A 72089-nucleotide genomic window follows, 5' to 3' on the forward strand; every position below is an offset into this window, starting at 1 on the left:
TGGAGAAGACTCCTGAGAGTCCCTTGGACTGCAAGGAGATCCAGCCAGTCCATCCTAAAGATCAGTTCTGGGTGTTCATTGGAAGGACTGATGTTGAAGCTGAAACTCCAATACTTTGGCTAACCTGATGCAAAGAGCCAACTCATTTGAAAAGACCCTGATGCTGATAATGATTGAGGGCAGGAGGAGATGGGGACAACAGAGGATGAGATGGTTGGATGGCATCACTGACTCGATGGACATGGGTTTGAGTGGACTCTGGGCTGGAAGAAGCACAAGCTGGAATCAAGATTGCTGGGAGAAATATCAATAACCTCAGATATGCAGATGACACTACCCTTATGGCAGAAAGTGAAGAGGAACTCAAAAGCCTCTTGATGAAAGTGAAAGAGGAGAGTGAAAAGGTTGGCTTGAAGCTCAACATTCAGAAAACAAAGATCATGGCATCTGGTCCCATCACTTCATGGGAAATAGATGGAAAAACAGTGGAAACAGTGTCAGACTTTATTTTTTTGGGCTCCAAAATCACTGCAGATGCTGATTGCAGCCATGAAATTAAAAGACGCTTGCTCCTTGGAAGGAAAGTTATGACCAACCTTGATAGTATATTAAAAAGCAGAGACATTACTTTGCCAACCAAGGTCCGTCTAGTCAAGGCAATGGTTTTTCCCGTGGTCATGTATGGATGTGAGAGTTGGACTGTGAAGAAGGCTGATCGCCGAAGAATCGATGCTTTTGAACTGTGGTGTTGGAGAAGACTCTTGAGAGTCCCTTATACTGCAAGGAGATCCAACCAGTCCATTCTAAAGGAGATCAATCCTGGGTGTTCATTGGAGGGACTGATGCTAAAGCTGAAACTGCAATACTTTGGCCACCTCATGCGACGAGTTGACTCACTGGAAAAGACTCTGATGCTGGGAAGGGTTGGGGGCGGGAGGAGAAGGGGACGACGGAGAATGAGATGGCTGGATGCCATCACGGACTCTGTGGACATGAGTTTGAGTGTACTCCGGGAGTTGGTGATGGACAGGGAGGCCTGGCGTGCTGTGATTCATGGGGTCGCGGAGAGTCGGACACGACTGAGCGACTGAACTGAACTGAACTGAACTGGAGTTACTGATGGACAGGGAGGCCTGGTATGCTCCGTTTTATACAGTAAGAATGAGTCGGACACGACTGAAAGACTGAACTGAGCTCATAGAGCTGGAGTCATAGAGGGAGGTAACTGTTTCTAGAGTAGTGATGCCAAAGTGGGCAGAGAGCAGGAAGATATATCCCAAACATGTTATCCTCCTGCTGTTATTTCCCATTGGTTGAACTCAGCCGAAGTGCAAGGGATCCCAAGTGACTGACACTTCTGTAGAGGTCAGCCAAATAGGGCACCAAGCAGAGCAGAGGATACCATGTGGAGTGGTGCATGAATAGAAAGTAGAAGAAAAATCAGCACATTAATTTTCTTTTCTTATAGCTCCATGAGGATGTTCCTAGCACCCCACATTCTACATGGTATTTGTGTCAATCTAACTTCTTGTTGTAGGGATTCAGATAAGCTCACTTTCAAAATCTCTTTAGTATCACAAAAATTTCCTGTTTTTTTTCTGTTCTATTCACCTTCTCAATAATCTAATTATCTTTCTTAAAATACTACACAACTCAGTTATTCTAAAGCCAGGTCAAATGCTACCACGTTTACATGATTTTCGCAGTTGCCCCAGATACAATGAGGCCTCCTTTTTTTGAGTTCTTAAGTATACTGTCTTAACCACTTGTATGGTATTTATCACATGCCTCCTGGTGCCTCAGAAAATTATTTACATGCTTTCCTCCTATATCATATCAAACCTTCTTAAAAGCTGGGATGGTTTCTTGGATATGTCTATATGCCATACTAGGTCACTGTATTCACTTGCTTTCTTTCTACACAGTAATCACACCTTAAACATTTATTAGATGCCAACTTACAGATGAATATTCCCTCCACCTCCCTCTTCTTTGCTTGACAGTTCCATTTGATCTATAATTATCAGCTTAAATGTCATTTTCTCAAGGAAGCCATGACCTTTGTCTGCTCCCAAGGATATGTACTCCTCCTGGGTACCCTGTGCTTTGGCCAGCATAGCATGTAACATAGTCATACAGCTTTCAAATGATAGAGCCATGTTTCAATTAAGTTATATGTGATTCCAGAAATCATATTTTTATGACTTACCATACTAATTCTCAAAGAGACTGTAGGAAGGAAAATTGCACTGGGGTAAGGCTATGGTTTTTCCAGTGGCCATGTATGGATGTGAGTTGGACTGTGAAGAAAGCTGAGTGCTAAAGAATGGTGCTTTTGAACTGTGGTGCTGGAAAAGACTCTTAAGAGTCCCTTGGGCTGCAGGAGATCCAACCAGTCCATTCTAAAGGAGATCAATCCTGGGTGTTCATTGGAAGGTTGCAAAGAGTCAACCCCATGAGCAACTGAACTGAAAGCCTTTGACTGTGTGGATCACAATAAAGTGTGGAAAATTCTGAAAGAGATGGGAATACCAGACCACCTGACCTGCCTCTTGAGAAACCTGTATACAGGTCAGAAAGCAACAGTTAGAACTGGACATGGAACAACAGACTGGTTCCAAATAGGAAAAGGAGTACATCAAGGCTGTATATTGTCACTCTGCTTATTTAACTTATATGCAGAATACATCACGAGAAATTCTGGGCTGGAGGAAGCACAAGCTGAAGTCAAGATTGCAGGGAGAAACATCAATAACCTCAGATATGCAGATGACACCACCCTTATGGCAGAAAGTGAAGGGGAACTAAAAAGCCTCTTGATGAAAGTGAAAGAGGAGAGTGAAAAAGTTGGCTTGAAGCTCAACATTCAGAAAACCAAGATCATGGCATCTGGTCCCATCACTTCATGGCAAATAGATGGGGAAACAGTGGCTGACTTTATTTTTCTGGGCTCCAAAATCACTGCGGATGGTGACTGCAGCCATGAAATTAAAAGATGCTTACTCCTTGGAAGGAAAGTTATGACTAACCTAGATAGCATATTAAAAAGCAGAGACATTTCTTTGCCAACCAAGGTCCGTCTAGTCAAGGCAATGGTTTTTCCAGTGGTCATGTATGGATATGAGAGTTGGACTATAAAGAAAGCTGAGTGCCGAAGAACTGATGCTTTTGAACTGTGGTGCTGGAGAAGACTCTTGAGAGTCCCTTGGTCTGCCAGGACATCCAACCAGTCCATTCTAAAGGAGATCAGTCCTGGGTGTTAATTGGAAGGACTGATGTTGAAGCTGAAACTCCAATACTTTGGCCACCTGATGTGAAGAGCTGAATCATTTGAAAAGACCCTGATGCTGGGCAAGATTGAGGGCAGGAGGAAAAGGGGACAACAGAGGATGAGATAGTTGGATGGCATCACTGACTCAATGAACATGAATTTGGGTGGACTCTGGGAGTTGGTGATTGACAGGGAGGCCTGGCGTGCTGTGGTTCATGGAGTCGCAGAGTGGACACAACTGAGCAACTGAACTAAACAACTTCATCCACTAGGGGGCAGACAGTAGAAGTAATAGGAACAACAATCCTACAGCCTGAGGAATGGAGGCCACAAATAAAGTAAGTCCGACAAAACGAAACAAAATGAGAAGGCAGAGAAATATGTTACAGAAAGAGGAACAAGATAAAAGTCCAGAATAACAACTAAGTGGTGTGGAGACAGGCAATCTTACTGAAAAAGAATTCAGAGTAATGACAGTAAAGACAATCCAAGATCTCAAAGAATTGAGGCACAGATTAAGAAAACACATGAAATGCTTACCAAAGAACTGGAAGATTTAAAGGATAAACAAGATGACAAATACAATAACAAAAAATAAACTGGAAGGAATTGATGGAATAAATAAGACAGAAAAATGAATAAGTGAGCTGGAAGACAGATTGTTAGAAATCACTGCTATGAAATAAAATGAAAAAAGAATGGAAAGGAATAAGGATAGTCTAAGAAACATCTGGGACAAAATTAAACATACCCACATTCATATTATAGTGGTGTTAGAAGGAGAAGACAGAGACAGATAGGCCTGAGAAAATGTTTGAAGAGGTAACAGGCAAAAACTTCCATAACATGGGAAAGGAAATACTCAAGGCCAGGAAGCATAAAAAGTCCCATACTGGATAAATTCAAGGAGGAACATGGTGAGACAGATTAATCAAACTGATAAGAATTAAAGACAAGAGAAAATACTAAAAGCAACAAGAGAAAAGCAACAAATAACATATAAGGGACTCTTCAGTAAGGTTATCAGCTGAGTTATCAGCTACCCAGCAAGACTCTTATTCAGATTTGATGGAGAAATCAAAAGCTTTACAGACAAGCAAAACCTAAGACAATTCAGCACAACCAAACCAGCTTATAACAATGCTAAAGGAACTTCTCTAGACAGAAGAGAAAAAGCCACAACTAAAAACAAGAAAATTACAAATGTGAAAGCTCATTCATAAAGGCAATCATAGAATAAAGGTAACATCCATATATAAATGTGATATCAAAATCAGCAGTCGTGAGGGGAGTACAAAATGCAGGATACTGGAAATGCATGTGAAATTAAGAGACCAGAAACTTTAAACAATCTTTTGTGTGTGTGTGTATATATATATATATAAACACTGCTATCAAAACCTCCTGTTAATCACAAACCAAAACTCTACAATAGATACACACACATACACAAAAGAAAGCAATCCAAATACAACACTAAAGATAGTAATCAAATCACAAGAGAACAAAATAAGAAGGGAAGAAAATAGACCTACAGATCCAAAACAATTAACAAAAATGGCAGTAAGAACATAGTTGTTGGTAACACCTTAAATGTAAACAGATTAAATGCTCAAACCAAAAGACACAGACAGGTTGAATGGATAGAAAAGCATCCTCTCTACATATGCTGTCTATAAGAGACCCATTTCAGATCTAAGAAGATAGAAAATGTTATTCTATGAAAATGGAAATCAAAAGAAAGCTAGAGTAACAATACTCATATCGAAAAAAATATGCTTTAAAGACTTACAAGAAACAAAGAAGGACACTACACAATGATCAAGGGATCAACCTGAGAAGAAGCTATAGCAATTTTATATCTATCTATCTATCTATATATGCACCCAACATAGGAGCACCTCAATATGTATAATGTAAATACTAACAGCCATAGAAGGAGCAATCAACAGTAACACAGTAATAGTAGTGGACTTTAACATCCCACTTTCACCAATGGACAGATGAGCCAGACAAAATCAAAAGGAAACACAGGCCTTAAATGACAAATTAGGCAAGATGAACTTGATATTTATAGAGCATCCCATTCAAAAGCATAGAATACACATTTTCCTCAAATGTACATGTTGTGTGTTCTCCAAGACTGATCACATGCTGGGCCATAAAGTAAGCCTAGGTAGATTTAGGAGAACTGAAGTCACATCAAGAACCAAACAACTCTCTGAGATTAGAAATTACCTACAAAATCTATAAAAATCACAAACACATAGAGGTGGAATAACACACTACCGAGCAACCAATTGGAGAAGACTCTTGAGAGTCCCTTGGACTGAAAGGAGATAAAACCAGTCAATTCTAAAGGAAATCAGCCCTTAATATTCCTTGAAAGGACTGACACTGAAGAGCCCATACTTTGGCCACCTGATTTGAAGAACTGACTCATGTGAAAAGACCCTGATGCTGGGAAAGATTGGAGTCAGAAGGAGAAGGGGACGGCAGAGGATGAGATGCTTGGATGGCATCACGGACTCAATGGACATGAGTTTAAGCAAGCTCCAGGAGATAGTGAAGGACGGGGAAGCCTGGCATGCTGCAGTCCACGGGGTCACCAATAATCAAACACGACTGAGTGACTGAACGGAACTGAACTGAAGCAACCAATGGATCACTAAAGAAATCAAAGAATACCTACAGACAAATGAAAACAAAAGCATGAAAATTTAAAACCTATGGGATGCAGCAAAAACTAGTTATAAGAGGGAAGTTTGTAGCAAAACCATCTTACCTCAGGAAACAAGAAAAATCTCAAAGAACCTAACCAATCTAACGTTACTCTTAAAGCAACTAGAGAGAGAAGTACAAACAGCACCCAAATTTAGAAGGAAAGATACCAAAAAGATTGAAGCAGAGATAAATGAAATGGACATAAAACAATATAAAAGATCAATGATACTAAAAGCTGGTTTTTTGAAAAGATGAACAAAATTGATAAACCTTCAATTAGACTCATTAAGAAAAAAAGACTGTCAAATCAGTAAAATTAGAAATGAATAAAGGAGAAGTTACTACTGACACCATAGTAATACAAAGGATCATAATTTATATGCCAATAAAATGAACAATCTAGAAGAAAAGGACAGAATCTCAGGAAGGTACAAACTTCCAACCTGAACCAGGAAGAATTACAAAATATTAATAGACCATCATAAGTACTGAAATTGAAACTATGATTTTAAAACATCCATCAAACAAAAGTGCAGGCCAGAGCTACCATATGGCCTGGCAATCCCACTCCTGGGCATATATACAGACAAAGCATAATTTGAAAAGATACAAGCAGCGCAATGTACACTGCAACTCTTACAATAGCCAAGATATGGAAGCAACCTAAATGTCCATTGACAGAGGAATGGGTAAAGAATATGTGGTGTGTGTGTGTATATATACATATATATGTGTGTATATACATATATACATATGTGTGTGTATATACATATATGTGTGTGCATATATATATATGTAAAATATGGTGGAATATTACTCATCCATAAAACAGAAAGAAGTAATGCCATGCCATTTGTAGCAACATGGATAGGCCTAGAGATTATCAGAGTGAAGTAAGTTATAGAGAAAAAAGACAAATATCATATAATAATGTTTATATGTACAATCTAGAAAAATGGTACAGATGAACTTATTTGAAAAGTAGAAATGGAGTCACAGATGTAGAAAACTTATGGTTACCAAGTGGGGAAGAGGCATGTGATGAATTGGGATTGATAAATATATGCTACTATATATAAAATATAAAGTGAACTCTACTCAATATTCTGTAATAACCCATATGGGAAAAGAACCTGGAAAAGACTGGAATATGTATATGTATAACTGAATCACTTTTCTGTATACCTGAAACTAAGAGTCTCTACAAAAAGAGTAGAGAAATAGCTCCAGAGAGAAAGAAGAAGCAGGGCCAAAGCAGAAGTGATGCTCAGTTGTGGATGTGTCTGGTGTGAAAGGAAAGCCCAATGCTATAAAGAATAATATCGCATAGGAACCTAGAATGCTAGGTTCATGAATCAAGGTAAACTGGGCATGGTTGAAGAGGAGATAGCAAGAGTGAACATTGGCATTTTTGGAATCAATAAACTAAAATGGATGGGAATGGTGAATGTAATTTAGATGACCATTGTACCTACTACTGTGGCCAAGAATCCCTTAGAAGAAATGGAGTAGCCCTCATTGTCACCAAAAGAGTCTGAAATACAGCACTTGGGTACAATCTCAGGACATATATATACCTGTGGTTGATTCATGTTGAGGTTTGACAGAAACAACAAAATTATGTAAAGCAATTTTCCCTCAATTAAAAAAAGAAACAGAATGATCTCTGTTCATTTTCAAGGCAAACCATTCAACATCACAATAATCCAAGTCTATGCCCCAACCACTAACGTTGAAGCTGAAACTGAATAGTTCTATAAAGACCTGTAATACCTTCTAGAACTAATGACAACAACAACAAAAAAAGGTGTCCTTTTCAACATAGGGTATTGGTTGCAAAAATAGGAAGTCAAGAGATACCTGGAGTACAGGCAAGTTTGAACTCAGAGTACAACATGAAATAGGGCAAAGGCTAACAGGGTTTGCCAAAAGAATGCACTGGTCAAAGAAAACACCCTCTTCCAACAACACAAAAGAAGACTCTATATATGGACATAACCAAATGATCAACACCAAAATCAGACTGATTATATTCTTTGCAGCCGAAGACAGAGAAGATCTATAACAGTTAGCAAAAACAAGAACTGGATTTAACTGTGGTTCAGATCATGAGCTCCTCGTTGCAAAATTCAGGCTTAAATTGAAGAAAGTAGGGAAAATCACTAGACCGTTCAGGTTTAACCTAAATCAAATCCCTTATGATTATATAGTGGAAGTGACGAATAGATTCAAAGGATTAGATGTGGTAGACAGCGTCTGAAGAACTGTGTTGCAGTGTCTGAAGAACTGTGATAGAGCTTCATAACATTGTATAGGATGTGATGACCAAAATAATCCCCAAGAAGAAGAAATTCAAGAAAGCAAAGAAGTTGACTGAGGAGGACTTATAAATAGCTGAGAAAAGAAGTGAAGTGAAAGGCAAAGGAGAAAGGGAAAGATATACCTAGCTGAATGCAGAGTTCCAGAGACTAGCGAGGAGAGATCTGAAAGTCTTCTTAAGCAAACAATACAAAGAAATAGAGGAAAACAATAGAATTAGAAAGACTAAAGATCTCTTCAAGAAAACTGGAGATATTAAGGGAATATTTCATGCAAAGTCAGGCACAATAAAGGATAGAAATGACAAGGACCTAACAGAATCAGAAGAGATTGAGAAGAGGTAGCAAGAATACATAGAAGAACTATAAAAAAGAAAAAAGTTTTAATGACCCAGATAATCACAATGATGTGGTCATTCACCTGCAGCCAGACATCTAGAAATTTGAAATCAAGTGAGCCTTATCAAGCATTACTAAGAACAAAGCTAGTAAAGGTAATGAAATTTCAGCCGAGCTATTTCAAATCTTAAAAGATGATGCTGTTAAAGTGCTGCACTCAATATGCCAGCAAATTTGGAAAACTCAGCAGTGGTCACAGGACTGGAAAAGGTCAGTTTTCACTCCAATTCCAAAGAAAGGCAATGCAAAAGAATGTACAGACTACCATATAATTGTGCTCATTTCACATGCTAGCATGTGAAATCCTTCAAACTAGGCTTCAACAGTATGTGAACCGAGAACTTCCAGATATACAAACTGCATTTAGAAAAGGCAGAGGAACAAAAGATCAAATACCAGACCACCTTACCTGCATCCTAAGAAACCTGTGTGCAGGTCAGAAACTACAGTTAGAACCAGACATGGAACAAGGGACTGGTTCAAAATTGGGAAAGGAGTATATCAGGGCTGTATATTGTCACCCTGCTTATTAACTTATATGAAGAGTACATCATAGGAAATGCCCGGCTGGATGAGTCATGAGCTGGAATCAAGACTGCCAGGAGAAATATCAACAGCCTCAGATATGCAGATGATACCATTCTAATGGCAGAAAGCAAAGAGGAACTAAAGAGCCTCTTGATGAATGTGAAAGAGGAGAGTAAAAAAGCTGGCTTAAAACTCAACATTCAAAAAATTAAGATTATGGCACTGGTCTCATCACTTCATAGCAAATAGTTGGGGAAAAAGTGTTAAGAATGACAGATTATATTTCCTTTGGCTCCAAAATCACTGTGGATAGTGACTGTTATCACAAAATTGAAAGACATCTGCTCCTTGGGAGAAAAGCTATGACCAACCTAGACAGCGTTTTAAAAAGCAGAGACATCACTTTGCCAACAAAGATTTGTATAGTCAAAGCTATGGTTTTGTCTGTGTGTGTGTGTGTGTGTGTGTGTGTGTGTGTGTGTGTGTGTGTGTGTGTGTGCGCGTGCATGCATGCCCACTCAGTCATGTCTCTTTGTGACCCCATGTAATGTAGCCTGCCAGGCTCTTCTGTCCATGGAATTTCCAGGCCTGAATTATGAAGCGGGTTGCCATCTTGTCCCCCAGGGTATCTTCCCAACCCAGCGATCAAACCCATGTGTCTTGCATCCCCTGCATTGGCAGGTGGATTCTTTACTACTAGCACCACCCAGGAAGCCCTTAGGATGGTTAGAATTAATCTTCCCCTAGGTGATCTTCCGGAGAAGGCAATGGCAAGCCACTCCAGTACTCTTGCCTGGAAAATCCCATGGATGGAGGAGCCTGGTAGGCTGCAGTCCGTGGGGTCGCTAAGGGCTGGACACGACTGAAGTGACTTAGCAGCAGCAGCAGCAGCAGGTGATCTTCCTTTGTGGCTCAGCTGGTAAATAATCTGCCTGCAATGTGTAAGACCTGGGTTCGATCCCTGGGTTGGGAAGATACCCTGGTGAAGGGAAAGGCTACCCCCTCCAGTATTCTGGCCTGGAGAATTCTAAGGACTGTATAGTCCATTGTGTTGCAAAGAGTTGGACATTTCAGGTGATCTATAGCTTTTCCTCACATACATACCGGTTGTTACTAGCCATTAAATAATTACTTTAAAATGTCCCATGTACTGTTTCATCAAATACTGTATATGTTCCTTTCTCATTTATCCTACTTGGGCTCCAACTATAATATGTTCTTTATTTTTCAGTGTGTCCTATGGGTTTCTTATGTTCTTTAATCTTTACATTATTGTTTCTCTTTGTTCTTTAGATATATTCTAAGGAATATAATTATATTTGTTACAATTATATACTTATAATAAGTTGGCTTAAAACTCAACATTCAGAAAACTAAGATCATGGCATCTGGTCCCATCACTTCATGGCAAATAGATGGGGAAACAGTGGAAACAGTGACAGACTTTATTTTCTTGGGCTCCAAAATCACTGCAGATGGTGACTGCAGCCATGAAATTAAAAGACGCTTGCTCCTTGGAAGAAAAGTTATGACCAACTTAGACAGCATATTAAAAAGCAGAGACATTACTTTGCCAACAAAGATCGGTCTAGTCAAAGCTATGGTTTTTCCAGTAGTCACGTACGCATGTGAGAGTTGGACCATAAAGAAAGCTGACTGCCAAAGAATTGTGTTGGAGAAGACTCTTGAGAGTCCATTGGACTGAAAGGACGTCCAACCAGTCCATCCTAAAGATCATTCCTGAGTGTTCATTGGAAGGACTGATGCTGAAGCTGAAATTCCAATACTCTGGCCACCTGATGCAAAGAACTGACTCATGTGAAAAGACCCTGATGCTGGGAAAGATTGAAAGCAGGAGGAAAAGGGGATGACAGAGGATAAGATGTTTGGATGGCATCACCAACTCAATGGATATGAGTTTGAGTAAACTCTGGGAGTTGAACTTGGACAAGGAGGCCTGGAATGCTGTAGTCCATAGGGTCACAAAGAGTCAGACACAACTGAGCAACTGAACTGAACTAAACCAATATATATTCTATATCCTTGTACCAAGTCACAATTTCTTCTGTGTTTAATCTTCTATTAGATCTATCTATTGAGTACTTAACTTTCAGTTGCAGTTTTCATTTCCAAAATTTTCATTTGATTCTATTTCATAGTTCTAACTTTCTAGTGAAATTTTCCCTTTTCCATTTGTTTTTATCCATCTATTTTAATATGCCATTATTCGTTTATTTCAGCCTTTGCTAATATAAATACTTAGATTACCTGCTTGTTTTGCCTTAAAAAAAAAAAACAAAACTTGTTTTACTTGTTGCGGGGGATTGTATAGTTCTTTCTCTTAGCATGACTATTTTTGGCTGAATGGCAGATATGGTATATATGAATATCACAGGAACAAATATTCAGCTGATGTTATTCTCTTTTAGAGAACGTCACCCTTTCCCCTACTAGACAGAGTAGAGGCTTATCATCTTAGGCAAATCAATTGCTTTGCTAAGACAAGAGTGCAAGCTTATTTAAGTCCTTAGTAGTTAACTCTTGTTTTTAGGGTGTAGCTGTCCATGATTTTTCATTTTAGGAACTGGTATGTTCACAATTACTTTGCCAACAAAGGTCCGTCTAGTCAAGGTTATGGTTTTTCCAGTAGTCATGTATGGATGTGAGAGTTGGACTATAAAGAAAGCTGAGTGCCGAAGAATTGATGCTTTTGAACTGTGGTGTTGGAGAAGACTCTTGAGAGTCCCTTGGATTGCAAGGAGATCCAACCAGTCCATCCTAAAGGAGATCAGTCCTGAGTGTTCATTGGAAGGACTGATGTTGAAGCTGAAACTCCAATACTTTGGCCACCTGATGCAAAGAGCTGACTCATTTGAAAAGACCCTGATGCTGGGAAAGATTGAGGGCAGGAGGAGAAGGGGACGACAGAGGATGAGTTGGCTGGAAGGCGTCACCGACTCAATGGACATGGGTTTGGGTGGACTCTGGGAGTTGATGATGGACAGGGAGGCCTGGCGTGCTATGGTTCATGGGGTGGCAAAGAGTTGGACACAACTGAGCAACTGAACTGAACTGAACATGGTCTGTGTTTGGTTGAATCCATGATTGTAGAGGAACTGTTTATATGCAGGACCATCTATAAGGTGAATGTGGATTAACCCCCAAATTGTTCAAAGTTCAACCATAGTGTGATCAAAAATTTGATTTGTTAAATGAGAATTAGGGCATATGGGATAGATCTCTGGCTCTGAATTAATAAACTATATATATCATTGGGCTATTTACTTTGATTTCCTACATCTTTGTTTTCCTATCTGAAAATTAAAAACATTAGATAAGTTCTAAGGTACTCTCTTTGATTCTATGAGCTTGTATTCTCATGATTTGAACACTTTTATTGGCTTATAAGTAGAATTTGATATATTGTCATAGACCATCCTATAGAATCATCATCATAATAATAACAATAAAAATAATATGTGTTAAATCATAAATATGCTTAGAAAATGATTGGTCTTTAGGGTTCCATTTTCATTGTAGTTTAATTAATATAACCAAAGACTTTTAAAGTTACTAAGCCAACAAGTTTTTCTAAGTTTATTTATATTACCCATTACAATTAAGGTGATCACAGGTACTTACCTGGGACATTCCCAATTTATATTTGCTGGCCCCAAATAATTATGACCAGTTTCTCCATTTACTCTAAAAGTATTTCATTTTGCCTAAAAAGTTATATAGTCATTCTAGTTATAATTACAAATGAAAGAGACGCTCAAGGTTGATTACATGAATAACTTCTTTTATGATTGTTTAATTCTAATTAAAATATTGAGTGTGCCAAAAAACAAAAATGATTATTGATAGAAGCTCTATTATAATTTCAGACATAATATTGGTAGCATCTAGAACATTCAGGCAATGTTTGGGTCCTTAGATAAACAGTGATTTTCTAAATGTGTTCATGTGTCTCATAGAAGAGTGAGAATCACTTGGACAAGATGTTCTCTACAACAGGCCAATAAAATATCATCCAGTGACTATCAGGGCTTTTAACAAACATAAATAACATAAAGACAAGGTATCATCCATAGTGCAAAAGTCAGTGATGGAGAACTGTAAGGGGACATGTACCTCTTTTACTGATGATCTCTATAGACCTATCTACCTAATTAGATATCTCATAATTTAGTTATGAGGTTACAAATGACTTTAATGAAGATATTTCAGTTTATCACTAGATGTATATACAAAAAATATTTTACTAGTTGCCTCCCTTATAGGCAAAATATGTATGAGAGACATATTTTGAAAATACTCTGGAAATTAAAAGAAATTATCATCATTCATAGGATTCCGGTTTATGACGTGCCTTAGGAAGATCATGAACTCATCTCCTCCCATTAACACAGTGAATCTACAGCTACATGTGGAGCAATTTCCTCTGGGGAAAAAAAAACTAAAAACTATCTGAATGTCTTCTCTACACATCAGGTAAATGAGAAAAAATCCACATCAAAGTGGGGAGGAGAGGTTGATACATAATGTCTCTATAAAGCCTACTCCCAGCACAGCCACCCACAGTTGGGAGGAAACTCAAAGTCAAGAGCTTGATTTGAACTCCACATCAGCACTCCCAGATTTAAGAACTGCATCTGAAAGAGGAGCATTCAAAACATCTAGCTTTGAAAACCAGTGAGGCTCAAGTCCCCAAGACACAAAAGGCTATAGTGAACAGAGAAATGGTTTTAAAGGGCTTCACAAGCTCAGACTCACTGCCCCAGGGCCCAGTGCAAAAGCAGCCAATTGAGGTACCCAGACTTTATGTGAAAGGGGTTGATATGATTATCTTAAAGTGTTGGCCTGAGGGGCAGGCATCTAATTTAACACACATCTAAGGGCCAATTGCAGTAACCTCTGGGGATACAAGCTGGCAGACGCCATCATTACACTCTCCCTCTGCCTTTGTCTGTCTTGCTTACACTCCCAGAAAGGAGCTTGTACACTCTTATGGGGACCCAATTTCTGTAGCTGACACCCTCAGGACACATCTAGATCTTCTGACTCTTGTGGACAGTAGGGATTACACATGAGGGTCCCACAGGACTCTAGTCAACCAAGAAAGAGTTTTAAATATTAATGACTACCATCTCCAGGGCACAGCAAGAGGAAATAGTCTGAGAAGCCTAGTCTTTCTGGGAAAGAGACCTATTAGCATATATTCATAGCTGTCACACAAGGGGTCTCCTCAGACCTCAGAAGATGGGTACCATCTTTACAGTCTTCCTGTCATGCTCCAGAGTGCAAGTATCTCCTGGAGAAAAACTTTTATATGCATTTGCAGCCCCAGTTTTTAGATCTGGTGACCCAGATTTAGTGGGTGCTGCACGGAGAAGGCAATGGCAAGCCACTCCAGTACTCTTGCCTCGAAAATCCCATGGACTGAGGAGCCTGGTGGGCTGCAATCCATGGGGTCACTGAGTCAGACATGACTGAGCGACTTCACTTTCACTTTTCACTTTCACACATTGGAGAAGGAAATGGCAACCCACTTCAGTGTTCTTGCCTGGAGAATCCCAGGGATGGGGGAGCCTGGTGGGCTGCCGTCTATGGGGTCACACTGAGTCGGACATGACTGAAATGACTTAGGAGCAGCAGCAGCACAGGGGACTGCTCTTGATCACATGGGTCTGTTGGCCATTCCCAGGTCCCAAAAGACTGTGACAATCAGAGAAAGAGTTCTTGACTGAGTAACACCCCCAGGACACTGCACATCGAGCAGTATGAAACACAACCCATCTTTCAGTAGGAGGCCTTTTTATTTGTCCAAGTGCTTTAGCTTAAAGGGAAGGTTTCTACTTTGGTCTACATCTGGAAACTGGAGGAGATATTCTCAGGGAACAAAGACCAGTGATGCAATCTTTGTGTTCTCCCTCTGCCTTATTCCAGCTCACCAATATCTCCAAGAAAGCCCATTATGCCCTTGTCTGGTGCCTTGATTTTTCTGTTTATAGCCAGTAAACACCTATAGAATGCCAACTCTGGTGGCTAGTGAACTTATACTTATGGTGCCACAGAATTGTGTGTGTATATATATATACACACAAGTTGAATGGTTCTGTGAAGACATACAAGACCTTGGCCTGGGGTACAAAATGAAGCAGGGCAAAGGTTAACAGAGTTTTGCCAAGAGAATGCACTAGTCATAGCAAATACCCTCTTGCAACAACACAAGAGACGACTCTACACTTGGATATCACCAGATGGTCATACCAAAATCATATTAATCATATTCTTTGCAGCTGAAGAGGGAGAAATTTGATACAGTCAGCAAAAACAAAACTGGGAGCTGATTGTAGTTCAGAGCATGAACTCCTTATGATAAAATTCAGACTTAAATTGAAGAAAGTAGGGAAAATCACTAGACCATTTAGGTATGACCTAAGTCATATCCTTTATGATTATACAGTGAAAGTGACAAGTAGATTCAAAGGATTGGATTGGGTAGACAGAATGCCTGAAGAAATATGGACGAAAGTTCATAACATTATATAGGAGGCAGTGACCAAAACCATCACCAAGGAACAGAAATGTAACAAGGCAAAATAGTTATCTGAGGAGGCCTTACAAATAGCTGAGAAAAGAAAAGGAGAAAAGGAAAGATAGAGCCATCTGAATGCAGAGTTCTAGAGAATAGTAAGGGGAGCTAAGAAAGCCTTCTTAATTGAACAATGCAAAGAAATAGAGGAAAACAATAGAATGGGAAAGACTAAAGGTCTCTTGGAGAAAATTGGAGATACCAAGGCAACATTTCATGCAAAGACAGGCACAATAAAGGACAGAAATGCTATGGACCTAACAGAAGCAGAGGACATTAAGAAGAGGCGGCAAGAACACATAGAAGAACTGTACAAAAAAGGACTTAATGACCCAGATAACAACCAGGTTATTATCACTCACCTAGAACCAGACAAGTCAAGTGGGCCTTAGGAAGTTACTATGAACAAAGCTGGTGGAGGTGATAAAATTCCAGCTAAGCTATTTCAAATCCTAAAAGATGATGCTGTGAAAGTGCTGCACTCAATATACCTGCAAATTTGGAAAACTCAGCAATGGCCACAGGACTGGAAAAGGTCAGTTCTCATTCCAATCCCAAAGAAGGGCAATGCCAATGAATGTTCAAACTACCACACAATGGCACTCATTTCACATGCTAGCAAGGTAATGTTCAAAATCCTTCAATCTAGGCTTCAGTAGTAGGTCAACCAAGAACTTCCAGATATACAAGCTGGACTTAGAAAAGGCAGAGAAACCAGACATCAAATTGCCAACATCATTTTGATCATAGAAAAATCAAAGGAGTTCCAGTAAAACATCTACTTCTGCTTCATTGACTAAACTAAAGCATTTGACTTTGTAGATCACAAAATGTGGAAAATCCTTAAAGAAATGGAAGTCCCAGACCATCTTACCTGCCTCCTGAGAAACCTGTATGCAGGTCAAGAAGCAACAGTTAGAACCAGACATGGAATATGGACTGATTCAATATTGGGAAAGGAGTATGTCAAGGCTGTATACTGTCACCCTGCTTATTTAACTTATATGCAGAGTATATCATGTGAATTCCAGACTGGATGAAACTCCAGCTGGAATCAAGGTTTCCAGGAGAAGTATCAACAACCTCAGATATACAGGTGATACTACCCTCTTTGCAGAATGTGAAGAAGAACTAAAGAACCTCTTGATGAAGGTGAAAGAGGAGAGTGAAAAAGCTGGCTTAAAACTTAACATTCAAGAAACTAAGATTATGGCATCTAGTCCCATCACTTCATGGCAAATATGTGGGGAATCAATGAAAACAGTGACAGACTTTATTTTCTGGGGCTCCAATATCACTGTGGATGGTGACTGCAGCCATAAAATTAAAATATGCCTGTTTCTTGGAAGAAAGGCTATGACAAACCTAAACACCATATTAAAAAGCAGAAACATCACTTTACTGACAAAGGTCTATTTGGTCAAAGCTATGTTTTTTCCAGTGTTCATATATAGATGTGAAAGCTGGACCATAAAGAAATCCGAGCACTGAAGAACTGATGCTTTCAAACTATAGTGCTGGAGAAGACTCTTCAGAGTTTCCTGGATAGAAGGGAGATCAAGCCAGTCAGTCCCAAAGGAAATCAACCCTAAAGATTCATTGGAAAGACTGATGCTGAAACTGAAAAGCTCAGATCCCCTGGAGAAGATCATGGCAACCCACTCCAGTATTCTTGCTTGGATAATTCCATGGACAGAGGAGCCTGGTGGGGTCGCAAAGAGTCGGACACAACTAAGTGACTAACACACACACATATTTTGTAGGGTAGAGTTAAAGAATAAGGTTCATCTCCTACTTGAGGAGTAGGAGTCCTTCAAGAGTGGGAGTGGTGGCTGTTATATTTAGTGTTTAGAAACCAACACAGAATGAAAGAAAATATCAAAATATAAAAAAAAACTTCCTAATTAATTGGAAATAATTTATTGATACAGAGTTAAAAATAATGGTCATAAAAGTGTCCACTAAACTTGGAAGAAGAATAGATAAGCACAGGGAGATGTTCAATAAAGAGCCATAAAATATACGAAAGTACTAAATAGAAGTCACAGAGCTAAAGAATACAAAAGGCATCCACGTCAAGGCATATTACAATTTAATGTAAACATTTAAAGACACAGAATCCTAGCAGCAAGAGAAGAAATATTGTTATGTGCAAGGGACTCCCAATAAGATAATAAACAGATTTTCAGCAGATAACTAATGAGATCCTACTGTATAGCACACAGAACTCTACTCAAATGCTCTGTGGTGACCTAAACATGAAGGATATTCAACAAAGAGGGGATATATGTATAGCCAATTCACTTTGCTGTACAATAGAAATTAACAACTTTGTAAAGCAACTACACTCAAATAAATCTTATTTAAAAAAAAATACTCTGCCAGGAATACCTGACATTCAGAATTGAAGGAGAAAGAGCTTCAAGATAAGCAAAAGCTAAAGCAGTTCAGCACCACTAAACTAGCTTTACAAGAAATGTTAAAGAGACTTCTTAAGATAAAAGGAAAGGATACTAATTACTAACAAAAAACATAAAAGTGTAAATCTCACTGATAAAGTTAAATTCATAGCAAAGTCAGGGAATTAATCCCTTAGAAAGCTAGTATTAAAGTTAAAAAACACTTTAAAAGTAGCTGAAAAATAACTAACTACAATAATTAGTAAAGAGATACACAAATTTTAAAGATGTAAAATGTGACATAAAAAACATAAATCATGGGAGGGGACTGAAATGTATAGTGCAGCATGCTTTCACTTAAGTTTTTATATATAAGACTCTCAGTAACCACAAATCAAAAACCTATAGCAAATACATAAAGTCATCAAACTACAGAGGAAGAGAACATGAAGAAAGGATCACAAGAAACTACAAAACAACCATGAAACAATGAAACAATTAACATATGGCAAGCAAAGTGTCGGACAGGACTGCATGCTTACACACTCACTCACACAAACATACACTCTTACCTATCAATGATTACTTTAAATGTAAATGTAAAGTCGCCAAAGACAGAGTGACTGAATGGGTGAGAAAACAAGACCCTTCTTTATGATGCATACAACAGACTCATTCAGATGTAAAGATACACAAAGACAAGTGAAGGAATGAAAAGAGTATTTTGTGCAAATGAAAACCAAAAGAAAGTTGGGGTAGCTATACTTACATCAAACAAAATAGAGTTTAAAATAAATATTGAAATAAGAAACAAAAAAGACATTACATGATGATATAGGGGTCAATTCAACAAAATGATATAACATTTGTAAATATTTATGTGCTTAAATATGTAAAGCAAATATTAACAAAGGAGAAGTAGACAGTAATATAATAAGTAGGGAACTTTTAATACTCCATCTCATGAAAGGATAGATCATCCAGACAGAAACATACCAAGGAACTTTGTCCTTAAACAAATTAGACCAGAGCAACTTAACAGACAGAGAACATTCCATCTAAAGGAACAGAATACACATTCTTCTCAAGTAATCGCGGTACATTCCTAGGATCGATCATGTTAGGTCACAAAAAAAGCCTTAGAAAATTTAAAATTATATCAAGGAATCAGGCATCTTTTCCAAACTAGAAATCATTAAAAGAGGAAAATTTTAAAAACTCATAAATAAGTGGAGATTACAAATGACATGTAACAACCAATTGGTCAAGAAATCAAGAGAGAAATTTTAAAAAATACCTTGGAAAATTAAAAATGGAAATATACCATACCAAAACTTACATGGTGCATCAAAATAGTTCTAAGAGGGAAGTTTCTATAGGTAAACCCCTACCTCCAGAAATAAAAAATCTCAAATGAACAACCTAGAATAATAAGGAACTAGAAAAAGAAGAACAAACAAAGCCCTGAATTAGTATAAGAAGTTAAAAAAGATAAGAGTAGATCCAAAAAAATAAACTAAAAAAAAATCAGAAAATGTCAATGAAACTAAAAGCAGGTTCTGTAAACAGATAAATAAAAGGACAAACTATTATCTAGATTCACCAAGAAAAGAAAGAGGACTCAGTATTAGAAATGGAAGAGAAGATGTTACCACAAAAATACGAAGGAACAGGGGAGACTCCTATAAACAGTTATACACCAATAAATTGGACAACCTTAAAGATATGTATAAATTCCTAAAGACATACAAACTACCAAGATTAAATCATGAATAAATAGAAAGCTTCAACAGATGTATTACTAGCAAGGAGATTAAATCAGTACTAAAATACTTCTCACAAACAAAAGCCCAGGACCACCTGATAAATTCTACCAAACATTTAAATAAGAATTAATGCTATCATTTCCCAACTCATCCCCAAAAATCAAGGAGGAAAGAACATTTTCAGACTCATTTTATGAGGTCAGCATTACCCTGATACCAGAACCAGATAAGAATACTACAAGGGGAAAAATATAAAAAGTCAATGTCCCTGATAAATAGAGAGGCAAAAATCCTCAATAAAATGTTAGCAAACTGAATTCAGCAATACATTAAGAGGAACCCACACCATGATCAAAAGGAATTTATTCTAGGGATGTGAGAATGCTTCAATATGCAAAAGTCAATCAAGATAATATACCACGTTAAAATGAAAGATCAAAAGCAAATATCATCTCAACAGAGGAAGAAAAAGGACTCCACAAAATTCAACATTCATTTATGATAAAAGCAATCAACAAAGTAGGAATACAGGGGACAACCTCAATAAAGGACATATATGACAAGTCTTTAGATAATATCATTCTCAATGATGTAAAGCTACAAACTTTTCCAGCAATATCATGATCAAGACAAGGATGCCCACTTTCAGTACTTTTAACCAACATACTATTCAAAGTTCTAGCCTCTGCAATTAAACAAGGAAAGCAAAAGATATCTAAATTGAAAAGGAAAAAGTAAAGCTCACTATTTGTGGATGATGTGATGATATAACTCTTAAGAATTTACCATAAAACTATTAGATTCAGAAAATTCTGTGAAGTTGAATGATAGCAAATCAATATACAAAATCTCTTGGATTGTTATACACTAATAATTAACTTTCAGAAAGAAAAAATTTAAGAAAATCTAATTTATAATTGCATCCAAACAAATAACCAAGAATAATTTTAACCAAGGAGGTAGAAGACCTGTACAGTGAAAACTAGAAGACATTCATGAAAGAATTTGAAAAAGATACCAATAAATTGAAAGCTATTCATTGGTTATGGATGGGAAGAACTTTATATTATTAAAATGTCCATACTACCCAAAGCAGTCTGCAGATTCAGTGTAACCCCTATCAAAATTCTAGTGACATTTTCATAGAAATAAACAATCCAAAGTTTGTAGGAATCAAAAAAGACTCTAGATGGTCAAAGCAATCTTAATATAGAAAACATTAAAGATCTCATGCTCCATGATTTACAGTTCTATTACAAAGCTATAGTCATCAAAACAGTATAGTTTGGGCATAAAAACAGAGACACAGATCAATGGAAGAGAATAGATAGTCAAGAAATAAACCCATACATATATGGCCAATTAATTTATGACAAAGCAGCCACTACTATAAAACGGGAAAACAACAGTCTTTTCAATAAATAGTGTTGGGAAAACTGGACAGTCACATGAAAAAGAATAAATCTAGACCATTGTCTTATAGTATACACAAAAATAACTGAAAATGGATTAAATATCTGAATGTAAAACTTGAAAGCATAAAATTCTTAGAAAAAATATAGACAGTAAGCTCTCTGACACTGATCTTTCTGATGATTATTTTGACTTGACAAAGGCAAGAAATGCAAAAATAAGAAATGGGACTACAAACTAGAGAGCTTCCACATAGTAAAGAAAACCATCAATAAAATAAAAAAGACAACCTACTAAAAATATTTCCAAATCATGTATCTTATAAGGGGTTAATATCCAAAATATAAAAGCAACTCAGTTGCTAACAAAACACACAATATGAATAAAAGATGGGCAGAGGATCTGAGTAGACATTTTTCCAATGAATATGCAGATGGCCACAGGTGCATGAAAAGATGTTTAACATCACCATCATCAGGGATTCCCTGGTGGCTCAGAGGGTAAAGAGCCTGCCTGCAATGTGGGAGACCTGAGTTCGATCCCTGGGTCAGGAAGATCCCCTGGAGAAGAAAATGGCAACCCACGCCAGTATTCTTGCCTGGAAAATCACGTGGATGGAGGAGGAGCCTGGTGGACTACAGTCCATAGGGTCGCAGAGGTGGACACGACTGAGTGACTTCACTTTCACTTTCATCAGAGAAATACAAGGCAAAACCTAATGAGATATCATCTCACATCACTTAGAATGGCTATTGTCAAAAGGCCAAGAAATGAGAAGTGTTGCAAAGGATGTGTTAAATAGTAAACGCTTGAGCATTGCTGGTGGGAATATAAATTGTTGCGTCCATTACAAAAAAGAATATATGAAGTTCCCTCAAAAATGAAAATAAACTACCATATTATTCAGAAATTCAACTTCTGGGTATTCATCTGAAGAACACAAAATGCTAAGTGAAAAAGATTCATGCACTTCCATGTTTATTGCAACATTGTTTATAATAGCCAAAATATAGAAATAACCTAAGTATCCACTGAAGGTGAGAATATTATACTAGTGAGATGGAAAAAGACATTACTGTATGATCTTAATTATATTTGGTGTTTACAAACAAACCCAAATAACACAAAGAAGCAAGCTCGTGCATACAGAGAACAGATAGGAGGTTGCCAGAAGTGAGGGCTGGGAAGTTAGGGAGTGGGAGATATTGTGAAGACAGTCAAAATGTACAAACTTCCAGTTATAGGGATATAATGTACAGCACTGTGACTGTAGCTAATAAAACCTGCATATTTAAAAGAGCTCAGAGTAAATCTTAAAATTTCCCATCACAAGAAAAACAATTTTAGTATGTATAAACTGGATGTGGAACAATGGACAGGTTCAAAATTGGGAAATAAGCACGTCAAGGCTGTATATTTTCACCCTGCTTGTCTAACTTACAGGCAGAATACATTGTGTTGAAACGCCAGGCTGGATGAGTCACAAGCTGAAATCAAGATTGTCGGGATAAATATCAGAAAGGGTTTCCCTGGTGGCTCAAATGGTAAAAAGTCTGCCTGTAATGTGGGAGACCCGGGTTCAATTCCTGGGTTGGGAAGATCCCCTGGAGAAGGAAATGGCAACCCACTGTATTATTCGTGCCTGAAAAATTCCATGGACAGAGGAGCCTGGCAGGCTACAGTACATGGGGTCGCAGAGAGACAGATATGACTGACTGACTAACACACACATACACACACACACAGATTTGCAGAGGATACCACTTAAAGGCAGAAAGCAAAGAAGAACTAAAGAGCGTCTTGATGAGGGTGAAAGAGGAAAGTGAAAAAGCTGGCTGAAAATTTAATGTTCAAAAAACTAGATCATGCCATCCAGCCCCATCACTTCATGACAAATAGATGGTAAAAATGTGAAAACAGTGACAGAGTTTATTTTCTTGGGCTCCACAATCACTGTGGACAGTAACTGCAGTGATGAAATGAAGACGCTTGCTCCTTGGATGAAAAGCTATAACAAACCTAAACAGTATATTAAAAAGCAGAGACATCATTTTGCCGACAAAGATTTATATAGTCAAAGCTATGGTTTTTCCAATAGTCATGTATGAATGTGAGAGCTGAACCATAAAGTAGGCTAAGCACTGAAAAATTGATGCTTTAAAACTGTGTTGCTGGGAAAGACTCTTGAGAGTCCCTCGGACAGCAAGGAGATTAAACCAATCAATCCTGAAGAAAATCAACACAATATTAATTGGAATTACTGATACTGAAGCTGAAGAGCTCTGATACTTTGGCCAGCTGATGAGAAGAGCTGACTCATTGGCAAAGGTCCTGATGCTGGGAAAGATTGAGGGCAGGAAGAGAACAGAGCAATAGAGAATGAGATAGTTAGATAGCATCACCAACTCAATAGACATGAGTTTGAGGAAACTCTGGGAGTTAGTGAAGGACATGGAAGCCTGGCATGGTGCAGTCCATGAGATCACAAAGAGTTGGATATAACTTAGTAATTAAACAGTGATGATCAATATAACTAGACTTACTATGATTTGTGTATATTTTGCAATATGCACAAATGTTGTATGTCTGAAACGAATGTGGTTTTATATGTCAATTATGCCACAATAATAAAAGAAAAATACATATGAAAAAGAATTTTTCATTTTAGTATAAGGCCATCAATGACTTTTTGTTGACAATGACGTGTGTCATTGTTAAAACATAACATTGGATAAAACTTTTAAACTGTTTTAGAATTTTATGTGAGCAGTAAAAAATGGTACCAAAACTTTATTGAAGACTGAAAAAATATATTTAATTATTCTTTTCTCTATTTATGCAAATTTCATTTTGGTGTTTGTTCCCAACTTGCAGTGAATTTACTATGCAATAAGTTAGTGCTTAATTTTTCTACCTCTACTGATAGAAGTGTCTAGAAACAATAATGTGCCTGATATGTCTGCAATCATTCCATTTGATCATTCATTCATTCATCAACACATATCTATTAAATCAGTATTTTTGATGCTGGTTTATAGTGCTTTTATCATTTAAATTTATTAAATCGTAAGAATTTTGAAGCTACTGCCTGGTATTTAAACCTATAGTAATTAATGACCAATACAATTCTATCGACTACATGTAAATGTTTTCTTAATCATTCTATTGTTTGCTCTTTTCTTTATTTCTGGAGGTTTCCACAACTGTAGAGCAATAAACATCTGCATATAAAGCATTTTGCATGTTTGGGATTATTTCCTTAGAAGTGTTAATCAGAATTAAAGTTACTGGCTCAAGAACATTTTTAAGGTCATTTGTATATATTACCAAATTGCTTTACAAATTGTCTGTATCAATCTATGTTACCAGCAGCAAGATATCAATTTGACTTTATAAATGAAACTTGCCACTTTCATTGTAGACAACACAAATAAAAATGATAGATGGCAATAAAATCTTAACACAGGGCATTAGAAACTGATTTTTAATTGCACACATTCCTTTCAAGATAAAAAATTTTTTCCTCAGTTTTTCAGATGCCAAATTTGCTTCCTTTTAAATGTGTTTTATTTTTGAACTTATAAAAAGAAAAAAATCATTTTTCGTGTATAATAAAGAATGCAAATATCTGTAAAGTAGAATACCTTTAGGTGAATAATTGGAACCATGCTTCTAAAAGCATAGTTTTATTTGTAAAAAAAAAAAAGAGAGAGAGAGAGAGAAATAATATTGGATGTGAATCTCTCCTTCCTTTATAGCTCACGATCTAACTTCCTCAAATCTAATTTTTTTAAACTAATAGGAGATTGACATTCATAGACTAATAAGCTCAGAAGCATGTAACTAGGCTTAATTATATAACTTATATTTGAGTACATACATCTATCCTTAATTCAACCTGACTGAAAATAAGTTTTATTCCAATCTTGCATTGGAATATTTTCCATATTGAAGATTGTGATATTCATTAACTTTTCCATACTGTGTTCACTGAAGCAGCAATTCTAGTTAGTGTATGTACTTTACAATGGATGCTTATTTAGTATGCTGAATAATAATCTGACAGCACTTGGCTTCCTGATATAGTCTTTGATGTTCTCAAATGAAGCTTGCTGCTGCTGCTGCTGCTGCTAAATCACTTCAGTCGTGTCCGACTCTGTGTGACCCCATAGACGGCCTCCCCCGTCCCTGGGATTCTCCAGGCAAGAACACTGGAGTGGGTTGCCATTTCCTTCTCCAATGCATGAAAGTGAACAGTAAAAGTGAAGTTGCTCAGTCATGTCTGACTCTTAGCGACCTCATGGACTGCAGCCTACCAGGCTCCTCCGTCCATGGGATTTTCCAGGCAAGAGTACTGGAGTGGGGCGCAAATGAAGCTTGATCCCACTTAAATCTATATTGCTATTTATGGCAACATAGTTCTGGAAAACCTTACTGAACAACACTTTTCCTTTAAACACACACACAGAAACATATATGTCGAGAGTTGAGTTCTAAACAAACATTCTTTGAATAATGACTAGAATAGAATCTCAACTGTTTATCTCCAAGATCTTTTTACCAAAAGAGAAATTTAACATTCTGTTTAATGATCTAACACACACTCACATCACACTTTCATACATACACAAATTGTAGCCAAAATTGCCTTTTCAAAAGCTAAAATATGTGAAGCATATCATATAATCACCACACCAAAACGAACTATCCAGGTGTAGCTCTCATTTGTTGAACATTAATTATGTTAAATGTTCTCAAAATGTAACATATCAAATTACTTAAATTTTTTCAGAAAAAAACAAATATATAAATTGATTAGGATTCAGGAGAATTTGATTGCTTACATGTAATACTTCATAGACTTTGCAATGCAAAATCCATACTGAATGTTGTGATGATTGATTTATCATCCAAGTAATTATTGGGTGGACTTAATTATTTTATGTGCTTGCAACATATTTAATAAATCTTAATGTTGCATTTAGTACAGGAAACAAAGCTTCAGAAATGGAAGCCTGCATTATATTTATGGTCTGTTGTTTGGAAACCAATGATTTTTTCTTCTGGGCATTTGACATTGCATTCCCATTCCTGACTTCCATGATAAATTACTCTCTTGACCTTAGTTCTCTGACTGCTATTCTTGCCATGAGCGTTGGTAACTCCTAAGCATATTTACAGACTTGTTTCTCTTTTTCGATTTAGGGAATTCATATACTCAAAAGAAACACTTTACCAACTTTTTTGTGTCTGCTTTCGGTTTGATAATGTATCCTTTTGCAGTTATGAAGCTTTAGTTCTGTCCTGAAAAGCATCAGTTAGATTAAACACCAAAACCTACAGGTGGATATGTCAGAAATTAAAGTTGGCACTTCTCCTCCACAATGTGTCACTCTTTAATTTTTCATTATTTTCTACAGCGTTACCATCTTTTTTTGTTTTCCTTTGACACCTATGTTAGGGGAAGCAGACTGATTGAAACCATCCACTCTGGCCAGGCACCATAGTAACCATTTGCATGGGTTGTTTTATGACAGGAGATCCTGATAAGGAATATGGAACTAATAAGCCACCACCAACCAGAAGAGTTCGGGAAAGGTGGAAAGGAGACACTGGGTGTCCGTCCACTTCCCAGAACCCCCCTCTCTAGCATCCATCTTGGCTGAGCAATGCATGTGCCTCCAGGAAAGACTCTGAATTAAAATGATTGGCCAAAGACCACCCGGAAACTAATCCCATCACCATAAAACCTGAGACCGCGAGCTACGCGGCAGAGCTGTTCTCCTGGGTTTCCTTACCCTACTGCTTTCCACCTGGGGGCCCTTCCCAATAAAGTCTCTTGCTTTGTCAGCATGTGTCTCCTCATACAATTCTTTTCTGAGTGTTAGACAAGAGCCCCGTTTCCAGCCCTGGAAGCAGTTCCCTTTCCTGCAACACCTGCAGTCATTTCTTGTTACCTCTTTCTTATCAGCACCTTTGTATGAGATACAACAAAGAGACCCATATCTTCTTCCCATCTCCGTATTACCCACTACAAGTTAGGCCCTAACCATTACTGAAACATGGATAATCACACAGATTTTAACTTTAGAAAAACTTCCTTGAACTTCATTTTTCCTAGGACTCATTTGTGCTTGTAACATTACATCTAAATCACTGTCTGTCTTGTCAAATTGTTTTTACTGTCTTTCAGGTAAGTTTTGTTCATACATATAATTTGTGTGATTCTTTTGAAAATATAGTTTTCTTCCTTCTTCCCAAACCTGTTTTCAAATAAATCCTTTCCACTTGTGGTTTGTATAATTTTCAGGTGCATTCAACATTCTGACACTGTAATTAGACTACTAACTCTTCTGTTTCTTTCATACAAAGTTAAGAGAAATGTTCAAATGTTTGTAATAGCTATTTGCAGAAAATCACCCAAGACACTGTTTGTGATACATGGCTAAAAAGTTTTGAGAATTCATACACCCAATTTATGTAATGAGAAAGCAACCTCAACTTTATCTGATGAGGTTTAACTAAGTTCATTCTAATGTAATGAACTTAGAAACCAGAAAAGAACCAGTCCTATTGAGCCCTAAAGAAAGGTGTGCGCAGAGATGGGTTGGTCTGAAAGAAGTCTGGAAAACAGATGAGCTGGAGACTACAAACATTTATGAACAGTGTCAGAGAGAGGGATATTGAATGTGGAAGGACAGCAGCCTTCTGAGAACGGAAGCATTCTCTATGCTTTCCATGTCATCAATAAATATTCACTTAGGATTTCCATGGGCTCAGCCTCAATGAACTGAACAAACTTTATTTGCCCCTGCAGATCCAGGTTGCATTCTTCTCTGCCTTGCTCTGTTTCCCAGGATGCTACCTTTCTCAGCCTGGGTATGAGGACTTCTGTGTAATTCAAACTTCAGTATGGTCTTAGTGGGACAGAGGTGGAAGTGTTCCAAGTGGAGAAGGGAGGCTGGACGAGAAGTCAAGGTGCAGTCCTTGACCTAAAGCTGTAGTTTCTGTCAGGTGGCCTCTCTTCAAAGGCTACAGATCTTGCCAGGTTTTGGTCACAACTAGCTCCCTTTGACCTTCCCGGCCAATACAGGAATACTGACCATTATGCTGAGATACTTCTTGGATTCTTCTTCAGCTCGTCATCCCTAAGTCCTGATTACATCTATTTAAAGAGAACTCCAACTTATGTTCTTCAGGTACCCACTTTGTGTATGTCCTTTGCTTCCTCCTGGGACCCTGACTTATACACATAGTCACTTATTGACTGCTTTCTAACTTCTTTAGAACTCTGTTACTGAAATAGGGGATAGAAAGAAGTATATTCTGGTCAATGATTTTAAACACATATGTATGTGTGTGCATTTGTGTTTACATGCCCCCCTCATTGTAAAAGAATGAGCTTTCATTCTAGCTTAAAAATCTCTAAAGGGTTTGGCTTGCCTGAATCAATCTTTGAGAACATATGCTACTTTGGATACACTGACAAACTTGAAATGTGGGGCCACTGGGCATTACAGAACTTCAGACTGAATGAGAAACAGGCACAGGAATCTTACCTATTTTGAGAATTTTTAGGAAAATGTCAGAGTTGAAGCCATTGAAGACAGAAGCTAGTTCAGGTTTTAATCATATAGTAGTAGTTTTATGATGGAGTTGGGCCAAATTTGGTTTCTTCTATGGAGCAGAATTACTGAAGCAGTCTTATACTGGAATATGTTACATGACCTCTATGTACTTTTCAACTACTGAGTCATTTTTTAAGATATGTAATGGAAATATTATCTTTCAGCTTGGGGCCACGATGTTGTGTTTTGATGGCCTGCCTAAACATGATGAAAACAGTTCTTTAATTTTCCAAAACGAGATTAGCAAAAGATCAACAACCATAGAGAAAGGGAAGTTTTATAGAGAGAGAGACAATAAACATAAATGACATGCAAACAGTGTTTAACAATATGAAAAGATGCTCAAATTTACTCATAAAAGAGGTCATAGTGATGAGCGAGAAAACTGACAATCTGAGTCTGAAATATTTCATCACTAGAAAATAAAATTCCCCATCACTATTCAGTTCAGTTCAGTCGCTCAGTCGTGTCCGATTCCTTGCGACCCCATGAATCACAGCACGCCAGGCCTCCCTGTCCATCACCAACTCCCGGAGTTCACTCAAAATCATGTCCATCGAGTCGGTGATGCCATCCAGCCATCTCATTCTCTGTCGTCCCCTTCTCCTGCCGCCCCCAATCCCTCCCAGCATCAGAGTCTTTTCCAGTGAGTCAACTCATTGCATGAGGGGGCCAAAGTATTGGAGCTTCAGCTTCAGCATCAGTCCCTCCAATGAACACCCAGGATTGATCTCCTTTAGAATGGACTGGTTGGATCTCCTTGCAGTCCAAGGGACTCTCAAGAGTCTTCTCCAACACCACAGTTCAAAAGCATCAATTCTTAGGTGATCAGCTTTCTTCACAGTCCAACTCTCACATCCATACATGACCATGGGAAAAAACATAGCCTTGACTAGACCTTGGTTGGCAAAGTAATGTCTCTGCTTTTTAATATGCTATCTAGGTTGGTCACAACTTTTCTTCCAGGGAATAAGCGTCTTTTAATTTCATGGCTGCAATCAGCATCACTGCAAATCAGCAGTGATTTTGGAGCCCCAAAAAATAAAGTCTGACACTGTTTCCCCATCTATTTCCCATGAAGTGATGGGACCAGATGCCATGATCTTCGTTTTCTGAATGTTGAGCTTCAAGCCAACCTTTTCACTCTCCTCTTTCACTTTCGTCAAGAGGCTTTTTAGTTCCTCTTCACTTTCTGCCATAAGGGTGGTGTCATCTGCAAATCTGAGGCTATTGATATTTCTCCCGGCAATCTTGATTCCAACTTGTACTTCATCCAGCCGAGCATTTCTCATGATGCACTCTGCATATAAGTTAAATAAGCAGGTTGACAAAATAAAGCCTTGACATACTCCTTTTCCTATTTGGAACCACTCTGTTGTTCCATGTCCAGTTCTAATTGTTGCTTCCTGACCTGCATACAGATTTCTCAAGAGGCAGGTCAGGTGGTCTGGTATTTCCATTTCTTTCAGAATTTGTAAATTACAGTTTAGCTTTTCCTACCTGGCTGTCATTACCACAGTGGTTTCTACTTATGAGTGCCTGCTTTGATTAAGTTGTTAGTCTATATATTCACCTGTTGGTATCTCCAATTTTGGGGCAGCTGTTTTCCCTTTGTCCTCACCTTTTGCTGATGCGAGAAGAGTTGTTGATTTTTTATTCTGTTCAACTTTTTACTTCTTAGGATGGAGTAACAATCTCTAAACTCCCTATATGTGGAACTGGAAACCCTGTCCTCATCTATATTTCATAGTACATTTGTTGATTCTGAATTCAAGTTTAGATGCAAAAGGAGTGCCTCTTCAGCACAGATGGATAAAAAGGGAAAATAATGCAAAGTGATCTGAAGTTTGGAAATCCAGGAGATGGAAACTGACAGTAGCTTTTAGGAAGACTATGCTTTGCTCAGTTTCAGACAAGATGATTTTGAGATAATAAGATAATATTCATGTGAAAATGTCTCTTAGGTAGTTGGGAAGATGCATGTGGATTTCTATTCTCAGTAATTTCCCATATGTGATGGTTCAGAACTGGAGGTCTATCATATTCTATTTAGAGAGGGGAATGTTAAATATATTTTAACTACATGTTTGAAAAAAATAGTTATCCAAATTAAGTAATATTATGTCTTGGCACATAAATTTCTGATTAGCTCTTAAATATCTACCTACTTAGTGACTTTTCTATAGTGATTATTAATCTATGGCTAGTCCGCCTTGTGGAGAAGGAAATGGCAACCCACTCCAGTACTCTTGCCTGGAAAATCCCATGGATGGAGGAGCCTGGTGGGTTTCCATCTATGGGGTCACACAGAGTCGGACACGACTGAAGTGACTTAGCAGCAGCAGCAGTCCACCTTGTGGAGAAGGAAATGGCAACCCACTCCAGTACTCTTGCCTGGAAAATCCCATGGACGGAGGAGCCTGGTGGGCTGTTGTCTATGGGGTCGCACAGGGTCGGACACGACTGAAGCGACTTAGTAGCATCAGCAGTCCACCTTGCCTCACAGCAGAGTACCTAATCTATGTACTTGTTACACTGTCCCACGGTTCAGCCGATATTGGGCTGCCGTCTATGGGGTCGCACAGAGTCGGACACAACTGAAGCGACTTATCAGTGGTAGCAGCAGCAATAAATATTTGTATGTTTCTAATGAGATGGCTGGATGGCATCACTGACTCAATGGGCAGGAGTTTGAGTGAACTCCGGGAGTTGGTGATGGAAGGGAGGCCTGGCGTGCTGTGATTCATGGGGTCGCAAAGAGTCGGACACGACTGAGCGACTGGACTGAAGCAAAATAAAATTAAGCAGTAAGTCTTCTTTTAACAAAACATAATATTCCCAAACTAAAAGCAAATGACCTTTGTATTATTTGTACTTGTATTTTCTCCCATTGACATGGAAACAGGAGAGCTGGTTTATAAACTATGTATAAGAGAGAAGATTACAGAAACTGAAATTAGTAATAATGACAGGCAGCATAAGTGAAGAGAAATGCATGGACAGAAAACACAACCATTTTAATTAGTTAAGAGGAGGATTTTAATTCTAAACTTTATTACATAGTTTACTTCAGTCTTCTAGAACTACACTCTTGCCCCGTGGACACACTTTCAGAAGGCAGAGCAGTGAGGAGAGGTTAAATACAGATTTTACTAAGTTAATGTTTCACTTCAGTTAAATCATTAAAAGTGACAGAGACATTGCCAGAATTTCACATGGGTGCCAAATGGAGCTCATGAATAAAAATAAGGAAAGATCAATTATAAATATTTGCTTCATAGGAAAAAAATATCTCAGGAATGGAAGAGATTATTTCCATGTCCAGACAGTTCAGTGCTGTCTAATTCAGCATCCAATTTATATATTCAATTGCAACCCAATTCAATGCTCTTAGTCGAGCATTGCAGGTTTAAAAATAATTCTGTGACTGCAGAAATTTGATTCATGGCACCCTAATTGAGCAAGGTCAGATGTATAGAATATTAAGTTTATGAAAGGGTACCCCATGTGCTGAGTCTTTGTCCATTTTACCATTTTTCTCAACTCCCTGATACTTGAGGCTCAAACTCTCAGCCCTGATTTCTTGATAAAGCCTGAATACTTGCCAAGAAAGAAAGACTCTCCTGAATTTTGCCCTGAGATGCATTTCTTCCTTGCCTCTTTATCTTCCATTTAAAAATTTCCAGCTCTAGCCAAAATCAACTACTCAAGACTTCTGCTTTTCACCATTTATTATTTGTGCAAGTAGTGGCCTCAATTGCAATACTCACTACTTTGGGCCTATCTATATTCTCCACTTTTTCCAGAAAGCCTTTCCCGATTCCCCAGTTGGACATATCTTTCTCCTCTAAAGCACTTATTGGATACACGGGTTTTGTAGCATACATCTCCCACTTCTCTTAACATGAGTTACTTTTGTGTATTTTGTATAAAGTGTCCCTCACACTATTCATATCATTGTGTCTCCCATGATAAGTATTCATTACAGAGCATCCTACTTAGGCCCTCAGGGTCTGAGAAAGTGTCTAACTTGGGCATAGGTTAGTGATGCCTCCTCTTCTCAAGTCTGATTTTTATACTGTGCATTTCGAGGGGCAGTATCTTCTTTATGCCAGGCATTGTGTTTGAATGCAAGTTTGTTATTTCTCATGTTCATACATATTTCTCATGTCTTCATTGTTTATAAATCAGGAAACTTAGAATTCATATAAGTTACTCAAGGTCATTCATTGTATAAATGTCTGTGCCTACACTCTATCCCAGTCCCCACCTGAGCCACCAGGGAAGCATCCCAGCCGCACCAGCCTTTATATCTTACTTGCTTTTACCGTGCCCTGATATTTTCCCTACAATTTTCTTATCTTTATCTTTAAAAAACAGAATTTATTTATCTTTAAAAAAACAGAATTTCTTCATAAAGAATGTGTGTCTAAGTTTACCTTTTAAGTACAGAAGGCTAAATTCTCCCTCTGCTTAGCCCATGTCTCAACTTTTCCCCTATATCCATACCTCCAACACACAATCACTCTCTCTAATATACATGTCTGTTGGGCATGTGGTGGTGGTTTCTGTATATACTTTAAGAAAAATCCTGAAATTTCTGCCTAGTGATTCTGGGAACTTCAGAGGTAAAACAATAGGATCCCAGACAACAGTTTGGTGTAATATTTCTGACCATAGCCTCCTAAACTAAGACAATTTAGACCCCAAATCCATTGGTCAAATGACTCTCACCTCCAAGGTTTATACCAAGTGAAGGAGTTCACTCTAAGGGGTGATCGACATTTTGTATACAAACGCTCCAAAGACGTTTTGGTATCAAAAAGGAATGATAAATTTTACCACATCTCTGAGGTTATCCTTCAGATTATTCTCTGACCCAAATCTTAGGTATTTGTAGCATGACAGTATGAAAAAGTATTAAACATATACAAAGTTTCACCACTATCCCATTGCCCAGGAAGAGAGAATTATAAACAAAATGATTCAAAATGAAGTTTTTCCTTAGTTTGCATCCCAGTTCTGCTGCTTACTTACCATGTGGTCTTGCCTCAATGTGGATGACATTACTACTTTATTGAGGTTTATTTTGATTGGATTAAAATAAAAAGAATGCATATCTCGGAATTTGTATCCAAAATGTTAGCTATTAGTATTATTATTAGATTTCTAAAACTCTATGGTGATTATTGAATCCTGATTAGAAGAAGAAAATAACTGAAAGAAGCTAAGAGAAGCTAAATTGACTTATTTATGTGGGGATAAAATACATAAAAAATAAATTTTATTATTTTAACCAGCTTTAAATGTTCAATTTAATGACTTTTAGTATATCTATGAAACAACCCAATGTCCATCAACTGATTAATGGGTAAACAAAATATCATGTGTCTATACAATGGAGTAATATTCAGTCATAAAAGGGAATGAAGCCATTAAAAAGAATACATACAACAGAAACAAACCTTAAAAATATTATGCTAAGTGAAAGAAGCCAGAACAAAAAGGCTACATATTATATGATTCCATCTAAATGAAATATACAGAATTAGATATGTCTGTAGAGAAAAAAAGTAAATCAGTGGCTGCTATGAGCTTAGGGTTAGGAGAAGAAGAGGGACTGACTGCTTAATAGGCATGAGTTTCATTTAGGGTAATGAAAATGTTCTGGAGCTAAATAATTGTAATGGCTTTATGCACATGTGCATGCACAGATACACAATGGAATCACATATTTCTTTCACTTCCCTGGCAGGCTTTCCTCGTGGCTTATATGGTGAAGAATCTGCCCGCAACACGGGAGACTGGGTTTCATCCCTCGGTAGGGGAAGATTCCCTGGAGAAGAAAATGGTAACCCACTCCAGTCTTCTTGCCTGGAGAATTCCATAGTCAGAGGAGCATGAGGTCACAAAGAGTCAGACATGACTGAGTGACTAACACACATGTAGTTGGATCATTTTTTTTTAATCCATTCTGAAGGAGAGTAGATGATGGCAACAACTACGTTAAAGACTACAAAACTCTCTTACTGAAACATAGCTATTCTTTCTTCACTGGGCATTCCCCTGGTTGAGTTATATTTTGATTAGATTCCCTAAACCCAATCATTGCTTTTGTAGAAGAGTTTTGAGTTTTCTACTCCATTTTTGCTGATGTCATTTAGTCAATTGATTTGTGTTGAAAGGACTGGCGAACTGGAAGAACACAGCGAAAGGTTCAACAGGCAAAGAAGGACACTGGGACATGTGTTTGGTGTCCCCAAGGCTACTCCCAGGCTTGATGATTATTAGAAGAATTGGGCATATAGTTGTAGTCATGACAGTGCTCTTTTACAGTGAAAATACACAAAGCAAAACAAGGGAAAAGAAAACACACATGAGGCAAAGTCCAGAGGAAACCATCCACAAGCTCTAATGAGTCCTCTTTGAATGGAGTCAAGCAGAGTGCACTTAATTCTTCCAGCAACAAATTGCAACATCAATAGTGACAAACCCATTAGAAAGTCAGTGCCCAGAGTTTTTACTGGGGGACAGTCATGTAGGCACTCTCTGCCTAACTGGTAAAAAAAAAAATTACAGACTCCCCAAAAGAACCCAGGTGTTTGGTATAAACAACATTGTTTGTAGAAACAGTTTAAACATATTGAGCCATTATTATCAGTAAGAGTAATGGGAATCTTTCTGAAATCCAAGGTCATAGCTATCAGCCAGCCTTGAAGCTGGTCTTTCTAAGACAGTAGTCTCAGGCTACTATGTAAACTCTTTATTACACAGGGCACTTGCCACATGGTATTAAACTCCTACACAAGTGAGTGGAAAAGATTCTTAGGAAGTTTTATAGTGTATTATGTGATATACTTTTCCCCTTTAGTCTTTTTTTTTTTTTAAGCAGATGCCAAGAAAGACTTTCAACCTCATAGTAACCACAAGCAAAAACCTATAGTAGATACATGAAAAGGGAAAGAATTCTAAGCATACCACCTCAGAAAATCATCAAATCACAAAGGAATAGAGCAAATGAAGAATGGAACAAAGGAACTACAAAACAGTAGACAGTTAACAAAAGGGTAATAAGTAATATCTATCAATAATTACTTTAAATGTAAATGAACTAAGTTTTCTAATCAAAAGACAGTGTTGCTGAATGGTTAAAAAGGAAAACAACTATATGCTGCCTATAAGAGATTTAATTCAGATGTAAGGACACACGCAAAGTGAAGGGAAAAAGTTATTTCGTGAAAACAGAAAGTTGAGGTAGCTATACTTATATCAGATAAAATGGACTTTCAAATAAAGACTTATATAAGAGACAATGAAGGACGTACATAATGATAAAGGGGTCAATTTGATAGGAGGATATGCTACATAGGAGCTCCTAATATGTAAAGCAAATCGACAGGCCTAAATAGGGAGAGTTGACTTACTGGAAAAGACCTGATGCTGGGAAGGATTGGGGGCAGGAGGAGACGGGGACGACAGAGGATGATAGGGCTGGATGGCATCACCGACTCTGTGGACATGAGTTTGAGTGAACTCCGGGAGTTGGTGATGGACAGGGAGACCTGGCGTGCTGTGATTCATGGGGTCGCAAAGAGTCGGACACAATTGAGCGACTGAACTGAACTGGAATAGGGAGAGAAATAAACTACAATACAATAATAGCAAGAAATTTTAATACCCTATTTTCATCAATGGATATGTCATCTTTATAGAAAATCAACAAGAAAACATCAGCCTTACACATTAGGCCAGATTGTCTTAACAGATGAATATAGAACATTCCATCCAAAAGTAACAAAATACACATTCTTCTCAAATGCACATAACATTCTTCAGCATAGATCTTAGGTTAGGCCACAAACAAGTCTTAATAAATTTAAGATTGAAATCATATCAAATATCTTTTGCAACCACAATGGCATGAAAACTAGAAATCAGTTATAACAGAAAACTTGGAAATTTCACAAATATGTGGAAATTCATCATGTTTCTGATCATTGGGTCAAATAATTCAAAAGAGAATAAAAAATCTTAAAATGGAAATACAGATACAAAATCTTATGGAATGTAGTAAACAATAGTTCTAAAAGGGAGGTTCATAGCAATAAATGGTAACCTCAAAGACACAAGAAAAATTTCAAGTAAACAACCTAACAATATTGTAAAGAACTAGAAAAAGAAGAATAAATGAAGCTCAACGTGAGAAATTGAGTAAAAGGAAGGAAACAGAGATAAGAGTAGAAATACATAAGATAAACTTAGGGTTGGGTTTTTGAAAAGATAAAATTGACAAGCAAGACTCAATAAGAGAGAGAAAGAGAAGACAAGTAAAATCAGAAATGAATTAAGAGATTTATCACTGATACTGAGGGAATACAAAGGACGACGAGACTGTTTACATATAGCAACAAACTGGACACCCTGTAAGATATGGATATATTCCTAGAATCATGCAACCTACCACAAATAAATCATGAGTATTAGTAAGGAAACTGAATTATTAATCAAAAACAAACCATAACAAAAGCCTGGAATCAGACAACTTCACTGGTGAATTCTACCACACATTTAAAGGAAGAATTAATCCAATCCTTCTCAAAATCTTCCAAAATATAGAAAAGGAAAGAACATTTTCAAGCTCTTTTTATGAGGCCAGTTACCTTGTGATCAAAACTAGACAGGAAAACAAAATTGCAAGCCAATATCCCTTATCAACATAGAAAACATAGATGCAAAAACCCTCCACAAAAAAATTAGCAAACAAAATTGAACAATACATTAAAAAAATCACATGCCATGATCAAGTGGGATTTATTCCTGGGATGCAAGAATGGTTTAACATCTGCAAAAACAGTGTGTTGGACCACATTAACAAAACTGAGGATAAAAGTAATATGATCATCTCAGTGGATGCAGAAAAGCATTTGAAAATATTCAAAACCATTTATTAAAAACTCTCACCAAAGTTGGTATAGAGAGAACAAACCTCAACATAAAGACAGTACAGGACAATCATACAGCTAATATTCTCCAGAGTGAAAAGCTAAAAGCTTTTCATGATCAGGAACAAAGAAGGGTGCTCAGTCTTAAAATTTTATTCAACATAATATTGAAGTCCTAGCCAGAACAATTAGACAAAATTTAAATAAAAGGAATCCAAATTGGAAAGGAAGAAGTGAAACTGCCACTAATTGCAAGAGATTTCATATTAAATATTAAAAACCCTGAAGAAGGAAATGGCAACCCACTGTAGTATTCTTGCCTGGAGAACTCCATCCACAGAGGAGCCTGGCAATAGTCCATGGTGTCACAAAGAGTCAAACACAACTGAGCAACTAACACAGAAAGATCCTACCAAAAACTTACAACAAATCAACAAGTTCAGTGAAATTGTAAAATAAAAAATCAATATATAAACTCTATTGCATTTCTATATGCTAATAAACTCCTAGAATGAGAAATTCAAAATATTATCCAATTGACAATTGCATCAAAAAGAATAAAAACCTAGGAATACATTTAATTAAGAAGGTGAAACATGTGTACTCTGAAAACTATAAAATATGGATTAAAAAAAAACTGAAGTCACGAATAAATGAAAAGATATTATGTGTTCATGGGTTATAATAATATTGTTGCTGCTGCTGCTGCTAAGTCACTTCAGTCGTGTCCGACTCTGTGTGACCCCATAGACGGAAGCCCACCAGGCTCCCCCGTCCCTGGGATTCTCCAGGCAAGAACACAGGAATGGGCTGCCATTTCCTTCTCCAATGTGTGAAAGTGGAAAGTGAAAGTGAAGTCGCTCAGTCTTGTCTGACCCTTAGCGACCCCACGGACTGCAGCCTACCAGGCTCCTCCATCCATGAGATTTTCTAGGCAAGAGTACTGGAGTGGCTTGCCATTGCCTTCTCAAAATGTCTAAACTACCCAAAGCAATCTACAGATTTAACTCAATCCTTATCAAAATTCCATTGTCATCTTTCACAGAAATAGAACGAACAATTCAAAAGTTTGTATGAATTCACAAAAGACTCCAAATAGCCAAAGCAAATAAAGTTGGAGTCATTATAGGCTTGTATTTCAAACTATATTGCAAGCTATGATCATCAAAACAGTGTGGTATTAGTATAAAAACAAGCACACAGATCAATGAAACAGAGAGCCCAGAAGAAATAAATTTACACATACACAGTTAATTACTTTATGACAAGCGAGCTAAGAATTTACAATAGGGAAAGGACAGTCTTTTCAATAAATGGTACTGGGTAAACTGAACAGCCACATACAAAAGAATAAAACTGAACCAATCTCTCACACTACACACGAAATTAATTCAAATGGATTAAATATTAGAAGGTAAGACCTGAAACCATATTGGTATATGGAAATGAATTTTTTGGGATTTGACATCGAAGCAAAGGCAACAAAAGCAAAAATAAGCATATGGGACTTTATTAAACTAGAAGACTTCTGCACAACAAAGAAAACCATCAATAAAATGAAAAGGCAATTTACCAGATAGGAAAAATTATTTGAAAATTGTATCTGATAAGAGGTATATATCCAAAATATATAGAGAACTCATACAGCCCAATAGACAAAATCCAAACTACCCAACTACAAATAGGACAGAGAATACAAATAGATATTTTCCAAAGAAGCCATACAGATGGCCAACAGGTACATGAAAAGATGCTCAACATCACTAATCATCAGGGAAATGTAAATCAAAAGCAAGGTGAGATATCACCTCACACCTGTCAGAATGACTATTATCAAAAAGTAAACAAAATAATAAGCACTGAGAGGATACAGATAAAAAGGAACCCCAATGCACTGTTGGTGGGACTATAAATTGCTGCAGCCTCCACGGAAAACAGCACAGAAGTTCCTCAGAAATTAAAGTACTATATGATTCTGCAATTTTTCTGGGTATTTAATCCAAAGAAAATAAAACACACTAATTTGAAAAAAATGCACCCCCATGTTTACTGCAGCATTTCTTACCATAGCCAGGATATGAAAACAACCTCAGTGTCCATCAGTGGATAAATGGATACAGAAAATGAGGCACACATACACACAAAGAAACATTACTCAGCAAATAAAAATGAAATCTTCCCATTTGGACAACACAGGTGGACCTTAAGGACATTATGCCACGTGAACTAAGTCAGACACAGACAAATACTGCATAATTTCACTTACCTGGGGAATCTAAAAAAAGTGGGGTTGAGCAAATGGGTAAAAAGGTACAAACTTCCAGATAAAAAATAAATGACTTGGGATTATGATGCACAGCATGGTGACTATAGTTAATAAGGCTCTATTGCATGTGCAAAATTTGTTACAAGAGTAGACTTAAAAAATACTTATAACAATAAAAATAGATTTTGTAACTCTCTGGTGACATATTAACTAGACTTATTGTGGTGATCATTTTGCAATACATAAAAATATCAAATTATATTGTATACATGTTATATTTCAATCTTGATTTTTTTTAAAAAGATCTGAAATATTTTTAATGCTTTGGAGTAGCGTTTGGTTTGGTTATAACACAGTCCTGAGATGGATCTTATGTTGGAAACATAAAATTCCAGTTTTACTCAGATTTGGTGGGCAGAGTTCTAGGGAGAGTTCTGCTAGAATAAGGCAAATAAAAAAATCATGTCTCACTTCAGTGTCTCAAACAAACAACAGAGCACCAGGAAGCCCCACTATGGGCTTGGTGTTAAATTGTATTTCATAAATTAGAAGACATTTTTCCATCTCCTCAGGGTAACTGCTATGGAAGCAGCCCAGGCCATCATGGTAGCAGTTTAGGAGGTTGGTATTCAAATAGTCAATGTGGAGACAACAGGAGACAAGACAAAAGCACTAGCTGCTATCATATGGCCATAAAAATGCAACCAACCACATCCTGAAAGACATGGCATGGAAGGCATGACAAGAGGCACCATATACTGGATAAAAGTGGGGGGGGAAATGGACATTTGTGACTACATGGGAATCACCCATGAAATCCATCCTAGTGGGCTTTAGCTGCCACAGAGTGGGTGGCTTAAATGTAACTATTCTCACAATTCTGGAGATTGGAAGTCCAAGATCAAGCTAAGTCAGTTTTGATTTCTCCTGACACCTCTCTCCTTAGCTTACAGATAGCCAACTTATCTGTGTCCTCACATGGTCTTTTTTATGTGTGTGCACATCCTTGATGCCTTTCTTCTTATAAGGATACCAGTCATATCAGATTAGGGTCCACTCTTATGACATCATTTGAACTTCAGTTACTTCCTTCAAAGATCTTATCTCCAAATAGTCACACTGGGGGTTATGGTATCAACATAAGAATTTTGAGGCATCACAGTTAAGTCCATAACACCATTCCACACCTATTCTATAGAAAAAAAGATTATTTATGTGCCCCCCAAACCCCACCCAGTGTCTTTAGGAGGTTGGAATTCTACTGTGTAAACCGGTTAACTCTTTTTTAAAATCATACTATATTTTGATAGCTCATCTTGAAGCTGCTTGCATGGTTAATTTGAATATTTGAAAAATATTAAGTAAACTACTAGCTTTTTTTTTAACATTTTTAGAAAAGCAGCAGCAACATACAGAATCTTACTACTAAAGACAGATAGAAATATCATTTTTGCACCCAGACCATGTTCCAAGAACTAGTTTGAATAAATTCACCATTTTTAGAACCATAATGTGTAAATTATCTCATTTTAACTTTATAAAATAATTTATAAAACTTGAATAGATTATGTATGAATGAATAAATATTTCTTTTTTACAATGCAACCTACATGTAGTTATACTTATGGGGGAAACAAAGAAAATAATTTTAGGTTCAAGCAAAATGCTAATTTCCAAAGACTGACTCGTGTCCAACTCTTTGCAAACCCATGAACCACAGCACACCAGGCCTCCCTGTCCATCATCAACTCCCGGTGTCCACCCAAACCCATGTCCATCGAGTCGGTGATGCCATCCAACCATCTCATCCTCTGTCGTCCCCTTCTCCTCCTGCCCTCAATCTTTCCCACCATCAAGGTCTTTTCAAATGAGTCAGCTCTTCTCATCAGGTGGCTAAATATTGGAGTTTCAGCATCAACATCAGTCCTTCCAATGAACACCCAGGACTGATTTCCTTTAGGATGGACTGGTTGGATCTCCTGGCAGTCCAAGGGACTCTCAAGAGTCTTCTCCAACACCACAGTTCAAAAGCATCAATTCTTCTGCGCTCAGCCCTCTTCACAGTCCAACTCTCACATCCATACATGACCATGGGAAAAACCATAGCCTTGACTAGACGGACCTTTGTTGGCAAAGTAATGTCTCTGCTTTCTAATATGCTATCTAGGTTGGTCATAACTTTCCTTCCAAGGAGTAAGCGTCTTTTAATTTCATGGCTGCAATCAGCATCTGCAGTGATTTTGGAGCCCAAAAAAATAAAGTCTGACACTGTTTCCATTGTTTCCCCATCTATTTGCCATGAAGTGATGGGACCAGATGCCATGATCTTCATTTTCTGAATGTTGAGCTTCAAGCCAACCTTTTCATTCTCCTCTTTCACTTTCATCAAGAGGCCTTTGAGTTCCTCTTCACTTTCTGCCATAAGGGTGGTGTCATCTGCATATCTGAGGTTATTGATATTTCTCCCAGCAATCTTGATTCCAGCTTGTGCTTCTTCCAGCCCAGCATTCCTCATGATGTACTCTGCATAGAAGTTTAATAAGCAGGGTGACAATATACAGCCTTGATGGACTCCTTTTCCTATTTGGAACCAGTCTGTTGTTCCATGTCCAGTTCTAACTGTTGCTTCCTGACCTACATACAAATTTCTCAAGAGGAAAGTCAGGTGGTCTGGTATTCCCATCTCTTTCAGAATTTTCCACAGTTTATTGTGATCCACACAGTCAAAGGCTTTGGCATCGTCAATGAAGCAGAAATAGATGTTTCTCTGGAACTCTCTTGCTTTTTCAATGATCCAGCGGATGTTGGCGATTTGACCTTTGGTTCCTCTGCCTTTTCTAAAACCTGCTTGAACATCTGGAAGTTCACAGTTCACGTATTGCTGAAGCCTGGCTTGGAGAATTTTGAGCATGACTTTACTATCATGTGAGATGAATGCAGTTGTACGGTAGTTTGAGCATTCTTTGGCATGGCCTTTCTTTGGGATTGGAATGAAAACTGTCCTTTTCCAGTAGCAGTTGGCATTCTTAGGTAGTTTTAGAGAAAAGTCTCAGTGTTAATTCTTAGTCTATCATGCCTTCCAGGTGAGGGAAGATGTAATAGGCTGTATGATGGTCTTGGGCCCAAGCTTTAAGCCTCTATACTCTCTAAGGATGTACGCAGGCAGTTGTTGATTTTGTTACATTGTTAATTTAGCACCTACACACTTTTAACTGGTTTTATGTCATTTAATTTTCTCTTGAGGTTTAGTACTACAAATATTTCAGAAATGAAATAAACTGGGTCACTGCAGTTGCTCAACTCATTCAGGTCCTGGCCCAAATGCATCTAAGCTGCTGGAGTTGACCACAGCACACCGTGGGTTTTGTATTTTGTTTTGTGTTTTCATTTTAAATAATTTAATCACAAGATATTAATATTCAGGACACTTTAGAGCAAACTTATACTTCTAATCAGAATTTTGGTATTACTTGAGTGTTTTTTCTCATTGTGACTTTCAATAAAAAGTACTACTTAGTGATTAAGAAATGCTACTTTGATTGGAGGGACTGATGCTAAAGCTGAAACTGCAATACTTTGGCCACCTCATGCGACGAGTTGACTCACTGGAAAAGACTATGATGCTGGGAAAGGTTGGGGGCGGGAGGAGAAGGGGACGACGGAGAATGAGATGGCTGGATGGCATCACCGACTCTGTGGACATGAATTTGAGTGTACTCCGGGGGTTGGTGATGGACAGGGAGGCCTGGCGTGCTGTGATTCACGGGGTCGCGGAGAGTCGGACACGACTGAGCAACTGAACTGAACTGAACTTTGATTAAATTCTTTATCCTTAATAATCTGAGACATCAACCCATGGATACCTTCTATGTCAGTTTTATAGTATTTTCAAGTAGCTTTGGCATGTTTGTCTTCTGACTTTTGGTCATATGTTTATAAACCCAACATGAAATTCCATTATCCCACCTGAGCTTCTGACTGCTCTAAAACAAATCAACAAATCAAAGAACCAACCAGTAGTATAGTCAGCAAGCTAGAAGAACACAGTGTATTTACTCAGTATTTTCTCCACAAAAGCTCAAGTAATTTATGATCCAAAGAGGATTTGAAATATGAGGCTTCTAAGACATGTTCTAAGATGTTCTCTGTTATCTCCCAAAGCTGAATAATGTGATGGTGATAGCATCCAGGGCAGAGTTTTGATATCATTATGTCTAATTCTCTGTGATTTGAAATTCTTTACTAGCATTTTTACAGAGCATGTGTTGACCTAATCCCAATTAATTAACTAAGGCTTCTGCATAGGGGTAATAAATAAAATTAATACAGTATTTAAGATAAGTGGCACAGGGAAGTCTCTCCATGGATTGTGGACTGTGTTAAGGTTTTGTCTTTCATGTCCACATAAGAGAAGAAGGAAAGCTTAAAGGAAAGGACTCATTAAAAGTCCTTTGTCTAAAAAACTTGGAAAGTTTGACATCTTATTCTTCCTGACCTCTGAATGATCACCACTATAGCCAGGAATAATGTTTTTAACATTGTAGTTTGAACATGGCCCAGTATTTTAAATTAAATCCACAGATTAAACCTTCTTATAAATTTCCTGGTTCCGTTGCATTACATTATTGGATATATTTCTGTTTCCTTTGCTTTCATAGACCTAAATAATGAAAACTCTTTATAGTTCATCCAAAGCTCACTGACTCTGACATGTGGAATTCACATTTTGTGAGTAATTTCCAGGGTACTTCCTATTTTTCTGCTGAGTTGTATGCCAAGATAACTTTTGGAAGGTATAGCCACATGGGTAATTGGCAACTATCCAGGTTTGTGTTAGATATGTTATGGAAGTGTTTCTGTAAATTAGGAATCCATGCAAATAGGTAAATTTTATTATCTAATAATAATTCTCACTGGAAGTATTCCTTTACTTTACCTCTCTTTTTCATGTATTTACATGAAATTGCGGCAAATGATGCTTTCTCTTTTCTCTTAAAGAGCCCATCAATAGATATCCAAAGACAGCCATAATTAGGTAAGCTGGCCAATTAAATAAGGAAACACAGTATCTTGTTAGCAATTGGCATCAACTGTTGGGTGACATTTTGATAAACTGCTTCAATATAGTGTATCGCATTTTGGTGCCTTTTCACTTCTTAAAAGGTCAGTCTCTGTAACATCAAGATAGTTGATATTTAAAGGGTATAGGAGAATTCAAATAAATAGCCTGTTCTACTTCTAGATCTTTCTTCTTGCAGTAAAATCCCTGAAAATCTACTTGGCTTTTTTATTATTAATATTGTACTTATTGAGGTCTCCATTATTGGAAGGGGACAATGATATATCTTTTTTTTCTCTAATTCTGATTCGCTGTCACTTGAAACCTCACTCTGTATTTTCAAAAAAGAATTTAATGTTGACTCATTTGGGAAAATTTGTGCGGTTACAAGTGCTTCCCTTCCTAAGATAGAACTAAAAATATTTCTAGAACAATACCCATTAGTGAGACTTTTAGGAAACCTCTTCACACCACTGTGAGGAGTGTGCACTGCATTGCTCACAGGTGGGAATCAACCCCAAGACTCTAGGCTGGTGTTTCTTACAATATGACCCCACAAACCATCTACGTTAAAACAGCATCTGAAAAGTGCTTTATCAAAAATGCAGATACTTGAGTTAAAGCCCAGAACAACTGAATCAGAATCACTGAAGGTGGAGCTGAAAATACCTCATTTCTTTCTTTAAATAAGATCTCCAGGTAATTCTTAAACTTACTTTGAAAACCACAGCTCTGTGCCAATGGGGGACTTAAAACTAAATTCTGTCTCTCTTCCTTCATACATATTAAACTTCTCACATCTCATCCAGCAGGGAAACCACTTCTATCTAACATAGCTTTAAAATGAAAAAACAAGTTGCCTTTTCTAAAATGACTCATCTTTGACTTTTTATCCAGACTGTTGTAAAGGATCTGTCTTGCCCATTGTGTACTGCTCATGTACATTTTGGAGCTGTGTATAATATCATTTTATTAGGAGTAGATAATTTTTCTTTTCAATTGTCCTATGTAGTATAGGAAATGTCACATAAACTTCTTTTACAGCTTTGCTAGAAAGGTCTGAGAGCTAGAGCAAATACATGTCTGTGCATGAGCAGAGCCCTATCAGGGCACTGCTGAGCATGAATTGGTTGAATCAGCCAGTGGTCCCATTAGTCAGTGGCCCACGAGAGTGCAGGTGGCATAACTGCTCTTTCAAAGAAGTAAAGCTGTACCTATTTTATCCTTTACCCAGTACATAATAAGTTTTATTGATTCTAAATAATATTTGATATTTAGCTCAACAAATGTTGTGGTTAAAGGGTTCCAAAAAGCAATCTCCTGACAACAAAATAGTTGAAAATACATTGCAGGTTAGTCAAATCAAGGGCTTCCCTGGTGGCTCAGTGGTAAAGAATCTGCCTGTCAATTCAGGAGATGCAGGTTCGATCCCTGCGTCAGGAAGATCCCCTGGAGGAGAAAATAGCAACCCACTCCAGTATTCTTGCCTGGGAAATCTCAAGGATAGAGAAGCCTGATAGGCTACAGTCCCACAAAAAGTTGGACATGACTTAGCAACCAAATAACAACAACAACAAATTGCAGGAGGTTAACAAGGCTGGAACATGTTCACATCAAGTCTCCTCATTCCTAAAAGCACCCGCTCTGGAGGGCGATGCTTAAACACCTGGTAAGTTCCTAATACATGTGAGGCCCAGGTGATGGATACTTCACACATCTTATGAGAGAGTCCTTATTTAGCTTTCAGAAAGAAAGTGAGGCATATCTGTCTATCCTCACTCAGATCACACCCAGCAGTCTGTATAGTTTGTTTAAAAAGAATGTTTAGCGAGCTTCAGCTATAATCTATTGTCCTGCTGCCTAGAACATACACCTTCCTCCTAGGGTCCCTCCTTCCCTATACTCCATTAGTTCTGAGATACTGGATGTCTTATCAATCTACATTGGGAGAATTTATCATTTCTTTGATTCTTCAGGTTCAGGATCCTGTGCCAAACTGGCTTATTTGTGCCAATTAATATTTTGTGTTTTTCCTCATATGCTTTGGATCTCCTGATAAAGACTGGGCTTCCTACTTGACCCTATCTAAGCGCTGGAAAGCTAGATTCAGTACTAAGCCACAGACACTGGCCTTTCCCATTCTTGAGTGTCTGTAGCCTTCCGTTTCCTGAGCACTTGCTTGCTATAGATAACATTTACCAAGTTCTCCTAACCAAGTGACTCCTGGATCTGGTCATTCCAGATCTACATGGCCACTGGCTACCATGACTTTGTACTGACAGCAAAAGTAAAAATTTATATACTGATTGTATATAAATATAACCTAGTTCTCAAATCCCTTTAATAATTTTTCATTGAATTACATAAAGCGCAAGAGGAATTAAGAAACAAGTAGTTTATATTGGGGTGGGGTGGAGAAATTAGTATGTATGGAATGCTTGTTTAGGATTGGACATGTTATCTTCCTTATGGTAAGAAAGCACTTCTTGGTAATGGGAAAAGGAAAATAGAGCACATGGAACAGTAGATAAAGTGATAAAAATTACTTTAAGAACAAAGTATGAGAGCATATCATTTTAAAGAAAAACTGTGTATAAGAAGGCGAAATATGAAAATAGTCAGGAGACACAAAGAATAATTCAATATTAAAAAATAACGCTTCAGAGGAAAGTTAAAAAATCATATTCAGAAACTGAAATGTTCACCCTTGAAACAATGAATGTAATGATCATGTCTCTCTTGTTTATTAGTCTATTCTCTTCTTAACATAGTTTGACACATGATAGGAACACCAAAATATTTCTTAAATGAATGAATGAAATAATTTCTCAGTCAGCAAAGTAAACTGCATTATACAGTGAAAGTATATACAGTGACATTGGTGCATTCACTAATATTTAAAAAAATAACCTGAATGTTGTATCCAAAATAAGTGTGGGTTTAGGAAATACATTTTGCTAGTTGATATTTTTCCAATAAAGGTTAAAGATATTGGTCATCTATCTGCCTATTTTCTTCTAAATATATTAAAAGCTTTACTGTTTCTTAATGCATTATTCTTTATGCATTAATTTACTATTTCTTTGCACAGTTATTTTTCACATTATTTAGAGAAAATTTGTCTTTATGCTAAAAATTTTTGCATTGTATATACAGTGTTACTTATTGCTTGGATAATGCCCTATTAATTTCAATGGATTCCTTTTGACATAAAAATGGATTTGCACTGAAGGGCAAACACTACCTCCATATGTATCCAGGCTGCATTACAATTGAATCCATCACATTATACATTTATAGGTGTCTACCCCTGTTACACTGCTGAAATGGCCTGCCATAAAAAATGGCCATGTGAAAAGCTGGTTTAAATTTCATGCATTTTTACTTGCAAAGTATCTGGATAGATGAACAGAAGCCTCCAAGATGAAATCTTTTCCTACATGAATATGCTAACATGACTCCCTGGAAGCAACACCTCAGCACTTCGTCCAGTGCCTTTTCTTTAGTTTCCAATGACAGATTTGTTTTAGGGTCAGCATGTTGCAAAGCACTAAGAATTTATTTTTTCAAGCTCACAGTGGTAAATGGCACATTGAGAGAGGAAAATGTAGTCTCCTCTGTTTTCTTTGGCACCACTGATGCTAGTAAATAAGAGAGGGCCCCTACATGGAAATCAAAAGTCCAATTTAGCATGTAGGACCTTTGGATTATATCTTTTGAAATAATTGATTGGTACACTACTAAAGTTTTTAGACAGTTAAAATGTCTTCATTTTCTTTATTAAGCATAGAAAACCATGTCTATGAACCTGACTTCAGGTATGGAAGCAAAACATGATCCTCATATGAAGCATACAAACTAGACTTAATATGTCCTTCTCTTTGGGGTGCCTTAAAAGTGAGGGTCCAGAGTTTAGAAGAACATCAATTTTGTGGAATTTCATCAAGTTTCCTAATTTTTCTTTAAGTAAATACTCTCAAATAGAGGCCAATAAAATATAGTAAATAATAGCATACTAGGAGGAGGAGAAAGAAACCACTAGATCCCTATCTATGACTTAAACAAGAAAAAGTGTTGGCTTATGCTTTGAGATTTTACTTCTTGAATAATAAAAACAAAATAGAACAGGGGTTGACCTAACACATCAGATTGGAATCAGAATATTTGGGTTTACAATCCAGTCCTGTACTTTCTAGATATAAAATTTCAAAAAGGCACTGGGATTCTATAATATGACATACTTTACATATAAAATGAGGATTTTCCATAAGAAGATGCTCCATATATTTTTAAAAATTAAAGCCAGCATTTAAAAATCAGTTTCTGCATAAAAACATAGATTTATGGTCTCAGTTGCTTTATATGTAAAATGGGGATAAAAATAATTACTACTTTTGTCCTTTATATAGAGTAAATAAGGTATATATTATGTATATTGAAAATTTGAAATTAATATTATCTACCATTTATTAAATTCATATTATTATTGATTTTAGTAGCTTCTTTTGTCTCTATTTTAGCTATTTTTTTCTTCTTACAATTCCAGGAATTAACCATAATATTTTATTCCTGATGCTTTGAAGACTACAGTTTAGTTGGGCTTGACCCGTGAAATCTGACTCATAACTTTTTCCACTCAAATTATTAAAAGATGACTTTATTTATTGTAATGTATGAATGGAATATAAATGAGGCTCAGGATACTTCAGCTTCCATGTATGAATACACATGGGTCTAGTCATGTATAAGGTGACATGGAGTGAATTATGAGATGATAAAGATGTGGATAAAGTTCAGTTTCTTTTTCTTCCCTTCTATCAATAAAAGCTATTAAACACATAAAATGTAAAAATAATACATATCGATGCAGATTGAACTGGAAACTTGTGAGTTTTTAAATATAGGGGCCATAATTAATTTTGTCCCTCTATATGTTAAAATATATTTTATTAAATTGTATTGTAACCCTCGAATTAATCTGGTCTTTTTAAAACAGGTTTTTTACAGAAATTAGTGGAATCAAAGATAAGATTAAAAATTAGCAGTACCTTAAGTTACAAAAGATTTGTAAAACTCTTTCTGTAGCTGGGAGTTTGAGAACCAACTATTAATCATGCTATAACTTCAAAAGATATAAATGTGTGCAAAGCATAAAGAATTCAGTTCAGGTCTGCTGGCCCAAATACAATGGGCTGAATAGCAAAGTCCTGAGATTTCTTAGATGCATAATGTTCTTACAAATGGCCCATGCTATGCTAATAAAACTATTGTGACTCTGAGCTTTTGCAGTAGAAACTGACAGATGAGGCCGAGTTAAGTACTTTTTCAGACAAGCTACTACAGTAAATCATTAAGGCGCACAAACAATCATCCTTCATCAGTGTGCAATTTGTTTCATAGCAATTGCAAATCGAAAACAATGTAAACAAACAAATCGACAACTAATGAACATCCCCCACCGCTCACTGTAAATAGATCTACAACTTTAGAAGAACACTTTATCCAACACATTGTCAACTCATTGTAAACACATCTACAACTCATAAACAACTCATTACCCAGTCTGTTGTCACCTCATTGCAATTAAAGTTGAATGTTAACTGTACTGTATGTTCCCGCTATGAATCAGATTATACCCTAAGAAGAAAATGCTAAGGAGAGCCTATTCAGAAATGAGAAGCCTTTTATGTTACTTTTCTCCCACATCAGCTTGACTTTTAAAATTACTTGACCAGGCTCACATAGAAATTAAACTGAATTTTTACCCTTTCCTCAGGTATCCTACATTTTCCATTTGCATAGAGAAGGCAGTGGTTTCATAGCACAAGTTTCTTTCATAGAGGAAAAGTAAATGTGTAAAGTATTCCCCAAGCAGTAGTAAAACTCACAGCTTTTACTGTAATTGCTTTGTGTGAACTGCATTTGGCATCCCTACCTGGTATATAATCTTTTGGTTGGGCCAGTGCTTTTTACAATTTACCGGATGAATATTTTTGGAAAGCAAATATGAACTTATGAATGTCACCACAATTCTCTTGTAATGTTAATTTTGCCTAAGATTTTAAGTGGATTTATTTTCACTATTCTGATTTACATAGTCCTTATATCACATAGGGTGTATTGTCATATCTGTGTGCTTATGTATAATATATGGGTAGATAGATATACAACACATAAGTAGACTTTTTGGCAATATTTGACCCATTACAAAGGGTGAGTCTTTGAGGTGAGGGTACAATTTTATAGTAATTTTTTTTTTTTTTCTGATTGAGATAAAGCTTTCTGGGTTACTCTGTGTGGAAGATAGAAGGATGTGAACTGGAATTCTACTAAATGAAAATGACCTAGACACTCAAGATAAAATCCAATATTTTCAACTATATTTATAATTTAACACGTTTATGAGCATCTTATTCATACCAGTCAACACAAAAGGGCCATGGTATAAGTGAAAAACAACAAACAACAAAGAGGTCTTGATCCTCTGGCCAATTTTTTTTCTAAAGAAATAAGATATTCCTCAAAGTTGTACTCCAAAGGGTGAGTCACAGATTCCTTCCTAGGAAAGATGACCCTTAGAGGTCTTTGAACTCTAAATTTTATTTTTAATATTTTAAGCATCTATGGTATAGTTATCACTGAAGTGCTTGGGAGGACATATAAGAATAAATTATTTTTTATCTTTTGAAATGGTGGGATGCATTAAAGCTTTGCAGTCAGATAACTGAATCTGAATACGGTTCTGTCACTTCCTGGCTATGTAATGTGTCCTCTCTGAGCCTTAGTTTCTATGCCAATAAATTGAGCATGTGGAATTATTGTGAGAATTAAAGATTCAAATACTTGCCAGATATCTAGTACAATGCTCAGTGCTGAACAAATGTTCAATAGATGGTAGTAATGATGATGATGATGATAATCAAAGTAGTTTATAGTCTCTCTCTAGAGAAAATCCAGACCAATAAAAAACTCATTTATCCCTATATCCTCTTTCATATTCTCTTGTCATTACAGAGAGGGCATAATATTATACATTATTCACATTAGTGTTTCTTAAAAAAAAATATGTTTGAGGAGGGCCATGAATTTTATATTTCCTTTTTCTGTGATGAAGCCATCCTAAGTACCCTAAATATTAATGTATGAACTCCAAATTTAAATATTATTAAAAATAAGGGTGACATTTTTACTGCAGAAGAGACTTTTGAAATTTTTCTCTGGTATGCTATTAATATACTAAATTATTATAAAGAGAGTATCTTGTTACAGTATAAAGATCAGTGCACTATGAACTGAGAAGGTTTTAGTCTTAATTCTGCCCATAAACAAGAAATTGAGCTTGAGCAACTCCCTTAACTCATCTAGATGAAATTAGGTATTTGGTTCCCATTTGTCTTTCCCAGTTCTCACCCCAAATTCCTTTCAGATCATTTACTCATATAACAAATACTCACTGATCACTTCCAGGTGCTAGAAACTCTTATAAATACTTGAGATCCATTATGAGCAAGACAGACAAGTCCCTGTCCACATGGAGCTGACATTCCAGTGGCTGAGACAGATGAGCACGTAAGCAGGTTAAAGTAATATCAAGTAAAACTGGGGTAAAGAATGAAGCAGGTAGGAGGTTTGAGGGTAATGGCAAGTCATACTTATTAGGACAGAATGGTGAGAAAAGTCATCTCTAATGATGACATTTGATTAAAAAGTTGAGTGAGAAAAATGTCATGCATTTTTATAGTAAAGATTAAAATGTTACATCTTTCGGTTTTTCTGTCTCAAGGCTAGCAGAATCCATTCCTACCATTCTCCATAGCCTCTATCTTTTAAGGTATAGGAAAAATGTTTCTCTCTCTACCCCAGCACACTCAAACTTATCATTCCTATCCTCTGTCTTCATCTGACATCAGAAAGTAAGTTTGTAACATTTTTAATAAATTTACCCACAGCAGCAAATTAAAATATTTATTATAAAAAAAGAATATGACAGAAAGAACACAAAGAGGTCAACTATTTGAGATAGAGAGTTGCAGGATGTGAAGTCAGGGACTTAACAAGAGCTGAATTATGTAGGCTATTCCATGCCAGAAGAAATGCTTTGGGTTTTATTCTGATCAAGATAAGGTTCTACTGGAACTCTATGTTGAATAGACTCTGACAGAGCACAGGTAGAGCAGAGACCAGCCAAGAATTTCTTGCAGTAACCCAAGCAAGAGATGATCAAGATTTAGACGAGTATAGAATAGGGGTGATAAAATGTAGTTGTATTTGTGACTTTTGAAGATCTAGGACTCAGGACTTTTTGATGGGTTGGCTGGTGGCATGGAAGGTGAGATGAAAAGAGCATTTAGTGTACTAGAGACCTGAATGCACTTGACTAGTTATGAATTGGAAGACTTCAGGCAAGTCAGTTAATCCTTCTGACCCTCAGAGCTCCCTCATCAATTTGTTATGAAGATTAAAAGGATTGGATGGAATATAGTCACCTCTCAAAAAATATTAGCTTCTGTCTCTCTTAATCCTTCCTTTACATTCCAAACATACTAGAAATAGTTCTGAGATAATGACACAGATCCTTTTATCTTGTGACTGCTCTCAATGATAAAGATAAATTTTAAAAATAAATTCTGAGACAAGTAATGAAAAAAATAATGTATGTCATAAAAAACTAAAAGGTAATATTAGATTATCCAGATAAATTCTAGAAACCACTTTTCTTGACCCAAATTGTGGATTCTCAGTAGTAATAGTTGCAACCTTACAGGTATGAGTCATCAAAGAGCCTTCCCAATAGAGCTAGCTGTGTGCTGGCAGCAGCATTGACTTTCCTAAGACCTAATACCTTCTGGAAAAGTTGAATCTGGCTCCAGAATGGCTGCCAGCTTTCCCAGAAGTCACAGCAATGCAAATGCTATATTTCCCTGGGACATTCTGATCAAGTATTCCTTTTATCTCACCCCTCAAAAATATCTATTTGTCTCTGGACAAAGCAAACTAGCATGAAAATGTTAACTATTGAAACAGTCTCAGGTTATCTGGTGCTCAAATCAATTATGAAAAGAAAGTGACTATTGCAAGATGCTTTTAGAGAGGTAAAACTTGTGCCCACAGACTGAATTTCTAACCTCAGAATGATATGTTCATGAAAGTGAACAGAGGAGAGATAGAAGACACAGTAACATGATAAAAACTTCTGTTTATTGAGAACTTTCTATATGCCAAATCTTTTATATTTAATAGCTTATTTGCAAAACTCCTCTGTGAAACATGTACTCTCCTTGTAATTCTTACTTCCATAAATAAACTGAGAGATGGAGAGGCATTTTTTTTTTTTTCCTGAACACAACTAAGCAGTGGCCAAGCCAGGACTTGAACCCAGGTCACCTGGACCTGGAGGCTGCACTTTGAAGTATTTCTCAATATTGCCTCTATCATTGTGTTCAGAAATGTATCAACTTATATCAAGCCATTAAAAACATTTTTCTGTGTTAGAAACAGCATCCCATGAATACAAAGAGAGAAGGTGAGCTAAGAGGCAGACAAAGGTCTGAAAGCTTATTTACACTCCAGACTTGTGTCTGGTCATCTTTACCATTTAAAGGACCCGAGTCCCTAGTGCTGCAGTATAAACCACGTTGTTTTAGATTTCTCTGAGAGAGTCTTTAAGTCAGCTGTTCTCCCCATTGCCAGTCAGGTCAGAGCTTCTGGGTGGCCTTCAAAGGGAAACTCAACCAGAATAGACGAAGAATTTATGGAGTAAAAAGAAAGGATGACAAGATCTCAGCAGGGAAATAATATTATACCTTCCATGTGAAAATTCCCAGAGAAAAATATGTTCCTTCTTAGCTCTCAACTCTCTCTCCTTTCCTCTCCACTCATTCTTTGTCCTATACACCCAGATTTTTCTTGAAGCCTATTAAATTTCCAGATGAAAATATGTGTTCAAAATGTGCTAATACTGTACATGTGTACAAAACAGATGTGTGCACATTATGCTATAGGTACTAGGCATTTAAGACACATAATTGCTAAGATTTGAATCCTAAACTTTAATTCAAGCAGGATACTATATAGAATGTTGTTCCACATCATATGTACTTCAAAGTCAAGGAGGTTGGTGCTGATTTAGAACCTCTATAAAAGTATACATAAATGATTTTAACAAATGTTCTGTTTTATTTTTTTCTTTCCGGTTACATTTTTTTATTTTTTAATATCTAGGCTCCTCATGATATGCATTCTTTCAGTGAATCATGCTGCTTATAAAATTTACAGTTGATCTGTAGTTTGATGCTTATAATAGCATTTAAATCATAGTCATTCCTGGAAACAATAGGAAAGGAACCTTTTCATAAATTCAAGTCAACCTTGCCCTGCCAATGTGGAGCTCCTCAGAGCCATTGACAGTTCAGGTTACACACTGTACTTAAAACAAGTGAATTCTGCCAACCTCCACACCATCTGGTTGTTTTTTCAACACTTTCCATAATGCATACTCGTTACTACTTCTGGACTTTTTTCTGTTTTTCTGCTCCTTTTAAGTCATGTCAGAATTTGCCTATTTTGTCACTCAATGGAGACTTATCTCAGAACTTTCTTCTAAGTCTTGGCTAACTTCAGACTAAATTCCAGATAACTAGGTGGAATCGAAATATGTATGTAGAGAAATTTTAGATGAAACATTTGTTGCACAAATGGAGATGATTTTTAACAAACCCTAGTCTTCATTTGATCGATTTTGTTTTGGTTTGGGTTTGACTTCCTAAACAATATCATAGCTATACAGACTTTTACTATCCCTTTATCCTCAAAACTGAAAAAAATCAAATCATAAAGCAAAAAAAAATTCATTACTAGGCACTGTGTTTTAATATCTACCCACAGTGTTTTTATGCTATTCACAGAAAACTTTGAAAATGCAAAAAACAAAATAAAAATCACTGACACTAAATTTCCTTTGAAAACATAAAATGTCCTATGTGTTAGACATTTAGACTATTTTCTGTTTTACTGTTACAAACTAAATAGTAATGAATATTCTTTAATATAAGTAGCAGTTACTTGGGATTTAAAACAGAAGACATATTTTCAACCATTTGTCATCAAATTTCTATACCCATGGGGATTTCTCAGAAGGCAGTGATTTCTCAGAAATTAGTTTAACTACACATTCATAGGTCTTGTTATCTAAAACAAGATTATCTAAAGAAGTCAAGTTTTAAAATCATGCATTGCAGTAAGTGCTGTTATGAAAGATGTTTATAAAGTATATTTTAATTAACTTTTCAAATCTGCTTATTAAATTTACACAGAGGGGACTAATAATGGAATACTTTGTAAACAAGTATCTTTCTGTACATAGCATGGAAAATGTCTATGATAATCTTGTAGGAAAAATGCAAGCAGTTTTTATACTCTAGCTATCATAAATGGTGAAATTGTTTAATATAGAGAGTTTGATCACTATATACAGTTTTATAATTATTTTAATTCTAGTTTTCACAAAAAAATTAGAAAATTTTTCATAACTGTGAAAGACTTGGGACTCTGAATGAGATGTTTCAACTGTGAGACTAGTGACCTTTGTACTCAATGAGTGATGGATTAGGAGTGAAAGGGTTAAGCTGTGTGTGTCCTGGCATACTGCAGCCAGGAAGTAAGTTCAGGGCACCATAGTTCAGATAGGTCATACCCTAGTGACGTCAAAGATCAGGGAAATTAAGCGTTCAGTGATCTGGGGACCTAGAGGAACATGCCCTGGAGAATTTCAAGGAAGCAAGGTATAAAAACCCCACTTGGAGCTAGGGGCCAGGCTATTGCACCAGTCCCGGCCCAGAACAGAGATTAATGTTGTAATCCTAAACCACTCCCTCTGCTGCTGCTGCTAAGTCACTTCAGTCGTGTCCGACTCTGTGTGACCCCATAGACAGAAGCCCACCAGGCTCCCCCGTCCCTGGGATTCTCCAGGCAAGACCACTGGAAACCACTCCCTCTAGCATAGTGCTTTCTGCCCCTGAAAAGGCTTGAACTGGTCATGGAGAAAAAGATGAATTTCCATGGCCTAGTTAATCAGAGCCACTAAGGCACAAGATTTGGAAGCCCACAAGAGAACATTCAAACCAATGGAACAATCAGCCTTGGGTTGTTAGAAGGGTTTGGAAACAGGTTAGAGTACAGACTCCATTAGACCTTGACCCACCTGAATCTTGGCCTCCTGGTTACAATCCGCTAGCACATACATAGCTTAAAATAGAGTTATCAGAATCAGGCCCTTCAACTGGAGTAAAGTTGTATGAGAGAAGCATAATAGTCACCGAGGCAATGTGATGTATTGTTGGAAAAGCACAGGCTCTGAGTCAAAACAGCCAGACTAAAATCTTATCCCATATTTATTAAATGTGGCATTAACTCACTGATCTCTTTGAACCTCTTTTCTCTTTCATAAAATACTAAGCAACAATACCTCCTTGTAGTTTCTATCATGCATTAGAGATAATCTAAATATGAGATAAGACCCATGGGACATTTACAATAAGTAGAAGGTATTATTATCATTTGTATTACTACTACCATTACTGTTATTTAAATTTTTATGGAGTAAATAATAGATATTATAATAATATAATAAAGAGGTGGTCTACAATTCTCAAATAACCAACAAAATCCAATGGTATTTCTCCTTCCACTTCAGTTTGTCCAATTCTCCCAAAAGTTTAATAATTTATACTCCATTTTGAAGCTTTCAAGGACCTAGTATAGTAAGGATTTGTCGTTCAGAGCCAAAGTCAGAATTGCACAGGTGAATATTTTACATAAGTGAAATAGTCATAGATGCCATTTACTGAGAACCTGCTTAATTATAGGCACTAAATATTAGGTGAACCCCATGTATTCTTGTTTTATATTCACAAAAATTTGTAAGGTGGGTATTATTATCCATTTTGTTGTTGAATGAATCAAGTGCTTTATCTATGGTTACCTAGTTGGCAAGAGGTGGAACTAGAAATTGACATATGTTTAAATTGCAAGGCCATAAAATATGCACCTTGTGTTCATCTGAGGCTTATTTAATCATAACTAAACATGTGTTTACATACTTTGACCCTTTCTCTTTCATTGAGTTTCTTGTGATTCTGAGTATTCTGAAATTCCTGGGATGAGTCAGGGGGAATTTACTAATTCCTTCAGTAGGCAATCATTGATTCTTTATTCTGTGCCTACATTCATTAAGGGATTACTAACTTGAGGTACCTGTTGGCCTTTTTTATGTTGTTATGAAATAGGATGACTGCAATATGAAATGGGTTTGGAGGTCAGAAATGAGGTCAGGACTAGCGATGGAGGTATGTAGCTTACTGGCACACAGAGAGTGCTCAACAAATGTATCTGTGAAGTCAATTAGTCTATTAATCTCAGAAATGGATGGGTTCATTGAAGGGTGACTTACTTATATAGTAAGAAGAAAGGTAAAAAATAGAGACTGCTGCTGCTGCTGCTAAGTCGCTTCAGTCGTGTCTGACTCTGTGTGACCCCATAGACGGCAGCCTACCAGGCTCCCCTGTCCCTGGGATTCTCCAGACAAGAACACTGCAGTGGGTTGCCATTGCCTTCTCCAAAATAGAGACTGAGGAGCATGTAATGATGAGGAGAGGAGGTCATAGGACTTGAAGTAAGAGAAAAACTGGGAAAGATTGTCAGCACTAATCCTATAGCCCAAAGTAAGCATGATCTTCAAGAACTGAGTGACTTTTTCCAGTTCTATTATAGCCAGGGCAACAATTGAAAAGTATATAATGTCCTTACTATGGTGGTGAAGCTAATTTTTTAGGACTAATGGTGTCAGAAACCATATTGCAATGTGTTTTAAGAATAAAGAGATGGTAATGGAAGTGATGTAATAGACATTGTTCTTTCAAATACTTTATCTGTGAAGGTAAGTGAAGTGGTGATGCAGAAGGTAGAGGAATTTTAAAATAAGAAATAAATAAAAACATCAATGTGCTGGTGAAAACTGAGGCTGAAGATAAATATGAACTATAACAGAAGTCTTTGAGGGAATTAGGGACTGGTTTGGGGTTAGACACGGGATCTGAGGAGTAGGTAGCCATTTTCTGACTTGAGTAAGAGGATATAATCTTCCTAGATCAAGATTTGAGAGGTGAAGATGCCTTGGCAGAATTATAAGTTGAACATATTCTTTGAGAGGCTGGAGTATGAACTTGAAGGAAGTAGGAGAAACCTGAAATAACTGTATAGCAGATAAAAAAAACTGAGTTAGCAGGTAGTGTTGAGAACTTAATAAAGTTCTGATTCCTGATTGTTATTTTTTCTATTTGAAAACAATTCTATAGAACTCTTACAGATTTCTTTACAGCTTTCAGATTACCAATCAGTTGAAGGTCAAATAATTTATACTAGGGTATTTTACTGGAAGGAAGACTTAGGTTTTAATTATTTTTGCAGCTAACTACTGTGTAACATTGGGTGAAACATGCATTTTCAATAATTAGTAATGATATATTAATTCTCAACAGTGATGTTTACAATAGTAATGAAAGTCTATGATGCTGCCAGTAAAATGATTGCCACCCTCCCCCAATTTGCAGTAAATATACAAGAGAAATGAAGAGTAATATTTTATAAATAAAATATTATAAACAAAAGCATGCTTTTATAAACATGAATATTACAAAACTCTAAAAACTTAATTGCTTAACAGGTCAAAAACAGGTTCTTTACTGCTATTGTGCTCTATATAGCACTTCAAAAATCAACCCCTATGAATTCCTTGGCAGTCTAGCGATTAGGGCTTGGCACTTTAACCACCGTGTGCTCAGGTCCTGGTCAGGGAACTAAGATTCTGCAAATCACTCAACGTGGCCATAGACACACACAAAAGTGAGTTCCCAAGATTAGTGAATTTTTTCCCCCTCAGTTTTGGTTTGAAAGAAGTTAAAAGATTTTTTTGTTATGATGGATATCATAAACTACTAATATGGGATAGAAAAAACAGACTTGATAGATATATTCTAAATAGTACTCATAGAGTCGGATTTCATAGCACCTTCCGAGTTTACCTAAGATCTATTCAGCAGTTCTCACCTAGCCATTAACATTTCTTGGTGTGTCCTCAGCTCACTGGAGGGATTTTGAGAAGCAGGATAAAATTCTTCAAATTACTTCATGACACCTTATGTAGTAATATATAAAATAAATGTTTTTGGAGAGACTCAGCCATACATATACATCCATTCTCCCCCAAACTCCCCCTTCCACCCAAGTTGCCACATAATATTGAGCAGAGTTCTATGTGCTATATAGTAAGTCCTAGTTGGTTATCCATTTTAAATATAGTAGTGTCTACATGTCCATCCCAAAATCTCTCTTTCTTCCCTTCGTCCTCCCCACCCCCAAATATAAGCCCATTCTGTATGTCTGTAAGTCTGTTTCTGTTCTGTAACTAATTTCATTTGTATCATTTCTTTTTAGATTACACATACAAGGGATATCATAGGATATTTCTCCTTCTCTGACTTACTTCACTCAGCATGACACTCTCTAGGTTCTTACTCCTAACCTTACAGAAAGGGGAAAAGGAACTTTTTCAGGAAGTGTAGTTCAGAATCGTTACTCTTGAATGCACTTGAAGGAAAAGGTGATTAGGTGAAGCCCTAGTGAAACAGTTGATATGAAGTGTCTCAGAAGTCCAAAGTCTCTTTGGGATTTCCCTGGTGGTTTAGTGGTTAAGAATCTGCTTTGCAATGCAGGGGATACAGGTTTAATCAGGCTGTGGCCTCAAGCACCACCTCAAGCTGTAAATACATCTGATGCAGCTAAATACATAAATATTCTTACAAAAAAAAACACCATCAAAGGAACCTACTTCAACATAGTAAAGGCCATATATGATAAACCCATAGCAAACATTCTTCTCAATGGTGAGAAACTGAAAGCATTCCCTCTAAGGAATAAGACAAGGGTGCCCACTATTATTCAACAGTTTTGGAAGTCCTAGGTATGACAATCAGAGAAGAAAAAGAAATTAAAGGAATCCAGATTGGGAAAGAAAAGTAAAACTCTGTTTGCAGACAACATGATACTATACACAGAAAACACGAAACATACCATCACAATACTATTAGAGCTAATCAGTGAATTTAGCAAAGTCACAGGATATAAAATCAATACACAGAAATCACTTGCACTCCTGTCCACTAACAACAATAATTCAGAAAGAGAAATTAAGGAATCAATCACATTTATCACTTCAAAAAAAGAATAAAATACCCAGGAATAAACCTATCTAATGAGACAGAAGAGCTGTATATAGAAACCTATAAGACTGATGAAAGAAATCAAAAAGATATAAACAGCTGGAGATATATTCCATGTTCCTAGGTTGGAAGAATCAATATTATGAAAATGAATATGCTACCAAATGCGATCTATAGATTCAATGCAATCCCCATCAAATTGCTAATGACACTTTTCACAGAATTAGAACAAAAAATTTCATAGTTTGTATGGAAACACAAAAGATTCCAAATAGCAAAAGCAATCTTGAGAAAAAAGAATGGAACTGGAGGAATCAGACTTCCTGACTTCATACTATACTACAAAGCTATAGTTACGAAGACAGTGTGGTACTGGCATAAAAACAGAAATATAGACCCATGGAACAAGATAGAAAGCCCAGAGATTAACCCATGCACCTATGGGCACCTCATCTTTGACAAAGAAGGCACGAATATACAATGGAGCAAAGAGAGTCTCTTCAGTAAGTGGTGCTGGGAAAAGTGGACAGCGACATGTAAAAGAACAAAGTTAGAACACTTCCTAACAGTATACACAAAGTTAAACTCAAAATGGACTACAGACCTAAATATAGGACCAGAAACTATAAAACTCTTAGAGGAAAACTTAGGCAGAACACTCTCTGACATAGATCACAAGATCCTCTATGACCCACATCTTAGAGTAATGGAAATAAAAACAAACAGGTGGGGCCTAATTAAACTTAAAAGCTTCTGCACAGCAAAGGAAACTATAAACAAGGTGAAAGGACAAACCTCAGAATGGGAGAAAATATTAGCAAATGAAACAACCGCCAAAGGATTACTCTCCAAAATATACAGGCAGTTTATGCAGCTCCATAACAGAAAAACAACAACCCAATCGAAGAGTGGGCAAAAGACATAAAGACATTTCTCTAAAGACATACAGATGGCTAATAAGCACATGAAAAGATACTCAACATCTCCCTTTATCAGAGAAATGCAAATCAAAACTACAATGAGATATCACCTCATACCAGTCAGTATGGCCATCATCAAAACAATCTGTAAGCAATACATGCTGGAGAGGGTGTGGAGTAAAGGGAACCCTCTCGCACTGTCAGTGGAATGTAAATTGATATGGCCGCTATGGAAGACAGTGTGGAGATTCCTTAAAACACTTGGAATAAAACTACCATATGACCCAACAATCCCACTGCTGGGCATATACACTGAGAAAACCAAAATTGAAAAAGACACATGTACCAACATGTTCACTGCAGCACTATTTACAATAGCTAGGACATGGAAGTGACCTAGATGTCCATCAACGGATGAATGGATAAAGAAGCTGTGCTTAGTTGTGTCTTACTCTTTGCAACCCCATGGACTACAGCTAGCCAGCCTCCTCTGTTCATGGGATTATCCAGGCAAGAATACTGGAGTGGGTAGCCATCCCTTTCTCCAGGGGATCTTCCTGACCCAGGGACTGAACCCAGGTCTCCTGCATTTTAGCCAAATTCTTTACTATCTGAGTGACCAGGGAAGCCCAGGTACATATATACAATGGAATATTTTTCAGCCATAAAAAGAAACTCATTTGACTCAGTGTTAATAATGTGATGGACCTAGGAGCCTATTACGCAATGTGAAGTAAGTCAGAAACAGAAAAGCAAATATTGTATATTAATGCATATATATGGAATCTAGAAAGATGGTACTGATGAACCTATTTGCAGCAATGGAGATGCAGACACAGGAGACGTGTGTGGAGGGTGAGAAGGAGAAGGTGGGACTAAAGGAGAGAGTAGCATGGAAACATATACACTAACATATGTAAAATAGATGGCCAGTGGGAATTTACTATATGACTCAGGGAACTCAAACCAGGGCGCTGTAACAATATAGAGGAGTCAGATGGGGTAGGAGGTGGGAGGGAAGTTCAAGAAGGAGAGGACATATGTGTACCTACGGCTGATCCATGCTGATGTATGGCAGAAACAAACATAATATTGTAACCATCCTTCAATTAAAAATAAAGAAAAATAAAAAAGAATGCCAGTAAAATATTTTTTTAAGTCTTCACTTTTACTGTCATTCAGTTTAACATTATTACCTAGTCATCAACTATCTTTCAATTCATAAAGCATTTATTTTGATTAAGACACAGTACTAAGATTCACAGATAGTTTCTGCCCTCAAGGTGTTCAGAGTCAAGCACAGGAAAACACCATTAAAAGCAAAATTATAAGAGAGGGTGATGTGTGCACAGTGGACGTACACATAAAGCACAGAAGGAGTGATTTCTTCTATTAGAAGGCCTTTCAGGAGAGATAATTTATGCACTGACATTGGACAAATCAATTTTAGGTCACTGTGTATGATTAAATGAGATGCTTTGCATTATACAGACAACTGCCATAAGGATGGATATCACTAGGCTATAATGTCCAAATCAAAACCTCACATCTTCCACGTTTCCTTGACTCACTCTTTTGATCATCCTGTATTCTGTGTTTCTACTGTACTCACACATAGGTAACTATTTCTATATTTTTAATTGTTCAGTTCTTCAAAATGCTTCACGTTTTCCTCCCTAAAATTACTCACTCTGTCCCAAACTGAACTATTTTTGGAACCAACACCTCAAATGCTATTCAAAACTCCATTCATAATAACTTGTGTTTCATTTTATCACTGGAGTAAAAAAGGGGCATGAGCATGAGATTCAAATTTTGTGCCTCCAAATATAGACCAATGTAACAGAATAGAAAGCCCAGAGACAAATCCATGTGCCTTTGGGCCCTTATCTTTGAAAAGGAGGCAAAAATATACAATGGAGAAACGACAGTCTCCTCAAGTGATACTGGGAAAACTGGTCAGTTATGTGTAAAAGAATGAAATTAGCATAATTCTTAACCCAGTACACAACGATAAACTCAAAATGGATTAAATACCTAAATGTAAGACCAGAAACTATAAAACTCTTAGAGGAAAACATAAGCAGAACACTAGCATAAATCACAGCAAGATCCTCTATGACCCACCTCCTAGAGTAATGGAAATAAAAACAAAAATAAACAAATGGAACCCAAGTAAACTTAAAAGCTCTTGCACAGTGAAGGAAACTATAAGCAAGGTACAAAGACAACCCTCAGAATGGGAGAAAATGATAACAAATGAAACAACTGATGAAGGATTAATCACCAAAATGTACAATCAGCTCAATACCAGAAAAACAAACAATCCAATCAAAAATGAGCAAAAGACATAAACATACATTTCTCCAAAGAAGACAAACAGATGGCTAATAAACACGTGAAAAGATGCTCAACATCGCTCATTATTAGACAACTACAAATCAAAACCACAATGAGGTATCAGAGGTATCTCACATGGGTTAAAATGGTCATCATCAAAATGTCTACAGACAGTTAATGTTGGGAAGGGTATGGAGAAAAGGGAACCCTCTTGCACTGTTGGTGGCAATGTAAATTGTTGCAGCCACTGTGAACAGTATAGAGATACAGCCACTATGGAGAACAGTATGGAGATTCCTTAAAAACCTAAAAGTACCATATGATCCAACAATCCCACTACTGCGCATATACCCTGAGGAAACCATAACAGAAAAAGACACATGTACCCCAATGTTCACTGCCACACTATTTACAATAGCTCGGACGTGGAAGCAACCTAGATGTCCACCAACAGATGAGTAAAGAAGTTGTGGTACGTATACACAATGGAATATTACTCAGCTATAAAAAAGAACTGATGAGGTGAATGAACCTAGAGCCTATTATACAGAGTGAAGTAAGTCAGAAAGAGAATAGCAAATATCATATATAATGCATATATATGGAATCTAGAAAGATTCTATTGGCAGGGCAGCAAAGAATATGCAGACATAAAGGACAGACTTTTGAACACAATGGAGGAAGGAGAAAGAGGGATGATTTAAGAGAGTAGCATTGAAATACATATATTATCATATGTAAAGCAGATAAGGGAAATTTGCTATATGATTCAGTGATACAAAGCTGGTGCTTTGTGACAACCTAGAAGGGTGGGATGGGAAGGGAAATGGGAGGTTCAAGAGGGAGGGGACGTATGTATACCTATGGCTGATTCATGTTGATGTACGGCAGAAATCATAACCAATTGTGAAGTAACTATCCTCCAATTAAACATAAAAAACGTGTGCCTCAGTAAAGCCAAAAGTCTGCAGTAAATTATTTCTAGATGAAAAAATCCAGAATGAAATGATTCGTCATAAGATTATAGTCTCCAATAGAGTTGCTTGCTTATTTAACTTATATGCAGAGTACATCATGAGGAACGCTGGGCTGGAAGAAGCACAAGCTGGAATCAAGATTGCTGGGAGAAATATCAATAACCTCAGATATGCAGATGACACTACCCTTATGGCAGAAAGTGAAGAGGAACTCAAAAGCCTCTTGATGAAAGTGAAAGAGGAGAGTGAAAAGGTTGGCTTGAAGCTCAACATTCAGAAAACAAAGATCATGGCATCTGGTCCCATCACTTCATGGGAAATAGATGGAAAAACAGTGGAAACAGTGTCAGACTTTGTTTTTTTGGGCTCCAAAATCACTGCAGATGCTGATTGCAGCCATGAAATTAAAAGACGCTTGCTCCTTGGAAGGAAAGTTATGACCAACCTTGATAGGATATTAAAAAGCAGAGACATTACTTTGCCGACCAAGGTCCGTCTAGTCAAGGCAATGGTTTTTCCCGTGGTCATGTATGGATGTGAGAGTTGGACTGTGAAGAAAGCTGATCGCCGAAGAATCGATGCTTTTGAACTGTGGTGTTGGAGAAGACTCTTGAGAGTCCCTTATACTGCAAGGAGATCCAACCAGTCCATTCTAAAGGAGATCAATCCTGGATGTTCATTGGAGGGACTGATGCTAAAGCTGAAACTCCAATACTTTGGCCACCTCATGCGACGAGTTGACTCACTGGAAAAGACTCTGATGCTGGGAAAGGTTGGGGGCGGGAGGAGAAGGGGACGACGGAGAATGAGATGGCTGGATGGCATCACCGATTCTGTGGACATGAGTTTGAGTGTACTCCAGGAGTTGGTGATGGACAGGGAGGCCTGGCGTGCTGTGATTCATGGGGTCACGGAGAGTCGGACACGACAGAGCGACTGAACTGAACTGAACTGAACTGATAGAGTTGCTAAATTTAAAGCAGTAAAAAAGAAGAGACTATGTGTTGAGATGCAAAATTTTTAGAGCAACCTGATAGATTCAAAGTTATTCAAATAACTTTAAATATTCAAAGACTTGATATTTAAAGTATTTATAGTTGTAGGGAAATTAAAATGGAGATAGTCTTGTTCAGTCTTCAGAAGTAGGAGGACAGGCCTCTGACTGACTTCTGATCTAGCCTGGACCTTTCCTGGACTACATGCCTGCCAATAAGCACTCCAACTGTAACCAGCAAATCAAGCAGCACTTTAGATAAGAAAGAGAGTGGGTCTTGCAAGCCCTTAAGCCCTTGAGGGCTTGGCCAGCCCCCTGAGTACCTGCCAATGCAAGAGATGCAAGAGACACAGGTTCAATTCCTGGGTTGGGAAGATCCCCTGGAGAAGGAAATGGCAACCCCCTTCAGTATTCCTTGGAATGGGAAATCCCATGGACAGAGGAGCCTGGAGGGCTACAGTCCATGAGGTCACAAAAAGAGTCAGACACAACTGAGCAGCAGCAGTATGACTCATGAGGTGAAACAAACAGCGTTGTAAAGGTTAAAACCAGAGCTGTATTTGTGCATGCAAACTGATGATATCAGTTTGTGGCTTGGGATTATAAGCGGGAGCCCATAAAACTGCAATTTGAAGTCTCACTCTTGGGTGTGGATGCACTGCTTGGGATTCTTTCCCAATTGGGACTCCAGATGCTGTTAATGAGGGACTTCCCAGCAATGTTCAAGTCTGGAGGCAGGCTGTCAGCCCAATTTGGTAATGTATATGCTGTTGCTTCTATATATTGTTTCTATTTATTTTCTTTTAATGACTACATATTGAAATGAAGTCAAATAATATTCTATAAAAATTGAAATTGTTTCATTTAGTTCAGTTGTTCAGTCATGTCCGACTCTTTGCAACCCCAAGGACTGCAGCATGCCAGGCTTCTCTGTCCATCACCAAATCCCAGAGCCTGCTCAAACTCATGTCCATCAAGTCGTTGATGTGACCCAACTGTCTCATCCTCTGTTGTCCCCTTCTCCTCCTGCCTTCAATCTTGCTCAGCATCAGGGTCATTTCCAATAAGTCAGTTCTTTGCATCAGGTGGCCAAAGTATTGGAGTTTCAGTGTTAGCATCAGTTCTTCAAGTGAATATTCAGGACTGATTTCCTTTTGGATGGACTGCTTGGGTCTTCTTGCAGTCCAAGGGACTCTCAAGAGTCTTCTCCAACACCACAGTTCAAAAGCACCAATTCTTCAGCGCTCAGCTTTCTTTATGGTCCAACTCTCACATCCATACATGACTACTGGAAAAACCACAGCTTTGACTATACGAACGTTTGTTATCAAAGTACTATCTCTGCTTTTTACTATGCTATCTAGGGTGGTCATAGCTTTTCTTCCAAGGAGCAAGTGTCTTTTAATTTTATGACAGCAATCACCATCTGCAGTGATTTTGGAGCCCCCAAAATAAAGTCTGTCACTGTTTCCATTGTTTCTCCACCTATTTGACATGAAGTGATGGGACCAGATGCCATGATCTTAGTTTTCTGAATGTTGAGCTTTAAGTCAACATTTTCACTCTCCTCTTTCACTTTCATCAAGAGGCTCTTTAGTTCTTCACTTTCTGCCATAAAAGTGGTGTCATCTGCATATCTGAGGTTATTGATATTTCTCCCGGCCATCTTGATTCCAGCTTGTGCTTCCTCCAGCCCAGCATTTCTCATGATATACTCTGTATATAAGTTAAATAAGCAGGGTGACAATATATATAGCTTTGACATACTCCTTTTCCTATTTGAGACCAGTCTGTTCCATGTCCAATTCTAACTGTTGCTTCTTGACCTGCATACAAGTTTCTCAAGAGGCAATAAGGTGGTCTGGTATTTCCATCTCTTGAAGAATTTTCCAAAGTGTGTTGTGATATACACAGTCAAAGGCCTTGGCGTAATCAATAAAGCAGAAGTAGATGATTTTCTGGAACTCTAGCTTTTTCGTTGATCCAGCAGATGTTGGCAATTTGATTTCTGGTTCCTCAGCCTTTTCTAAACCCTGCTTAAACATCTGGGAGCTCACGGTTCACATATTGTTGAAGCCTGCCTTGGAAAATTTTGAGCATTTCTTTGCTAGTGTGTGAGATGAGTGCAATTGTGCAGTAGTTTGAGCATTCTTTGGCATTACCCTTTTATGGGACTGCAGTGAAAACTGACCTTTTCCAGTCCTGTGGCCACTAGTGAGTTTTTCAAAATAGGTGGTATATTGAGTGCAGCACTTGAACAGCATCATCTTTTAGGATTTGAAATAGCTCAATTAAAATTCCATTACCTCCATTAGCTTTGTTCATAGTGATGCTTCCTAAGGACCATTTCACTTCACATTCCAGGATGTCTGGCTCCAGTGAGTGATCACACCATCTGCTTATCTAGGCCCTGAAGCTCTTTTTCCTATAGTTCCTCTGTGTATTCTTCCTACCTCTTCTTAATATCTTCTGCTTTTGTTAGGTCCAAACCACTTCTGTCCTTTATTATGCCCATCTTTATATGAAATGTTCCCTTGGTATCTCTAATTTTCTTGAAGAGATCTCTAGTCTCCCCCATTATGTTATTTTCCTCTATTTCTTTGCACTGACCACTGAAGAAGGCTTTCTTATCTCTCCTTGCTATCTTTGGAACTCTGCATTCAAATGTGTATATCTTTCCTTTTCTCCTTTACTTTTCATAGCTATTTGTACAGCCTCCTCGGACAGCCGTTTTGCCGTTTTGCTTTTCCTTTTCTTGGGGATAGTCTTGATCACTGCCTCCTGTACAATGTCACGAACCTCCATCCATAGTTCTTCAGGCACTCTATCTGATCTAACCCTTGAATTTATTTGTTACTTCCACTGCAAAATCATAAGGGGTTTGGTTTAAGTCATACAGAATGAAGCAGGGCAAATACTAACAGAGTTCTGCCAAGAGATTGCACAGGTCACAGCAAACACCCTCTTCCAACAACACAAGAGAAGACTCTACACATGGACATCACCAGATGGTCAACACTGAAATCAGATTGATTACATTCTTTGCAGTCAATGATGGAGAAAACTTTATACAGTCAGCAAAAACAGGACCGGGAGCTGACTGTGGCTCAAATCATGAACTCCTTATTGCCAAATTCAGACTTAAATTGAAGAAAGTGGGGAAAACCTAGAACATTCAGGTATGACCTAAATTAAATCCATTATGACTATACAGTGGAAGTGAGAAATAGATTTAAGGGACTAGATCTGATAGACAGAGTGCCTGATGAACTATGAATGGAAGTTTGTGACATTGTGCAGGAAACAGGGACCAAGACCATCCCCATGGAAAATAAATGCAAAAAAGCAAAATGGCTGTCTGAGGAGACCTTACAAATAGCTGTGAAATGAAGGGAGGTGAAAAGCAAAGGAGAAAAGGAAAGATATACCCATTGGAATGCCAAAGAGTTCCAAAGAATAGCCAGGAGATATAAGAAAGCCTTCCTCAGTGATCAGTGCAAAGAAATAGAGAAAAACAACAGAATGGGAAAAACTAGAGATCTCCTCAAGAAAATCAGAGATACCAAGGGAACATTTCATGCAATGATGGGCACAATAAAGGACAGACATGTTATGAACCTAACAGAAGCAGAAGATATTAAGAAGAGGTCGCAAGAATACACAGAACTGTATAAAAAATATCTTCACGATCCAGATAATCATGATGGTGTGATCACTCATGCTCACCTCAAGCCAGACATCCTGGAATGTGAAGTCAAGTGGGCCTTAGGAAGCATCACTACGAACAAAGCTAGTGGAAGTGATGGAATTCCAGTTGAGCTATTTCAAATCCTGAAAGATGATGCTGTTCAAGTGCTGCACTCAATATGTCAGCAAATTTGGAAAACTCAGCAGTGGCTATAGGACTAGAAAAGGTCAGTTTTCATTCCAATCCCAAAGAAAGACAATGCCAAAGAATGCTCAAACTACCGCACAAACTATGCTCAAACTATACACTCATCTCACACGCTAGTAAAGTGATGCTTAAAATTCTACAAACCAGGCTTCAGCAATACATGAACTGTGAACTTCCAAATGTTCAAGCTGGTTTTAGACAAGGCAGAGGAACCAGAGATCAAATTGCCAACAACTGCTGGATCATCAAAAAAGCAAGAGAGTTCCAGAAAAACATCTATATCTGCTTTATTGACTATGCCAAAGCCTTTGACTGTGTGGATTACAATAAACTATGGAAAATTCTGAAAGAGATGGGAAGCCCAGACCACCTGACCTGCCTCTTGAGAAACCTGTATGCAGGTCAGGAAGCAACAGTTAGAACTGTACATAGAATAGTCTGGTTCCAAATAGGAAAAGGAGTATGTCAAGGTTATATATTGTCACCCTGCTTATTTAACTTCTATGCAGAGTACATCATGAGAAACGCTGGGCTGGAAGAAGCACAAGCTGGAATCAAGATTGCTGGGAGAAATATCAATAACCTCAGATATGCAGATGACACCACCCTTATGGCAGAAAGTGAAGAAGAACTAAAGAGCCTTTTGTGAAAGTGAAAGAGAAGAGTGAAAAAGTTGGTTTAAAACTCAACATTCAGAAAACTAAGATCATGGCATCTGGTCCCATCACTTCATGGGAAATAGATGGGGAAACAGTGGAAACAGTGACAGACTTTATTTTTTGGGGCTCCAAAATCACTGCAGATGGTGATTGCAGCCATGAAATTAAAAGACACTTACTCCTTGGAAGGAAAGTTATGACCAACCTAGAGAGCATATTAAAAAGCAGAGACATTACTTTGCCAACCAAAGTCCGTCTAGTCAAGGCTATGGTTTTTCCCGTGGTCATGTATGGATGTGAGAGTTGGACTGTGAAGAAAGCTGATCACCGAAGAATGGATGCTTTTGAACTGTGGTGCTGGAGAAGACTCTTGAGAGTCCCTTGGACTGCAAGGAGATCCAACCAGTCCATTCTAAAGGAGATCAGTCCTGAATATTCATTGGAAGGACTGATGTTGAAGTTGAAACTCCCATATTTGGCCACCTGATGCGAAGAGCTGACTCATTTGAATAAACCCTGATGTTGAGAAAGATTGAGGGCAGGAGTAGAAGGGGAGAACAGAGGATGCATTGTTGGATGGCGTCACTGAGTCAATGGACATGGGTTTGGGTGAAATCTGGGAGCTGGTGATCGACAGTGAGGCCTGGCATGCTGTGGTTCATGGGGTCTCAAAGAATCAGACAGGACTGAGCGACTGAACTGACTGACTGACTGGTCTA

The sequence above is a fragment of the Moschus berezovskii genome, chromosome 9 (genome assembly GCF_049115385.1).
Source record: "Moschus berezovskii isolate FMDL1 chromosome 9, NW_MosBer_1.0, whole genome shotgun sequence".
Taxonomy (NCBI): Eukaryota; Metazoa; Chordata; class Mammalia; order Artiodactyla; family Moschidae; genus Moschus; species Moschus berezovskii.